We start from the raw sequence: 72,089 nt of genomic DNA, 5'->3' as shown, positions 1-72,089 counted from the left end.
CTAAGAAACGTGCAAGCTCATCCCCATTCTTTCAAAACTATGTACCATTATTACGTGAGGCATTCAATGTACATTAAAATACATAAAAGTCCCAGGTACATTTATATTGTGACTACAAATGACTCCCTGATATATAGCCTTGTGTGAAATTTAAATGTACAACTTGTAATTTTTCACACTTTCTGATTCGATTCCAAGACATTTTTCAGGGGAAAGTGAAGAGCACTAAAATGGTATGTAGGCATGTGTAGGCTGAGTTGTATGTGTTATCTCTCTGATTAGGCAGCTGGACATCTGTATTATAATGGTGGCTTCATGTCTTTATTTTTAAGATTCTTTTCATTTTTTTTTATTTGTTACTGGGATAAGTCACTATAACATTTGCTTTGTATATTTAAAATGAGTGAATTAACATGGTCAGCTCATTCAAATGTGTAAATTTCTGTCTGCCAGTTTCTTGAGTTATGGTTAAATTGTCTGAATGTAGAGTAGGACAGAAGTGAAAGGGCAATGTGGGAATGTATGCAACATCAGAAAACGTGATATGGCTAGAGGTCTTTCTCTGTTTTGTTATGAACTGACTTGTAAATTGGATGTTGTTTCTATTTATTGAAACCCTGATTCATCTTTTCTCATTTTTAAGTATTTTTTTCTGAACTGGGCACTACTTTTATGTTGGTAAAAGTTGGTGTAGCGGCAATTGTCAGAGGTAGTCCAGTGGAAAATTAGCATCTTAGAATTCAGTTCTGTCAATTGGGGAATGTTTTGCTATAGGGAAGTGAATACTTTGCTAGCAAAAATGTTCACATTTTTGGGTTAGATTAATGGGGAAGTATTTGCTTGCATCACACTTTAAAATCAATGAAGTATAATTAAACATTTTACTGATCTTGGTTCTTGAACTTTTAATACTAAAACATGGCATTATAGGTGTAATACCTAGTTTAGGTGTGGGCTATGCATGGATGTACTCACACCTGCTGTGTTTCATCATTATGGCTTAACCTCTTGACCAAATTCCAGCAAGTGTGGCTAAAATCATGCAGACCCACATCTAAATCTTGTATTATGCAAGCAGTAATGCTGCCAGGGAAAACATTACAGGGGAAAATGAATCATGCAGGGAAGACATGTTGCCTGATACCTTCAGTGTCAGGCCTCTTCATCCCTAAAAGTTTCATTATTTCCATATAACATTCAACTAGGAAGCATACTGCTCAACCACTTAGCAAAAAATCAAGGACAAAGGGGAAAATAATAGGTGGGCAAAGGCCCACAAAATCTAGAGAGATATTAAATATTGTCACATCAGCTTAGAACATTCCCACAATACCTGAGTTTGCATTAACAGGTATTTTCTGAAGGATATGAAGTCTAAAGCTCAGATGCCTTTCATTATGTAATGAATACAATCCTCAATAAACTGCCAAAAAATAAAATTTTTATGAAGGATAGACCAAAATATGGGTAAAAATCTGGTCATTCTGTGAAAATCTGAACAGCTGGGAGGTAAGCCTAGAAAAATGTATTGATCTTAGAAAATGGATAATCTAATAAGTTGCTTTGCATACTTTTATTACTATATATAACAGTTCTTATATTTTTGATGCAAAATAGTTCCAATGCTTAATGGATATTGTTGCTGGAAGAAGTATTTTACATCCAAAATATAAACGTTTATTATATAGGAGCTCAACAGATATTTCATACACCCAACACATGCATATCGACACATGCGCAAACACATGCATGCACACACACACACACACACACACACACACACACACACACACACACACACACACACACACACACATATATTCACACTTGCACAAACAAATACACACTGAAGCACTCAGGCATACACATACATACACTTCCTTGAATCTGCTACTGCTATAGTTACCTGTATTAATTATTTTTATTTATTTATGTTACTCTTGCTATGGTAGCATTGTTACCTCACAGCAAGAGGTTCTCTCATTTGATTCTCGGCTGGAGTGTGGGGTGTGCCTTCTGTGTGGAGTCTGCATGTCCTCCCTGCGGTTGGGTGGGAGTTTGAAAGACATGCGTAAATGGGCATGCCTCCGTTGAAGGTTGAAAGTCGAGCTGGCACCTCAGCGTTCGTGAAAATCTACTGCCAATCATTAGCGGACCAGAGTTCTGCTGTGGCGACCCCTAACCGGGAAAAGCCAAAAGACAACAACAACAGTGAGAAGAAAGAGTAGTGAGGAGAAAGAGAATGGAAGATTCTTACCAGTGCTGTCGTTGCAGTCACTTGCTTTAGTTCTACTTTTTTATTTTTTATTTTTTTAGTCATTAATATTATTTTTATTTTTCCTGCTTACTAACCAAAGTGTTTAACCATGTTTACTGAGTTTTCTTTTTAATATGTTGCTTTGAAGCTTCAGACTTTTTTCTCTCGGGCTGTACTCGCACATTAATACACTGGTGGAGAATGCTTGTTCTCCATCAAAGTTTCAATTTATTTTCTGCCCACTTTCTAAAAGATGCTGACATATCTCAAGCTGCATCACAAATGTCAGAATCCAAGAGAACTTCTAATTACAGAGAGTGTTAAAGGCTGTTACAACACAGTCATTTTCAATCTGACCCCTCCCCTCATCATCCTGTCTAGGCAACATGCCTCTACAAAATGAAAATATACTTAGAGATTTCATTTTTTTTACCATTATGTGACAATGGTCATCTGGAAATCCTTTAATTTAGCTCATCTAATTGTTAAACAAATACAATCAAGGTCTAAATAGTTAATTGCTCCCTTATACTCAGCTTTGATCAGGCGAGTTATCAATTATAATGCTCCCTTTGGGATGTAGCTTACTAAACATATCAAAAAATTAGAAAGACCTTAAAGGATCCTAATCAAAAACATCATGAGCATTAAGTCCATGAGCTACTAAGAGAAGCTGGAAACTCTCTTCCTTTATTCAGTGTTGTATGGACTTTTGAGGGGAAATCTCTGTCTTGTTTATTGTGCCATTAGATACCCAGTTGTCCTGTACCTTCTGTTTTTCTACTAGTCCAATATCTCCACCAATAGTAGAACCAGGGATCAAAATCATCAACAACAAATAAACAAAACATGATGGAGGAAAAGATTTATAACCCTGCACCTTCCAAACCACTGGAATAAACATTCCTACATATTAAGCAGTGTGACTCATTATTTTCTTGTAAAAGTAAAATAAATGACTGGATGGGTATTGCAGATCATTGTGTATATTGTACCTAGTCAGCCACTGTATCTAGATAGCAGATGCATATAAGTTACTGAGCACGTGCAAGATCAGTGCCATTTTGTACAGTCAGCCAGAGTGAAAGCAGGCATGAATGGAGATGCAGATGTGTGTGTTTGAAGTAATGAGTGAATCAATTAGCTTAGGTACATGTTCCAGTTCCAGTTCCTGTTGTGTTTATATACAATAAATATCTTGAACCCATGCAACGTTTGATTGTCTCATTTAAATGCATGAGACAAGCAACATGGTGTCAGAAGTGAGATCCAAAGTTGAAGCAACACACAAGCCATGAGGCACACAGATAAAAGGGGAGAAATATACAGGAGTGAACTCACAAACAGGTCAGCAGTTATTTAAAGGTACTTAAACTCACTGAAATGATTTTTCAGTTACAGAATGTGTGGCAAAGCATTCAAAACTTTCAAAATAATTATAAAGATAAACAAAATGTCCAAAATATTGAAATACTGATGAAAGCATTAGAAATAAATACAAAAGTTTTTGAAACAATTTCCAAGGTATTTAAAATGTAAGAAAAGGCTAAAACAACCACATTTTTTCACAATGTACTACTTTTTCACATTAACTAAAGTTATTCAAAGTATCTAAAGTTTCTGGAATGTTGACAGTGTTTGCAATGTTAAAGTGAAGCCTTTTCAAAAAGATTGTCGTGTGTTTGAGAAAATTTCAAGTACCTGATCTATGCTTATGTTTAAATGTATTTTGTTGTTGTGGCAGAGGGATTTTGCAGACCTGAACCACTGGTATGTGATAATAACATTGCTGAGAATTGCAAGTGTTTGAACAAGAATATGATATTTTCATAGAGGCTGCATTTTCTGATAAAGATGCATGTACAAAGGCATTCATACTTTTTAATTTAGCTGACTTGGAAGCCATTGAAAGGGAATGCTCATTTGTGTATGCACCTGCCATGTATGCAGGGCAGGGGGAGAACCACTATACTGTGATACAGGCTGAAATGCAGGAAGACCCTGAGTGCTTAAAACATAAATTTAGAGAAATGTTTAACCCTCAAATGAATATTACAATGGAAAGCCACAGGTTTTACACAAGAAATCAAAAGCTTGGTGAAACTAAAGCAGACTATATTACTGACTTGAGAAATAAAGTAAAAACATGCATATATGGTGATTTACAAGATGAGTTGATAAAAGACAGGCTTGAGTGTGGTGTTCATAATGATGCTGTGAGAAATATTTTGCTTTAAGATAGTGATTTACTGCTGAGCAAAGCCACTGAGATTTGTCAAATATATGAGTTTACAGAGAAGCACACAAATATGATTACGAATGAGAAAACCATACGTGCAATATCTACCAGTGTGTGAATGTTGATAATGTACAACAGAAAGCTAAGATAAAATGAGATATAAGCCAAAGGGTGTGGTAGTACTCAATTTCAATTATAAACAGAATGGGGCCAAAGCACCTAATCTTACTGCTGGGTGTCATAATTGTGGAGGCAGCCATGAACCTAAATGAGAGAAGTGCTTAGCTTTTGGTCTGCAATGTCACAAATGTAAAAACTGGAATCGTTTCAAAAGGCTTTGCAAGTCTAAAGTGGCACAATCTTTTATTAAAAGAAAGCATCCTAAGAAGCAAGTAAATCAGATAAAAAGCCGTGAGCAAACTTTCTATGTTGATGGTGTCTCTGTGATTAGTGAAACAGTTAATACAGTACACTATCAATTGTTGGCAAAGATTTAAATATTTAGTACTGTTGAGACGAATGGAAAACCTGTAGAGCTTAAAGTAGATACTGGATTCAAGTGCAAGGTTATATCAGCACAAATGTTTGCCAAGGTGAAAGCTGGTGAGAAACTTGATTCAGCAAAGTGTGCAAAACTAGTTTCTTATGGGGGAGAATATATCCTAACTGATGGTGCAGTAGTTCTCACATGCCATTCTGCTGGGAACAGCTATGACTTGCAGTTTTATGTAGTCAAAGGACACATGCAGTCACTGTTATGCCTCAAAGATAGTTTGAGAATGGGACTGATTTTGTTTATTAAAGAGGTCCACTATAAAAAGGCTGAACAACCATGATAGTTTATACATAATATTTTTTAGTGAATATGCTGATATTTTCATATACAAGCTTGGCAAACTACTAGTCACATATTCCATGAAGTTAAACCATGAAGTAAGCCCAGTTGTCAGACCAGCAAGGAAGGTTCCAGTAGCAATACAGAGTAAAGTAAAAACAGAACTAGACAAAATGGTGAATTTAGGTGTAATATCTCCAGTAAAAGAACCAACTGAATGGGTATCCTCCATGGTTTTAGCTCATAAGAAAGGTTCAGATGATATTAGAATATGTATTGATCCAAGATACTTAAGCAAAGCGTTTAAATGTCCTCATCATCTAATGTGCACAGTAGAAGAAGTAGCCATTCTTAGGCAAAATCCCACTATTTTTTCTGTAGCTTCAAAGGTAGGTACTAGTTTAGTTGCCCTTCTGGGCCATTTTAAACCTAACCAATTTCAGTTTTTGTGCTTGAATTAATCTATCCCATTTTGGTTAGAGATTGTCCTTACCCATCCCATGGTCGATAATTATATATCACCCATGAGAATAATTGGGATCACGCCATAGATAATTTGAGTGGACCCATGCACTGGCTAGAGCATTTAGGAGCTGCCTCTGTCTGTTAGTAGTACAGGGAGTAGTCCTGGGATACATTATCTGTTTCCCATACGTAAATCCAAGTTGTGATTGTATATGTATAGGGATCAACTTTGTTTTATGTGGATGGGAAGTCCATTCTAGAGCAGCAGTATCCTCATCAGATATACCTGTTCCTCAAAATTTCTGTTGATGTTGAAGAGCCTTAGATTCATAGATCGAGTATTTCTGATGCCATATGACTTGCTGATGTGCAGTAAATCCATCAATACTGAGCCAAAAGATGCCTTGTATGCCAGACACAGGTCATGTGTTAGCAGTCTGTAGGATACTGAGTATAGTGACTGGGTTTTGAGTCAGTCCATGCAGGAAATGTTGTTTAGGCCTTTTATTCTTTTATTAAGATATTTGTGTGGGCATTCCAGTTCTTGCATGTGTCTGGGACAGATACATGCAAAAGTGGGCATTATACTGAATGACAGAATTAATGAAGACAGAGTAAAGGGGACAATGACATCCCTAGATCTAGACACAATTCCTTTATTTATAAGCTTTGTGATACAGAAGGATGTTCTTACAGCAATGGACACATGTTGGTCAAAGGTTAAGTTACTATACACATAAATTCAAAAATCCTGAACAACTGGGTCATCTCTTAGGGGTGTATTTTCAATGTGATAGTTTTGTGAGACAGATGACTTCTAAAAGGATACAATAATGCATTTTGGCATTTAGTTTTTGGCCATGATTTTGGCAGCAATTACTTAATTGGAACAAACCTTCCTGCAGGATGGCTACGTCATTTTAGGATTCCATGACTGCTCCTAGCTTACAGTCATCTGTATACTTAGTCAACCAGAGCCCTTTGGTATTGGGCTTTGCTTCAGAAAAGTACATGCTAAACAGGAATATGTGGTTATGGGTCATTTTCAACAAATGATATTCACTGACATTTATTTGAATATAGTAATACAGTAAACTCTCAGTTAACCGGCCCCCATGGGGATTGGTAGATGCAGATTTTGGTTGCATGAGACTTAATATTAAAAACAGGCCTGACTAATATTATACCCTATACTATTTGTTGGTTTGACTTGTTCTCAGGTTGGGGAGCGAGGGAATTTACTCCTGTCTTCCTTTTTAAAACTCTAAAACTCTAAAAACATAAGGTATGTTTCTGCGAGGGTGAAACAGAAAGTGCAACACATAAAAATGGTACTTTATTTCTTTGATTTTTTTTTGGCCAGTTGCTTGAGAGTGCTGGCTGCTTGAGTTCCTGTTAACTGAAAGTTTATTGTATATGGAAAGCTGTCTTTTCAAAAGCAGACTACTTCTAGAAATTTAAAGAAGGAACAACAAATACATGTGATCAGCCCATGCCAGAGGATGTCCATGCTGCACTCCCTACATAACAAACCAACCATGTGCTTCATGCACTGGGGAGAGGAAAGGGACAATTCTGCCCTTCTGAGCTGGGAATTTCTGGTTAAAGGCTTATTGTGCTTATTTGAACTGTTTCTTTCTGAAATTGGTGCACCTTGTTTGCTGTAACATAGACTAGATACAGACCTGCTGAATCTAGCTTTGTTTGTATAACTAGACCACTAATCTAGGCCATCTTTTTGGAGAAGGTTCCCCTGCACCCTAGTGGCAGGAGTGTGCAGTTAGAACTTGTCTGACTGAAGACTGCTGGAATGAGGCTCAGTTTTTAGATTTTTTATTGGTTAATTGGTTAATTTGTTTAAGTCAGTTTGCTCGTTTGCTACTGTTATATTAAAAAAATGCACTTTATTCATCTGCTTTTACTGTATTTGTGTTTCTTCCTACTTTATTACTTTATTTTGCTTTTGCTGCTTATTTGTAAACATACTCAATTGCAATTATTCTGCTGCATTTATTACTGCTTGTTAGTTGCCTGATTAAATTGTAAGTGCTATTCTAAGCCTTTTGGTTTAAGCACTTGGGCTTCAGGCCAGTTGTTTTACATTAAGAAGGTTTGTGGTCTGCACTCTTGTGGCAGGACAGGTAGCTTACATCCTTCTAAGTTGGGAGTTGCTGATTGAAGGCTTAGTGTCTGTTATTCTTCTAGCTTGTTTTCCCACCATTCCTGTTACTAGAGTAGTCCAGATACAGATTTGCTGTATTCAGGACTGTATTGTAGTTTCTAAGTTACCCAGACCTTTCTGTGTTAGAGGGAAGCCTTCTAGCTTGTCAGTGGGAGTGGTAAGCACTAGGTAGCCTATCTACTACAAGAGGAGTGGTTTCTAGCTCCCCTTCAACTTTCTGCTTTAAAAGCCTGTGTTTGCATGGGTTTGCATGCTGTGCAGCACCACTAAGCTAGGGTAAACCATTACAGGTGCCAGAAAGTCTGCGCTTCAATTTTTCCCTTAGATCTTGTTAGTTCTCTTCTCTCTTTCATGCAACTAACTTATTCACCTAGCACTTCATCTGGTTTCTTGTAGCAACTATTGTAGCACACATAAGTGCTAACAGCACTAAATGTACTATGAGGAAACAGCTCCAGTACTTATTAATAATGACCATCCCTCCTTGCATGTCTAAAGAGCAGATCCCTGTGCTTTCTCCTATTAACCTGGTGAACTTGGGCATTCTGAGGCAGTGTAGCAACTGCCTCATGTACACAGACAACCCTCTCCTCTTACCTCTCAACACTCAGACTTGTGAGAGATGAACTTATATATCCAAACTAGAAGACCTGCACTCTCCAGCTAAGAACGGAATAGCTGGTAAAGAGGAGAAGGCCAACACCTGCACCACACCACATGGAACACATAGCACTCCAGAACACCCACCATTACAGCTCTCACATAAAAACACAAACCACTCACCCACCTTTGCAGAGGATCTCAATAGAAATCTACCCAAACAGGAGAGACCTCCAAATCAGAAACACAATTGACCACCACAACACAGCACAAGTCACAAGACAAATAGCTCACCAACACAGTGTACACCTCAACCTAAGCCCCTAAGGCAAAACAGCTTGCCCAATACATAGTCATAGGTGACTCGATGGTGAGGCACACTGATGTCCCACTCACTAGGTTGAATAAGGAGAAGGTAACAGTCAGCTGTCTGTCGGTGCCAGGATCTGACACATAGCACATGCACTTAGGCCACTCCATAACAAGTACAAGTATGACTCTGTCATTGTCCATGTGAGTGTGAATGACCTGACATGCACCTCCCTAGATTACATGAAAAGAGACATGGAGGAGCTCTCAGATTATGTGGCTCAGGCAGGTATGACCCTAGCCCTGATCAGCATCCTACTGTCACCCAGAATGATAATGCAGTACAAGCAGAAAATGATTGACTTCAACAATTGGCTAAGTTTCTGATGTCATTCTACGGGGATCCAGTATCTGTCTGCTTGGGATGACATGATTAACAGACCTTGATGCTTTGTCAGAGATGGCCTGCATCTGTCACCCCTAAGTTTCTGGGTACTGGCTAAGGCTCTTGCCACCCCTATAGTGCCTTTTTAGGCAATGTTCCAAAGACCAAATTACCACCATAACAGCTATAAATATATGTAATCTGGGGGTCATGCTGCTCAATGCTAGAAGTCTAAATCTCAAGATGCACTTGCTCGAAGCACTCCTCAAAATGTAGAACATCGACATTTGTGCTGTAACGGAGACCTGATTTAAAGCAGCAGAAATTACCCCTGTGGTACCAGGTTATAACTCATTCCACACCTTTCAGCCCCAGAAAATGGACTGAAGCTCCAAAGGCAGTGGCAGCTCCATATTCATAAAGGATATACCCACCTCCAGACTAGTAGCCCAGCATAACACATCAGAGATACTTCAGGTACAACTAACAGTGGGTAAGATGGTAATTCAGGTCATAGCCTGCTATTGGCCCCCAACCATGTGCCAAGACTCTCATTCCACATTCCTAAGCATCCTGAAAACTATTAGGGTCCAACCCAACACTCTCATATTGGGTGACTTCAACTAACCCTCCATCAACTAGGAAAACTACTCATGCACCAATACACTTACCCGACGCTTCCTGGAATTCATTAATTCCAATGCACTGGGCCAGCTCATTCTTACCCCCACTAGATGAAGCAACTTCCTTGACCTGGATGTTACTAACATGGGCAACTGTTGCTCAACACCAACAGTCAATTCCTCCCTGGTTAGATCCGACCACAAACTAAGTACCATGGAAATCCACATCTCACCCACACCACCAGCAAAGGTATTCACCATGAAAACTTCTCCAAAGCTGACTTTGGGCTCCTAAAAACAGAGGTGGCTAACTTCATGGCACCCATGCAAATGGAAAATAGGTACATGACCGCCAGATCATACACCAAATGGCTGTACGAACATGTACATAAATGCATGGGACTAGCCATACCCAACAGAACCAAGACACTCTCCTCCAAAAAAAGGAAGCCAATCTGGTGGTCCCCTGCCATTAACAAACTCTACAACTGAAGGAAGAAACTGTTGCAGAAAAAAGTGAAGTCCCAAGACTGGAAAAACTCCCTTATTATCCTCAACAAAAAGTTGAGGTCCCTCATCAAAACCTCTAAAGCTAGCTATGAAGGCAGAATTGCAGCAGACACTAAAAACAACCACAAAGCCTTCTACAGTTATATCAAGAATGGTACCTCCTATACTGAGCCAACAGATATTGCCAACATACTGGCCAACAGATTCAGTGCCAACCTTACCCCCCCCCCCCCAAATGACCAATCACAATACCAGAAGAATTCCAGACAGCCAGCATTACTGCAGCACAGGTTAAAGCTGCATTGTCCAAGGCCAAGAATACAGCTTCTATGGGACATGACAATATCCCTGGCTGTGTTGTACATGAACTACATGAACTACAAAGTGAACTGGCACCACACTTGTGTGTCCTGTTCAATCACAGCCTCACCTCAGGCTTTGTCCCTACAGAATGGTGTGCTGCTACAGTCATCCCTCTCCATAAAGGGGTAGTGACTACAGACCCTGGGAATTATTGCCCCATTAGCCTGACGAGTCTGCTATGTAAGGCTATGAAGCGCATCAACATGGACCAAATTAACAAGGATATAGGGAATCTCCAAACTCTGGATCCCACACAATTTGGTTTTGTGAAGGGTAGATCATGCCTGCTCAACCTGGTTGACTTCTTTGAGCCAATCACCAGAGCTGTGGATGAGGGCAAGGCAGTTCATACAGCCTACCTCGATCTCACCAAGGCCTTTGATACCATTCTCCACTCAGGAATTATTGATAGACTCACCAAACTAGGCATCAACCCCTATATCACTAGGTGGGTTGCAAATTGGCTCACAGTTAGAACCCATATTGTGAAAGTAGCAGACTCTGAATCAGACTGCTGACCAGTCACAAGTGGAGTCCCACAGGGATTGGTCCTGGGTCTTCTCCTGTTTGGCATCTACTTCTTAGAAGTCCAGGCCAGCATGGAGGGACTCTGTCTGACCAACTTCACTGACGATTGCAAGCTGGGAGCTATTATTAACTCCCCAAGAGATGTAGACATCTTACAGAAAGGCCTCACTGAGACCAACAACTGGTGTCAAAACTATGGCTTTAAGCTTAATGCCAAAAAATGCGTCATCATTCCCTTTGGGAAAAACTCAGTTCCCACTAATTGCCACATTTATAGTAGAGAGAGAAGTGAGCAAACGCTTACGGAAAACCCAAGAAATGCTGCAAATATGTTTTCAAAGAATGGTGCTTTCTTCCTTGGCTACTGCTGTTAAAATTCTTGTTAAGACGCTTCTCCTCATTTCTTCTTTAAAAGAACTTTTATTAAAATGATTTAAAACAAAAAACAAAATAAAAGCTACAACCTAACCATTTGAAAGTTAGCGTTGTAATGCATAAAATAGAGGCGAGCGCTTTCGGTTTATCAACCTTCTTCGGATCTGAAGAAGGTTGATAAACCGAAAGCGCTCACCTCTCTTTTTTGCATTACAATGCTAACTTTCAAATGGTTAGGTTGTAGCTTTTATTTTGTTTTTTGTTTTAAATCATTTTAATAAAAGTTCTTTAAGAAACAAAAGCATCTTAACAAGAATTTTAACAGCAGTAGCCAAGGAGGAAAGCACCATTCTTTGAAAACATAATTGCCACATTTATGGTAGCCCACTGAACACTGAAGGCATTATAAGAGATCTGACGGCAACCTCTCCTTCGACCACCAGATTGCCACTGTAGTCAGAAAGTCCTTGTATGTGGCACATCTCATTACCAAGGATTTTGCATCAAGGAAGAAAGAAGTCATCATCTCTCTCTACTCTTCCCTCATTAGACCAGTCATTGAATATAATGCCCCATATGGCATGTACCTCACTAAACACCTGCAACCGCTGGAAAGGCCACAAAAGTACCTCACAAAGAGGATCCTAGACCTTAAACACATGCCCTACATGGACAGACTCAAAAAACTCCAGCTTTTCTCTGTCTCATATCATCTATTAAGATGCAATCTCTGTTTGACTTACAAAGCCATGTCTGACCCAGCCCTGTTAGAAATGTTACACCTAAAGAAATCCCAATCCCTCCGCACCACATGCTCCAGGGACCTAGACCTCATTACCACAATCAACAGAACATGCTGGGGGGACAGGTTCATAACCCAGAGACTGCCCATGCTCTGGAATAGACTTCCCATATATGTCAAGCAGAGCACCTCAATGGCCCTTTTCAAGAGAAATCTTGATGAGTGGATGGGAAATAGAAAATTCACCCCAGGATCATTCCAGTGGCTTTACTTGATAGAGGCACTGGGAACTAATGGCGGCATGATGGCAAGGTACTTCTATGGGCTAGGCTTGTAAAGGCACCAGGGCCATTGGCCTAGTACATACCTATGAACCTATATATGTGTTTGACTGGTCTTAGTGTAGTGGAACAGTCAACCACAGTTACAGGCCCAGGCAAACACATACATAGGTACTACAGCAAATGCACACACCTGATGATATATGCTTTCTCTCAATTTTTACACTGAAATATACATCTTTTCCTTACTTTTTGAAAGCAGTGTCCAGTTTAGAAGGCCACTTTCATTACATTAGTAAAATTAAAGCAAGACTCTGTGAACTTCGTTTAAGGAACTGTTTCAAAGTTGATTTTTTTTTTTTATTTATTTGTTTGTTTACTTATGTATTAATGTATTTGATCTATTTATCTATCTATGTATCTATATATCTATCTCTCTCCATATTTCTTATTTTGTTTTTTCATTTTGATTGATAGGAAAAAATAAGTACACCCAGTGGACCATTTTCTGCTATGATTTGATCTTGCACCACAATAAAAGCAAATAATACTAAAAATATGAAAAATACAGAGACAGAGGAGTAACTTAACAGACACAGTTAACCACAAGAAGAAAAATACGCAGTTGGTAAGAATACTTGCAAACTCATATTATAAGAAAACTAATTAAAGTTATATTAGTCTAATCAATAATTAGCTGAATATTTTGGTCTTGATCCTTACATCAAATGGTACCTCTTAACTATTACTGTACAAATTTTCACAGAATGTCCAGATTTTTGGCTCATATTTATGGTCTGTTCCTCATAAAATCTGTGTTTTTTTGACGAATTACTGGGATTATCTGAGGACTGAAGTCACTAAATAATGACATACATTTTAGTTTCAAACTTCAAATCCTTCAGAAAATGTATGTTAAAACAAATCCTGTTACTTTAGCAACTTTCTAAGCTATAAGAGTAACATTTAAAATATGTCCCTATGTTTGGGCCTTTGTCCCCCATTTTGTAAGTCTTTGTCCAGATTTTTTGCCCTGAGAGGTTGAGAGGTAATAGGTGAGTATATTTAATAATTGTTATTATATGCTATAAATAATATAAGATGTCATCACATTATAATAAAGATATTACTCACATTGTTTCAAAATAATGTAGTCTATAATATAAATTCTCTCTCACTTTATGTACCATAAAACCATTTTTTTTGCATTAGACAGGTTTGTGTGTTTTCAGTTATGACACACTACTTGTTTCTGTTGTTTTATTTTCTGTATAAAATTATGGAAATTATAAACTGTATTTCATTAGAACTTTACTCCCTGGGCCTCTGATGAAAATAAGTTGTTTTGCCCAGTCAGACTTTCCCTGCAAATAAAATCAAATCAATAAATAAATAATAAATACGCAATGCATTATCTGTTTAATTGTTTTGTATTTGTTTGTTTTTGTCTAATCATATTCATATATATATATATATATATATATATATATATATATATATATATATTGATGTTACATCCAAAACATAAGTATGGTAAGTATTTAATGTCTACACTCTCTTTCTCTCTCTCTCTCACACACACACACACACACACACACACACACACGCACGCACACACGCACGCACACACACACACACACATATTCAGGAGGACCTTTAAAAACACATACAATCACACTCAGCTAATAATGTCAGCCATTAGAAGTGTCATACCTCATTTTTTTTGGTCTGTTTCTCATAAACTATTTGTAGTTTGATGGCAAATTTGGGTGGTTGAAGACACTAAATAATGAGTTATGTTTGAGTTTCAGACTTTATCATAACTCAACTAATTAGGGACAAACCTCAACAGAATCAGGACAAATCCAGAAAGGTCAGGGACACTTTTAAAATACTATTACTACTAACTTGACACATTAACAGAATAAGAGAATGTGAATTAATATACATTTTCTAAAGTAAAAAAAAGTCTATAACTCTATTTATTCTCATTGGTTATTAAGTGTAATTCATCATTTTTACTCTAAAAGTCACCAGTTTTAGGAAGGATTAAGGGAAGCAGACTTAAAATTTGAGTCAAAATCAGGGGTGTCCTGAAAATTAGGGACATATGAGAGGTATAGATGCCATATCCTTCAGAAACTGCATGTTTGCATAAATACTGTAATTATGACAACATTCTAATTTAATTCTGAGTAATATTTAAAGTCTGTCCATATTTTTGAGTCTTTGATCCCCCTTTCCCATTATTTAAGGCTCTGTCTGGATTTCTTGAGCTAAGAGGTTGAGAGGTATGCATACCTGTTAGTTTTAAATGACTTACATTCACTGCTTAATTAATCAAGCTCTCTTCCTGTCATACACACATAGACACACACATATGCACCCACACTTCTGCTTTCATGCAGTCAAGCAACCATACACTCACACACACAGACAGAAACATAAACACACACACAGACACACAGACACACACACGCACACACACACACACACACACACACACACACACACACACACATATATATATATATATATATATATATATATATATATATATATATATTTGGTTTGTTTGAATTTTACACTCACTAAACAGCAAAAGCATTGGTTATCAAGTGTAAAATAATGGTGGCCATCAACTTCTAAGCTCCATGGCAGCTTAAAATGCTGCCATAAAGCAGCAGGCATGTTCTTAGCTGGAGAATGTTCATTCCCTAATCAGAGTGGCAATGTAAAGGCTACCCATTCTCTAAGTGATGTTAACAGATTATCTAATCTGTAGGTTATATTTGCCTGTTTACCTGATTCCATGGTTAATGCGCAGCCAATCTGAAATTTTATACTAGTCATTAGATGAAGCTGCTCCTTCTCATATGTACATACACAAGAAGGTAATGACACACTGTCACTGTGCTATCAAAACACTGCATTGTCACCAACCCCCTACAAGTGGGTGACTTCTTTCTGTAGCCTTGTTGCCATATGGAAGAATAATTAGTACAAAAACTGTACAAAAATAGTCAGGTTAGTAACAGTTTTTTAAAATCAAAATATTTTCTCTGAAGTCCCTGTTTTTCAAGCCCAACAATGACAACCAATGCAGTGAGAATTAAAAATATGGTATCCAGTGCCAGTTCTTGTGCTGTCTGGCCTCATTGTACCCCTGGGCAAGCTAGTACTCCTTATTACTGGACAGAATAACTGGGAACATTGATTATGTGGAACACCCAGCTACTTTGCTCCTTGATGTTGCTTGCTCATTCCCTTTCTGTTTGTCTGTGCAGGTTTCATAATTAAATGGAATAGGTGTTTAACAATGTAAAATAGTAAAATATTTATGAACATTTTCAGTGAACAATGCACTGCAGGTTAATGTTAGGATGCAGATGACATATTTGAAATACTGTTTGCTTTGGTTAATGCTTATACCACAGCACAATTATTTATAACAAGTGTCTGTAGTCTTGTCATAATGCTAAGAAAGATTAATAACTCATCATGTATGCATAATTAATGCCCTGTGTCCTGTTAGCATTATATGATTGAGTGAGACAATCTCTTCTCAGAAAGGTTGGGATGCTGTGATAAGCAAATAGGCTGATGCCTTCAGTTTATGCTATTAATAATCATATATACTGCTGTAGCTAGATTTAGCAACATGTTATCAGTGCCATCAATAAAAAACAGTGTTACTCCAGAGTGTGAATGTTAATAGTTTGCCTTTCACTAAAAAAGACAGTTTCTTTTTTGTAGCATTGAGATGCAGGTGATGGTGAACAGCAATGGTGATGTACATTTAGATTTATTTTATGGCTAATGAAAGAGAGAATGTGAGATATAGAACATTGTTATTATTTATTGTATTTAATGTGATTTACATTTACTAGACTTAAATAACATCTAGAATGCAGTAACAGATATTTTCATACATGCAAACTACAAAGCGGGTGACTTTGGAATAATCACTAATACATTCTGACTTATACAATTATGCTAATGATGTCAGTTTACAGCTAGCAACAGGATAAATGTAGAGCTGTTCTCTGCTGATAAGAAATATGCTATTAAATATCTTATCAGGAAGAATGCTTTAATTCCTAGCTATGGCTATCACAATACACAGGATAGCTGACCATATTATGCAGTCTTTCTATAATTCACGGGTAGCACAATATTTGGTTGATAGACCCATGATGAAAAGCCTGCTTTGAGAACAGCTAAGAGAACATATTTTGTTGCTGAATGTGCATTCAACCCCAAGACTGCTACAACAGCAAGTATTGTAATTTTAATTTATATTTACAGTGGGGTTGGCAAATCAGTAATTTAGGCATGTGAAGATTTTAATTTCAATTTGTTTTCAGTTTGAATGAGCTGTTACATTTCTCAAATAAGATTAAATAAGCCTTATTTTGTCGTTTTTGGTGTCTCCATTTATCTATGTCATCATGAAAAATGTCACTTTAAAACTGATAGTGATTACTGGCTATTGTAAGTTTAAAGCTGGCCACTTTAAAATCTTGATGAAGGACATTGGCGCATATTCATTGGTAACAAGCACAACCTAAATGTAGATCAGATGGCACGGTTCATACAATCAGGGTCAGATAATAAATACTTAGCGAGATAACACCTGCAAGTCTTAGTTCTTGTAATGTTTATAAATAAAAATGATGCACTGAGCCGACACAACTTGACATTTTCCTGAGTCAGCCTGTTATGAAATTGCAGTCCACTCTCACTCACCTGCTGTATTTTTCCCATATAGTATATTTGCCTACTGTTTAGCTCTCTCCTTGTTGAAATCAAATCCTGAAGTATTTCAGATAAAAGGCTATTTTCATAATATTACCTACTGTGATATGAAGGCTGCAATGCCAAGCTATTTTTTGTTGTATTTTTTCCTGTAAAGTAGAAAGCAAAGTAAAGTTCTCATCCTTCAGCACAGAGTTATTTTTTAATTGTATTATTTATTTAATTATTATTTTATAGAGCATATTATAATTAAGGGAAACTGTCAAACCACTTAGGTCAATACAATTAATTTATTTTTACTGCAATAATAAATATAAATAAGTTCATACAAATGTATGAATTGGAAAATGGACAGCATGTAACAAAACTCTTTTGACTAAAAATTATGACTTCTTAGTCTTTATTTAGTGTCATAAAAAATGTTTTCCTGTTTTTCATTCTTCATACTTGGGATACCATTAATCAGGCTGTTTATTTAGTAGAAAACTAGATAATAAGATGTCACCTTTACTTGTTTAAGTTGATGAGGGGATTCAATAAAGCCTACATAGTTATTTTTCATTATGTGCGTATTGTGGGGTGATGCACACATGGCTGCAGGCAGTTTTAGATTTAGTAAGAGCAGTGTAGAGGGGCACACTCCCGTGCAAACAAGGTAAACACAGCGCCATGTAATTACAGCATAAGCAGCTGAATTGCATGCTACTCAGCCAGTCTGACATTGTGGAGCTATTCAACAAGCTATAAAGCATCTGTGTAGACTCCTTGTTGGTTTTTTCTGCAAATTCTGAAATTTTTGGAATATAGCCACATTAAAGAGTCTACATGAACAGAATGTTAGGGATAGCTGCTGCTTTAATTCATTTATATGTGCTACATGCTGAAGCCAATGCTGCTGCTGCTGCAGCTAATAGGCCTAGGCTGAGAAGGAGAAGAGTTTTCAGGCCCTTTTTAATTTTTTACAACCTACATGATGTGCAAATTGTAGAGCACTACAAGGTGTACTGGGACACAGTACAGGAACTCTGTGACTTATGTCATACTCAACTCACAGCCAAAGTCAACTAAGGGGAACCCATCCCAGTAGAAACAAAGGTATGTGTATTCCTTAGAATTTTAGCTACAGGTATGTTTCAGAGACCAACAGGGGACATGCTGGGGATGTCACAGGCATCAGCATCCAGAAACCTCCACCAGTACCTGAATGCTATGCTCCAACATGCCAGTGACCACATCTATTTTCCCCATAGTTCTGAGAAGAGGGCCAGAAATATGCAGCAGTTCTACCATGTAACACACTACCCTGAAGTACTTGGTTCCATAGATTGAACACATATAGAAATGAAGGCACCATCTGGGGAATAAGTTAGGCTCTACAAAAACAGAAAGGGCTACAACTCTATCAACTGTCAAGTTGTGTGTAATGCTAAAGGAATAATCTTGAACGTGTGTGTTGGCAACCCTGGCAGCTACCAACTGTACCAGATGTTTGCTAGGGGATATCCCACAGGGTCATTTACTGGGGATGCAAGCTATGCACCGCAACCATGGCTGATGACACCCATCAGAAATGCACATACACCATGGAAGAATGTTAGGATGCAGATGACATATTTGAAATACTGTTTACTTTGGTTAATACTTATACCACAGCACAATTATTTATAACAAGTGTCTGTAGTCTTGTCATAATGCTAAGAAAGATTAATAACTCATCATGTATGCATAATTAATGCCCTGTGTCCTGTTAGCATTATATGATTGAGTGAGACGATCTCTTCTCAGAAAGGTTGGGATGCTGTGATAAGCAAATAGGCTGATGCCTTCAGTTTATGCTATTAATAATCATATATACTGCTGTAGCTAGATTTAGCAACATGTTATCAGTGCCATCAATAAAAAAACAGTGTTACTCCAGAGTGTGAATGTTAATAGTTTGCCTTTCACTAAAAAAGACAGTTTCTTTTTTGTCGCATTGAGATGCAGGTGATGGTGAACAGCAATGGTGATGTACATTTAGATTTATTTTATGGCTAATGAAAGAGAGAATGTGAGATATAGAACATTGTTATTATTTATTGTATTTAATGTGATTTACATTTACTAGACTTAAATAACATCTAGAATGCAGTAACAAATATTTTCATACATGCAAACTACAAAGCGGGTGACTTTGGAATAATCACTAATACATTCTGACTTATACAATTATGCTAATGATGTCAGTTTACAGCTAGCAACAGGATAAATGTAGAGCTGTTCTCTGCTGATAAGAAATATGCTATTAAATATCTTATCAGGAAGAATGCTTTAATTCCTAGCTATGGCTATCACAATACACAGGATAGCTGACCATATTATGCAGTCTTTCTATAATTCACGGGTAGCACAATATTTGGTTGATAGACCCATGATGAAAAGCCTGCTTTGAGAACAGCTAAGAGAACATATTTTGTTGCTGAATGTGCATTCAACCCCAAGACTGCTACAACAGCAAGTATTGTAATTTTAATTTATATTTACAGTGGGGTTGGCAAATCAGTAATTTAGGCATGTGAAGATTTTAATTTCAATTTGTTTTCAGTTTGAATGAGCTGTTACATTTCTCAAATAAGATTAAATAAGCCTTATTTTGTCGTTTTGGTGTCTCCATTTATCTATGTCATCATGAAAAATGTCACTTTAAAACTGATAGTGATTACTGGCTATTGTAAGTTTAAAGCTAGCCACTTTAAAATCTTGATGAAGGACATTGGCGCATATTCATTGGTAACAAGTACAACCTAAATGTAGATCAGATGGCACGGTTCATACAATCAGGGTCAGATAATAAATACTTAGCGAGATAACACCTGCAAGTCTTAGTTCTTGTAATGTTTATAAATAAAAATGATGCACTGAGCCGACACAACTTGACATTTTCCTGAGTCAGCCTGTTATGAAATTGCAGTCCACTCTCACTCACCTGCTGTATTTTTCCCATATAGTATATTTGCCTACTGTTTAGCTCTCTCCTTGTTGAAATCAAATCCTGAAGTATTTCAGATAAAAGGCTATTTTCATAATATTACCTACTGTGATATGGAGGCTGCAATGCCAAGCTATTTTTTGTTGTATTTTTTCCTGTAAAGTAGAAAGCAAAGTAAAGTTCTCATCCTTCAGCACAGAGTTATTTTTTAATTGTATTATTTATTTAATTATTATTTTATAGAGCATATTATAATTAAGGGAAACTGTCAAACCACTTAGGTCAATACAATTAATTTATTTTTACTGCAATAATAAATATAAATAAGTTCATACAAATGTATGAATTGGAAAATGGACAGCATGTAACAAAACTCTTTTGACTAAAAATTATGACTTCTTAGTCTTTATTTAGTGTCATGAAAAATGTTTTCCTGTTTTTCATTCTTCATACTTGGGATACCATTAATCAGGCTGTTTATTTAGTAGAAAACTAGATAATAAGATGTCACCTTTACTTGTTTAAGTTGATGAGGGGATTCAATAAAGCCTACGTAGTTATTTTTCATTATGTGCGTATTGTGGGGTGATGCACACATGGCTGCAGGCAGTTTGAGATTTAGTAAGAGCAGTGTAGAGGGGCACACTCCCGTGCAAACAAGGTAAACACAGCGGCATGTAATTACAGCAAAAGCAGCTGAATTGCATGCTACTCAGCCAATCTGACATTGTGGAGCTATTCAACAAGCTATAAAGCATCTGTGTAGACTCCTTGTTGGTTTTTCCTGCAAATTCTGAAATTTTTGGAATATAGTCACATTAAAGAGTCTACATGAACAGAATGTTAGGGATAGCTGCTGCTTTAATTCATTTATATGTGCTACAGGCTGAAGCCAGTGCTGCTGCTGCAGCTAATAGGCCTAGGCTAAGAAGGAGAAGAGTTTTCAGGCCCTTTTTAATTTTTTACAACCTACATGATGTGCAAATTGTAGAGCACTACAAGGTGTACTGGGACACAATACAGGAACTCTGTGACTTCTGTCATACTCAACTCACAGCCAAAGTCAACTCAGGGGAACCCATCCCAGTAGAAACAAAGGTATGTGTATTCCTTAGAATTTTAGCTACAGGTATGTTTCAGAGACCAACAGGGGACATGCTGGGGATGTCACAGGCATCAGCATCCAGGAACCTCCACCAGTTCCTAAATGCTATGCTCCAACATGCCAGTGACCACATCTATTTTCCCCATAGTTCTGAGAAGAGGGCCAGAAATATGCAGCAGTTCTGCCATGTAACACACTACCCTGAAGTACTTGGTTCCATAGATTGAACACATATAGAAATGAAGGCACCATCTGGGGAATAAGTTAGGCTCTACAAAAACAGAAAGGGCTACAACTCTATCAACTTTCAAGTTGTGTGTAATGCTAAAGGAATAATCTTGAACGTGTGTGTTGGCAACCCTGGCAGCTACCAACTGTACCAGATGTTTGCTAGGGGGATATCCCACAGGGTCATTTACTGGGGGATGCAAGCTATGCACCGCAACCATGGCTGATGACACCTATCAGAAATGCACACACACCATGGAAGAATGTCATAATGAGGCACATGCTCAAACCAGAAATATCATAGAGCATGTGTTTGGTCTGCTGAAGTCACGCTTCTGGTGCCTAGATACATCTGGGGGAGCCCTGCAGTACCATGGGCATGTACAGGAATATTCACAGTGTGTGCCTTGCTGGACAACATAATCCTGAGAAAACAGCTTAAGCTGGATCAGCAAGGGGAAGGAGCACACATCCCACCAAGGTCACACAGCCATAGGCAGATGAGGAGTCAGAGGGGGAACCACCTGCTGCTGTGGGTGTAGGCAAACATAGACATGCTCAGTATGCCCTTGTGTTGGCTAAGAGACAATGCATAGAACACTCACTCACCACCTAGGGACCTAAAATCTTCCTCCTACTTACATACATATAGTAACATTGATGCCAGGCAACAAACACAACCTTTACCTCCCCTTGTATTGGCTGTGCACTGCTTGCATTTGATAGAGTCAGCCCTGAATTAAAACTGTGGCAACTGCTGCATTTACAAGATAAGCCGTGAACCTGGAGTGTATTGTTTAATAATATGAATGTGTGGCATATCCTTGTATTTCATTACTGGGTCTAGCAAGCACGTAAAAAGGGTGTTGTGTGTGTGTGTGTGTGGTGGGGGGGGGGGCTAGCCTGACACAAAAGGTTAGCGAGTATGTGTGCGTAAGAAAGAGAAGCAGGCAGACAGCTGGGTACACTAACAAATGGCCAGTGAGAGAAAATGAATAACTGTTGTGTGTGTGTCTGTAGGGGTCTTCCAGGTGAAATTGGTGTGTGAGTATCTGCATGAACACAGCCAAGCACTGTGCTAGCTCTATGTCTTGGTATGTCTTGGTATTGTTTAATAATATGAATGTGTGGCATATCCTTGTATTTCATTACTGGGTCTAGCAAGCACGTAAAATGTGGGACATTGCTACAGAAAGTGCCTTAACATGTGAGAGCAGAGACTTATCGGACTTGTATGTTTTCCTTACTAACTAGTAGGCCTCAGGCATCAAAGATTCACACAGTGATTTCTTTCATAAGTACTGATGATCACTGCATGCCCTTAGTTTAGCACCATACATTTGTCCTGGAAAATCACTAAAGAGAGAAGTTAGAAAGTATTGATACACATTGCAGTTTCTGACTTCACAACCCTCACAAGATCATTCACTATAAGGTTGGGAAATGTTGATGCTATCAACTGTCTAGCTTTCCAAGGCCAATATATGTCAAATGTACAATTAACAGTTTAACACAACAAATGCAGATATACTAAGCTCTAAGTCTGCAGTACACCCTGAGCATCAGACACAAAGCCTATGTATCCCTGTATCCAAAATATAGAAAACAAGGATATGGCACAGTTATAAACACTTGCACAGGGTGTTGTGTGTGTGTGTGTGTGTGTGTGTGTGTGTGTGTGTGTGTGTGTGTGTGTGTGTGTGTGTGTGTGTGTGTGTGTGAGGGGGGGGGGCTAGCCTGACACAAAAGGTTAGCGAGTATGTGTGAGTAAGAAAGAGAAGCAGGCAGACAGCTGGATACACTAACAAATGGCCAGTGAGAGAAAATGAATAACTGTTGTGTGTGTGTCTGTAGGGGTCTTCCAGGTGAAATTGCTGTGTGAGTATCTGCATGAACACAGCCAAGCACTGTGCTAGCTCTATGTCTTGGTATGTCAGACAGATGTGAGCCATGCATGGTAGAGGTGGCAACTCATTGTTGTTGTTCCTGACCATGTGAGCTGGCTCTGCCAGGAGTTACACTGGCATGTCCAAGCCCATGGTCAGATGCAGTGCTGCCACCTGAATGTGACTGATATCTGCTGGATGAGCTCCCTTCATGGGGATGCTCAGGATCATGATGCCATGGCCTGCTACATCTGGGTGTGGACAGCACACTCACTAATGGAGCAGTGGAAGTACTGCCACTCTGAGATCATGATTGGGAATGGCCATGTTGGCTGACAGTAGATGATGTGGCTGACCTACACCCACCTGGATGTCATTCTCCTCCCAGGAAGCATTCCATCACAGACACCACTCGTTTCAATGTGTCATTCATCAGATCCATTGAATCGGCAACACAGAGATGGCAGTCACACATATCAGACTGTGTCACATCTACAACCCTGAGCATTTGTCTGGAGCACCTAAGGGACCATGCCTGTGCCTCCATGATGGCACTAAACATATGTTGAGTGGCACTGGAAGAGACACCTGCACCAGGTGGAGTAGGGACAGCAGGCCCCCTCTGAGCACACCTATCAATTCTCTTCCTGTGTGGCACCTCACCCATACTTTGGCTACAGCCAGACTCAACAGGCACTAAAGCTGTAGTAGTCACACTTCCATGATCAATGGCCTTGCCCTCCACCTGTTCAATATCTGTGGCCTTACTGGAATGGGTAGGCATAGGTCTACTGGCTGTGTCTGATGGAATTACATGGGTTGACTGCATGTCAGTCTCAGTGTCAGATTCAGTCTCTGCACCCCCCAACTGTGCATCACTTTGGCCACCATTATCAACAGAGTTTGCTGATATACCGGCATCAGGTGGCCGAGGGTCCACACTCCCACTGTCATGATCACCTATGATAAAAAGGAACAAAGACATGAATGCAATAATACCTTTAGTACTATACTGCAATGTATGTTAACAAAGTAACAGTGCTGCCACTATTGCAGATAGTACAGCAATACACACAACAGGCCTGACATCAACAGCACACGCTAAACTATTTCTTTAAATTGCTCAGCAGTACTGACATAAAAATGTTTGGCTTATTATCTGCAGAAGAGATTCTCATCTGTAATCCAGATGGTCCTGGAAAAAGTTAAGAAGTAGGTAAGAGCAACATCATCACAATTAACAGTAACACAGGGGATACTGCTTTTATCCCTCTATATGTCCATTAAGTATACTTTCAACAAGAATGTAGCTGTCAACTCAAACCTAAGCTAATAACTGCAGCAATCTTTAACCCCCCCCCAAAAAAAAAAAAATACAGGTGATACAGAAGTAACATACTGAATTCAATTGTTTTACTATATAACAGTATTCAACTAAGATACCAAAGCCTACCTGGAAGCTCCTCCTGGGACATGCTTGCTGTCTCTGACACTGTTGCTCCCACATCCAGGACGTGCTGTACTGCACTCTGTTGTGAGCTGTTTCAGTCCCTGATATTGGCCAGAAACTGTTCATTGGGTGTTAGTGATGATTCCCTAGCAGGCCCTCCCCATTCCCGGTACCCATCTGGTCATGGCCCACTGCAGCTCCTCTCCCATGTGCTGATGTGATAATGTCAGTGGCTCTGTGATGCACCTGCTCATATGTCCTGCCATAGCCAACCATGGGATTCAGATCCGCAACTATCTGCTGCCAAATTTGTATCCTACACTCCATATTTCCCTACCCCCTTTCCAACAGAAAAGCACCATGTTGTCTAAAGGCATCCTCTATGACCTGGTTCTCAGCATCAGTGAAGAAGGGTGGGGGTTCTGAGGACTGGCACACCTAGGTGGCATACTTCTAGGTGTCCTAAAAGACAACAAAAGTTTAATACACATAAGTATCACATATGTATTGAATAACTGATTCCAGATAAAACAGAAAAGATGGCCATTCAGTATTACCTCCTGTAGAAGCATACAACAGTCTAAAGATGTGAAATACAAACAGCAGACAGGATGCAAAACAAGGAGTGTAACAAGAGCAACACATCCTTGTTTGTGCCATAACAGTCACTCACCTTTGCACCCCCCACAAAAGAACAGTCTATCTTTGTTTGTGCCATAACAGTAACAACTTTGCTCCCCCAAAAGAACAGGAAAATGACACATTCTGCTAACAAGCCATCTTTAAAATGCTAAAACTGTTATTAAATGAACTGTCCCTAAAACATTTATACATATTTATCACACAGCATTCCATTTTCATGTATGGGCAATCATGTATACCTCTGAAATGGCTTGGCAAACATGCCCATGTCATCAGTACACTTCTAACTAATGCATACAGATAAAGGCGTAAAAGCCTTTGTTTCAGATTTTTCTTAAATACATTCTAGCATATGCTGTATGTAGCTGACCAAATGGAAGCATACCTTCTGAAGTTCAATACTCCTCTGTACAGATATAGCTTGAAGAAATAGTACTATCTGCAGTCTTCCCAACTTAAACAAGTCTCCTCAACTTCACTTTTCCTAGCTACACAGTTGCCTTTTTATATGGTGTAGGTTCAAGGCTGTTAGCATGGTGAAGATGCATATGAGGTTTCAACTCATTAGAATTGCTGAATCACAAAAACTTGGATCCATAGTGTAGGCACTCCTCCAGTGTTTGTTTTTAATGGATTGCAACTGCGAATGATTAATGGTTGGGAGAAGGAAAACACAACAGCACTGCAGGCTGCCTTACTTTCTTACTTCCACTGGGTGTGTCAGGTTAGAAATGCATGTAAGCAGCATAAAAGTCACAGGTTGTGTTCCTTAACATCCAACTTGCCCTTCATTTGTAGGCAACTGCATATGATATTATTTCCACTTAATATCCTGACACATTTTAAGGTCAATGCTATAGAATGGCTTACACACTGCATGTCTCAGATTACTGCTCAGATAAATGAAGAATGACCAACAAACACAGATATATAAAACAGAGCTGTATACTTGCAAGCAATAATCATGACAGGTTGTGTGATTACTAGGTGCACTACATCCAAAAGTAATAAATGTACAGATAACACTTTTATGGTTTGATATCAATGTAGATGCTGTTGCAGTTGGCTGTTTGCAGATAGAGTTGAGTCCTTTACTGCAAATTTATTTTTGTGGCAAAGGGAGATAAGGCACCCATCCTGTGTTCTGAAAGTGCATTGGAATGAGTGTTCAAATCCAGACCTATGTAGAAATACCGCATGTGTACTAACATTTTCTAGTGTGTATGTCATAGACTGCTTTTCCATATTTCAACTACCTTTCCCTTTTTTATCTTTATTTTTCTTTTTTTTTCTTCTTTTTTTTTGTTAGGGCCACACTGTTTGTGCAATGTGCCACTTAATGCAAACACAGAAACTGGAGAAAAATTAATCTCAGATTTGGCTGTGATTATTTCTTTTAAGCAAAGTGTAGCACTGTACAAACTGAGCAACTGGCCAGACAGAACCCAGACAGCCAAAAACAGAAACCAAATGCATTCAATTAATACTATTGGGTATTGCACAAACCCGCTAAGTGACATTGCATGGCGGTTAACAGCGAGACCTTAAGAATGATTAATAAAATAGGGAATGTCATACAACTAGTCCTGTGGCAGCACGTATAAGTGTAAGGCTGGAGTACACATAGTCCCGGTTTCTAGTACAGGATATGCAACCTTTGTTTTATTGTTGTGACATTGCAGTTTATAACAATGAGCTACAATACAGAAAAGTGTTTTTCAGCTTTCTTGTGGCAACAGGTGCAAGTGTAGGACTGCCATACACATGGTCCTGGATTCAAATGCAGGATACACTTTTACTGTTGTTCCACATCCCATTATAGTCACTCTCACTTATGACACTTGACATAGTGGATTTGATATTAATTATATGCATGAGGTCTGAGGCACTAGTATTGTGTCAGTTTTTATGTATATATATCTATGTATTATCACATTTATTATCACATGTATGACTGTGGGTATACTATGTCCTATATTACTGTAAGTATATTTCTGCTATCTGGACTGGCATGGCCTTCATATTTGCCTAATGCACATACACAACTGCCTGTACAGCCAATGACATTGAAATTGAAACTGCAATTATGTAATGCCTCACTGCTTGCCACTGCTACACTCCACTTACCTTTGGGAAAACACCGTGCTTGGGGCTATGCACTGCCGAGCACCATATTTGTGCAGTGGTAGGCAGTGCGCAACAGTTTCAAACAGTGTGTGCACTCCCAGTAAATATGATAATTGGAACTGGCGGGAAAGCATCAGTTTCCATTGCTCTAGATCTGTGGCAGACATGGCAGGCATTTGTAGGGAAGGTGTCAGGTTTAGGGCACAGAGGTGGGGTGTCCAGGAGTCCAAGATTTTTATTGGACTCCTACTTAACTCATTCACTCCAATGGAACTCGGGAAGTTTGCACTGTAACTTCCAATGGGTGGAGCCTAAGCCTTTTGACAGAATCAAATTATGTCCTCATCTTTCAAACAAATGTTCATATCCCTGAAACTAAAGAGGTTACTAAAGAAGTATAAATGGCAAACTCTTCAAGACAAACTATTTTTACAGTGGAAGCATTCTTTAGGTTCTAGGTCTTAAACTAAATGGCAAACTCTTCAAGACAAACTATTTTTACAGTGGTAGCATTCTTTAGGTTCCTGGTCTTAAACTAAATTTTGTAAGTCACAGTAAACACAGTAACTATTGCATTTGTAATATTTTGTAAACAGCATACAATATCTTGGCAACTACTTAAGTTATACACATACTGTCAGCAGCATTTTATTCATCTAGCTGAGAGCTTTTGAATGAAGCTAAAGAGTTCTGTCTGTGTTACTTGATTGTGGAAGTATTTAGAAAAATGTGAAAAGTTATAGCTATATAAATTAATATTGTAAAAACAACAGTTAGTATCTATTTACCTGCACTAGACAGAGGTGAAATATTAATGCAGTTGAGTTTGCCTTTGTGCAAGCTTTAAGATGAAATCTTTTAAAATCTTGTACTAGCATGGTTTTGAAATTATTGATGCAAATATGAACAAACAATATTTGACACCTAGAGGCATCAGTAGGAGTTAACTGCAGATGCACCTGGAGGCATCACTTTGATTTAATGAGTAAGAACCACAGTGCCAGACTTCTGCACAGGGACTATTCAGGCTCCCAGTATAAGTTGGAAGTGTGGGATAGTTTAGTCTGGGCTGTAACTGGTGCCAATGGTATCCCACGCACTGGTGACCAATATAGGCATCATTACAAATACCTACAGAGGAGGAAGAAGGATACCCTTGACTGTTGGATGGGGGAATTTAGAGCTGTGGACATCCCACACCTGTGTAAGTATCAACTACAGAGCATACTTGTAAGACTTAAAAGCTGAATATAGGCAAGACAGGTATATTGTTCTGCTCTGTTTCTTCCACAGCTGCCTGTGATCATGAGGTCAATATCTGAACCCATGGGGGCAAGATTGACAAGGATGAGGGAAGCATGTGGTATGTATGCAGCAGAAGGGTAGTGTTATTATAGCATTAAAAGATAAAGATAGCTTTTTTGGTATTTTATAGAGTTGTATCAAATTGAGCAAGCATGTCTCAACTGCAAAAGCAAGTATGCATGCATCAGTCTGTAGCACAAAAAGAGTACAATATTAGACTTTAGTCAGAGATTGTGGGTTCAAATAATATACTTCCCAACTGCACAATGCTGTTAATTTTTCAATAATATTTAAATTTAAATTAAAACCTCTATAGCAGTGGCACAAATACCCTGCTGTAAACTGTAATCTATATAACTGAAACACGCATATGTGTAATGTATGAAGATGCCAAGGATTACTTGCTGCAGTCTGTAGGATATTGTGCATCTGTTAGGAGGTGGTAGTCTCAAATATAAAGGTTAAGATAATAGAGTCTAATAATTGTAATAATGCATTGGATGTTAAATATGAAGGTACTAATCTTATCTCTTTTTTTCTCACCCCAACGCTTATCTATCTTTTTTTATTCAATTTTTATTTTCTTTCCTATTATCGATAATAAAATGATTTTGTGTCATTATTTTTATTTTATTTTATGAATATTTTTTTTATTTTATTTTAGTGTAAAATTAATTTTTTGTTTTATTTTATTTGTGTTATATTTTATTTTATTTTACTTTTTTTGTTTTATTTTTTTAAATTTTAATAAGGGTCATCAAAATTTGTCCATGCCATCCATGTGTACCACATCACTAAATGCTCCACAGCACATTGGGGTAGGCCTGCCCCACAGGATGTACTGACCCCCCTCCACCAGCTCCAGCACTGTTGCCAGGAACCAACCTGATAGCACTGCCTCTGCTGCCCCTGCACTTCCTGCCCCCTCAGGTAGTTGTGCTCCTGTAGCTAGTCCAGTGGTTCCCTCTGGAAGCAGTGGAAGACATAGCGATTTTATCACCCACACCAAGTTGCCAGGAATAGTATGTAGGGTTGTGCACCACACTATTGGCGCATGCCTACAATGGCTCTAAAGGCTGCTCTCCCTCATTTTAAGTAGTACCAGGAGGAGGAGAAGGAGACATCAAGCACTGTATCCAGCAGCAGAGTAGGTGACAGTGATGACAGTTCAGTGAGTGAGGACTCGATTCTTACTGTCACCCAACTTGACAACCATGGGTTCAGAATGTCCCCACTCTCACCCCAATCATGGTGCCCCCAACATTTGTTTGTCCATCACCATCCCTGTCTCTTGTCTTATTCCTCTCTCTGTCTCCAAAAAAAAAAGGGCAAAGAATCATCCCATACATAGTTCTCCATTTCACTTATGTGCCCTCTTGACACACTTAATTCAGTCCACTTGGTTATAGAACATGATTATGTTGTGATCACCCATCTCTCACATCTTTGACAGTCCAAATTCGGTTAATATTTTCCACATATGTTCACTTTACACTGTTAAAGAAATGCATAGCTGTGGTTCTTTCCCATCTCACTCCTCCACATTCCTGCCCTGCTTAACATTTGTTTTTCCTCCTGCTTTCTCCCCATTTTACCACTGTCCTGTCTACCAATTTCACCTCTTTAAGCCATTTTTGCACTAAGGTGTGCATTGTGCACTGATGCGCAGCAACAGGGGATGGTGGCAATGTATTTAAATGTATTTAAAAGGATTAGATACACTTGTATTTAAGCCCAGTGCCATCTGGCCCCAACAAAGAATGTATGAATACATTAACATGTGCTGCCACAGAGTCAGTTAAGCACCAGCTGTATTTCATAGACTCAGTACTAACTGTCAGACTTTAGCAATGTGGCTTGTGTTTGTGCACTGCTTACCTACATGTAAACATGTGTATTGTACATGCGTATGCACTTTGGTAACCATCAGGCAAACCCACTGCTTGCCATGCTATGGAAATGTACATATTATGCTGTATTACTTCTGTTTACTGTCCACTCCCTGTGTATGACATGAAATTACATGTGTAAAGATTACAAACTGAGGCCCTATCTAACAATATCCAAGCACTCAACCCTGGTGTCTCAGTACTTTTTCCATGCATATATCAACCACAGTACAAAATGTAAAACCAAATGTTATATGCTATGCAATGCACATCAATCTGATGACATGAAGAACTACATCTATTGAACCATATGCCTAAAAACACTTATCTGTAAGGCTACAGAAGAAATCAGCATCAACCATATCCACAGGGGCGTTGGTGACCATCAACACACTTGACCCTACCCATTTTTTGTCATGGGTAGACCTTGCTTATTGAACCTTGTGGACTTCTTTGATATTGACCCCACTGATCTGGATGAGGGATAACAGGACATACCATCTATGTTGATTTATCCAAGGCCTTTGACATTACTCCCCCATTCATGTGTTGTAGTGAAGATCTTCAACGTGGGAATTAAGTCAGGCAGTAGTACAGGGATAGGCAACTGACTCACTGACATAACACATACCTTCAACATTGGGGACTGCACCTCCATCAGTAACCAGTTACCAATAGAATACAACAATGATCTGTGCTGGGCCCTCAACTGTTTGCAAAATACTTCCGTGAAATGCAGGCAATGAAAAAATCCCAAAAAAAAGAAGAGAGCTTACAAACAAAACCTAAAACGCATTTATTTTGTTATAACAAGGACAGAGTTTCCACTCTCCACCTCACTCTTCTTGGGTTCTTTAAAAAGAAAAAAAAGAAAACGCTCTTTAAATACATCAACTAATTATACCCAATTACAAATAAAAGGCAACAACCTCTTATTTTTAATTTTCCATGTAACAGTGAAATGCAGGCAATGGTAGATGGCCTGTGGATTAACAAGTTTGCAGATGCTGGTAACTGGATGCAGTAATAGAGTCCCTCAATGATTGTAACATATTACAGAAGGGGCTGCCACACACAAATGATCAGTGCCAAACTCACGGACTGAACCTTAAAGCATATAATGACTGATTGTCCCCTTTAGCAATGAAGTACCCCTGCTAATTATATTATACATAACATCTGCCTAAGCTCAAACACAGTTTGTGAGACTTGGGAACACATATTGATAGCAATCTACACTTTCATCACTATGTGTCCATAGTAGTGATACACACTTTGCTCACATCATACATATGGACTTCACATCCAAGACCAGGGTGATCATACCTTTGCTTTAATCTGCCCTTATCAGACCACTAATTGAGTACAATGCTCTCTGCTGTCTGTACCTCACCAGACACCTGCAGCAATTGGAGAAAACACAGGGTTGTGCCTGGAAGACTTCAGGGCCTCCAAACATGACATACATTGAAAGACTGAAAAACCTGAACCTGTCAGTGTACTCAGTATCATGCAGGCTGCTGAGAGGTCACCTATACCTGCCCTACAGAGCAGTCTCAAACCCTGACATACTAGAAATGCTGGACATCTGCAAATCATATTGGACAAGAATAACTTGGCCCAGGGTTCTCAACCTAGACTGTGACATAAACACAGCAAGCTGGGAAGACAGACATATATCCACCAATGACTCACACTCCTCTGTAATAGGCTCCCACTGTGTGTGAATCAGAGCTCCTCAATGATGTTGTTCAAGCACAACCTTGACTGCTGGTTGGGTGATTGTAAAGTCACCTCTGGGGTGGCACCTATGTCCCTCATGGACAGGCCCTGTTGGTGCTGCTCACAAAATTGCTCTGCTAACAATGACTATCCAACTGTGCTCAATAAGGTTTCTTGTGTTTTTACATAGCAAGGATTTTAAACACCATAGGGCCATTAGGCTAGTAGCCTCCTATGAACATATGAAGCTATGAGCCTATGCAGGTCTCCCAACATTTTGTCTCTCGCATGGCCTGCTGATGGCACCTACTACAAAGTTCAGCTGCAGTCTTATAAATGTCAGATTTGTACCATGGTGCTTGCATAACATACTGTGGTCTGTCGTCTGTGTACTTAGAGAGGTAGGGGTTTGATTCTCACCGCAGTCAACTGGGAGAGTGTGTGTGTCTCTCTCTGTGTCTAGACATAGAAGAGGAGAAGTGTGTATCCTACAGTTACTGCTCCAGTCCCATGGATTGACAGCATTTTGATGTTTGCACATGCCTACACATTGCTTTCATGCAGGCCACCCAATTTTTCTTTTCTGCAGTTAGTTTGCTAGAAGTGTGAAAAGTGTAGATATCTGGGCTCATTTGAGGTTGTTTCTCTTCTTTTAAAATTCTGTATTAAATCTTATCCTGGGGGGGTTCTCTTTGCCTTATAATTAGTGTTAGTCACATCTCTGTATATTTATTCTGCTCAACATCTGAGCTGTTGACCGGCTGTGATCTACCTGCGAAAATCAATTGAGCACACAAGCTGATTTAAGTATACTTTTCTCTGCACTTTTATTGTTTAAGACTAGTACTGCACTTTATTTGTTTCATTGAATATTAATTGAATATTATGGTCTCTGTCTTTCTGCAGTTAGTTTGCTAGAAGCGTGGAAAGCGTAGCTTTTATTGTTTAAGATTAGTACTGCATTTTATTTATTTGCTTCATCGAATATTAATTGAATATTGTGGTCTCTGTCTTTCTGCAGTTACTTTGCTAGAAGTGTGGGAAGGGTAGCTTTTATTGTTCATGATTAGTATTGCATTTTATTTATTTGTTTCATTGAATATTAATTGAATATTGTGGTTTCAGTCTCTCTGCAGTTAGCTTGCTAGAAGTGTGAAAAGTGTAACTTTTATTGTTTAAGATTAGTACTGCATTTTATTTATTTGTTTCATTGAATATTAATTGAATATTGTGCTCTCTGTTTTTGTGCAGTTAGTTTGCTAGAGGTGTGAAAAGTGTAACTTTTATTGTTTAAGATTAGTACTGCATTTTATTTATTTGTTTCATTGAATATTAATTGAATATTGTGCTCTCTGTCTTTGTGCAGTTAGTTTGCTAGAGGTGTAAAAAGTGTAACTTTTATTGTTTAAGATTAGTATTGCCTTTTATTTATTTGTTTTATTGAATATTAATTGAATATTCTGCTCTCTGTCTTTATGCAGTTAGTTAGAGGTATGAAAAGTGTAGCTTTTATTGTTTAAGATTAGTACTGCATTTTATTTATTTGTTTTATTGAATATTAATTGAATATTCTGCTCGCTGTCTTTATGCAGTTAGTTTGTTGGAGGTATGAAAAGTGTAGCTTTTATTGTTTAAGATTAGTACTGCCTTTTATTTATTTGTTTTATTGAATATTAATTGAATATTCTGCTCGATGTCTTTATGCAGTTAGTTTGTTAGAGGTATGAAAAGTGTAGCTTTTATTGTTTAAGATTAGTACTGCCTTTTATTTATTTGTTTTATTGAATATTAATTGAATATTCTGCTTGCTGTCTTTATGCAGTTAGTTTGTTAGAGGTATGAAAAGTGTAGCTTGTATTGTTTAAGATTAGTACTACATGTTATTTATTTGTTTCATTGAATATTAATTGAATATTTGTGGTCTCTGTCTTTCTGCAGTTAGTTTGCTAGAAGTGTAAAAAGTGTAGTTTTTATTGATTAAGATCAGTACTGCATTGTATTTATGTGTCTCATTGAATATTAATTGAATATTGTGGTCTCTGTTTTTCTGCAGTTAGTTCCCCACCCTCCCTTTCTGTTCTTGTTGTGGTGTTAATCTTGGTGGTTTTTGGACACTCCTCCTATGCCCATCTCATTTGCTCCCTCAGCTGAGTACAGTGAGATCATGTATTGATTTCAGACACTCCTACCAGTCCCAGTTCTTCTGCTGTGTACAGATAGAGCACTTGGGAAGGACAACCCCTATAGTCTCTTAATCTGCTCTGTTCCCTCCCTCTGCACTGAAAAAAATACATATTTATACTTTATTCAGCTGCTCTTACTTAACTGTCTTTTACCTTATTACGTTAGTTTGCTGTTCTGTGTGCTCCTAAGTGTACAAATGCTCTTATTCTGCACTTATTACTGCTTGTTAGTAGCCTGATTAATAGTCTAAGCATCTTAGTTTTGGTTGCAGCACTTGTGCTTTAGGCCATTTATTTTACATTTAGGGTTTTTGCAGACAAACCCTTATCAAACCTTGTTCTCCATAAGTCTGCCAAGTACTCAGAGCACTATTTCTGGACAATTTTTATCAGTTTCTCCTGCCAGCCTGGTCAGCATGGGCATATTGAGATAGTGTAGCAACTGCCGCATGTTCACGGGCATTCCCCTTCTCCTAGCACATAATTGTTCAACTTGTGAGAGCTGCATCTACATCAGTAAGCTGGAATCCATGCTCTCTCACACCATAGTCAGTACTCCTGACAAAGAGGTGATTCCCAGTACATGCACCACCCCACCGACATCACAGAGCCACACACCCACCTATGCAAGAGTCCTCAACAAAAACTTACCTAAACAACAGAGACCCCCTTACACACTCACAAACATTCCACACAAAGCACCAATCACCACCCCACCGACATCACAGAGCCACACACCCACCTATGCAAGAGTCCTCAACAAAAACTTACCTAAACAACAGAGACCCCCTTACACACTCACAAACATTCCACACAAAGCACCAATCACATTGCACACCGTAGTCAAAGCACCAGTGTCTCACAAACACAGCCCACTAGGCAAAACAATAAACCAACACAGCCCATAAGGCATAACAATAAATCAAACATACTAGTCATTGGCAACTCGATAGTGAGACACACTGATGTCCCCCTCACCAGGCTCAACAAATAGAAGGTCACTGTCAGCTGTTTGTCAGGTGGTAGAATCTGCCACATCGCACATGTATTCAAGTCTCTCCACAACAGGTACAAGTATGACTCTGATATTATCCATGTTGGTGTGAACAACTTGAGACATACCTCCCTGGACTATATGAACAGAGACATGATTGAGCACTCAGAGTATGTGCTCCAGGCAAGTATGACTCTAGCCCTAAGCAGCATCCTACCTTCACCAAGAATGATACCACAATACCAACAAAAAATGTTTGACTTCAACAATTTGCTTAGTTTCTGGTATCTTTCTAAGGGGATCCAGTATCTGCCTGCCTGGGATGACATTGTTGAAAGGCCATAATGCTTTGCCAGAGATTGCCTCCACTTGTCACCCCAGGGTTCTGGATCCTGGCCAAAGCTCTTGCTTCCCCCATTGTGCTTTTTTTAGACCATGTCCCAAAGACAAATTTCCAACATAAAACATCTGTCAACAAGCAAATTGAAGGTCATGCTGCTCAATGCTCGGAGCCTTAATCTGAAAATGCACTCACTGGAGGCTCTCATCACACTGGAAGATGCCGATGTCTGTGCAATCAAGGAAACCTGGTTCAGGGCTTCAGACAGCACCCCTGCCTTACCAGGCTATACCTCATTCCACACTTTATGACCCCAAAATGAGGGTGGAAAGAATAAGGGTGGTGGAGTCTCTACCTTCATTAAGGACATGCACACCTCCAGACTGGTTTCCCAACATGATGCACTGGAATTACTCCAGGTGCAACTGACAGTTGGCAAGACACCCATCCAAGTTATAGCCAGCTATAGACCCCCCCCCAGCTCTCAGGACACCCAAACCGCCTACCTGGACCTACTTAACTCCATTGAGGTACCCCCCAACACCCTGATCCTTGGTGACTTTAACTACCCTACCATAAACTGGGTGAATTATTCCTGCACTAATGCACTCACCCAATGATTTCTTGACTTCATCAATTCTAACACACTAGATCGGCTGGTCTTATCCCCCACAAGGGGAGATAACATACTGGACTTGGTTCTCACCAACATGGGTGATCACTGCACCACTCCCATAGTATATTCTGCCCTGGTGAAATCAGATTGTCGGTCTGCCTCATTCAAAGTTTCTATCCCACCCACCCAGCCATAACCAGGCTAAAAAACTTCTCAAAAGTTGACTACAACCTCCTAAGGGTGGGTATCAGCAACTTCACACCACCGTCCCCCTCAGATGATGCAGACAACTATGCTGAACAGTACACCAGTGCAGTATACAAGCACCTGTATAACTGCATGGACTCAACCATACCCAACAAAACTAAAATCGGCTCCTCAAGGAAACACAAACCTGTCTGGTGGACATCCTCTATCAATAGGCTTTACCACAAAAGGAAGAAACTGTTGTCCAAGGGTAAAAAGGAACAAATTCCAAATCAGAAATCTCCCTCCTCTGCCTCAACAAGCAAATTAGACCACTAGAGAAAACCTCCAAAGCCAATTATGAGTTGAAACTAGCCTCCAAAACAAAGGGAAACCACAAGTCCTTCTTCAGTTATGTTAGGAACATGCATGGCAAAGCCCAAATTTGTTCTGAGCTAGTATTTAATGGTATCACTTACACTGATCCTGCTGTCTTAGCCAGCCTGCTGGCTGATAGGTTCAGTGCAAACTTCACCTCCATATCACTCCCCCAAATGCCCAGTCAACATATCCAATACTTGTCTCACACCTCACATCTCTGTAGATCAAGTGTTAAAGACTCTATCCAAGGCAAAGAACACAGCTTCCATGAGACCTGATAGCACCCCAGGCTGTATTCTACACCATCTCCAGCAAGAACTAGCTTCGCCATTGAGAACCCTATTCAACCACAGCCTAACTACAGGCTTCATTCCAGTAGAGTGGAAAACTACAATTGTCATCCCTTTGTAGAAAAGTGGTGCTACTACTGACCCTGGAAACTATCACCCCATCACCTTGACAAGTCTGATCTGTAAAGTCATGGAGCATATTATTATGGCTCTCATAAACAAGGACATAGGCAATCTCCAAGCACTCAATCCCACCCAATTTGGATTTGTCAGGGGCAGATCTTGCCTATTACACCTAGTTGACTTTTTTGAGACTTCACCAAGACCCTGAATGAGGGAAAGTCAGTACATACAGCTTACCATGACTGGCCAAGGCCTTTAACACAATCCCCTACTCGGGCATCAATGAAAAGCTAACACTACTTGGTGTTAATCCCTATCTAGTCAGATGGGTGGCCAACTGGCTCACAGATAGGTCAAAATAGGTGCTGCCACCTCTGACAGCAGACCATTCACTAGTGGTGTTTCCCCAAGGATTTGCCCTTGGAACCCTGCTGTTTGGAATATACTTCTCAGAGGTCCAGGCAAACACAAAGGGCCTGTGGCTGACCAAGTTTGCATATGACTGTAAGTTGGGTGCTGCCATTGACTCCCCAGTTGATATTAAAATACTGCAAGAGGGTGTCACAGCTACAAATAACTGGTGCCAAAGTCATGGCCTTAAGTTAAATGCAAAAAAAATGCATTATCATACCATTCGACTGTGGTGAGAGACCTGGGTACTCAGGTTGACAACAATCTCACATTTGACCATCATATGCTGGCAGTGGTCAGAAAGTCCTTTTACTTAGTTCATCTTATAAGTAAAGGGACTGCATCCAGAAAAAAGGAGGTTATTACCTCTCTGTACTCCTCCCTTATTAGACCTATGATTGAGTATAATGCCCTGTTTGGTATGTACCTCTCCAAACACCTGCACCAACTGGAAAGGCCACAGAAATAGCTCACAAAGAGAATCCATGGCCTCCAACACCTATCCAATGTGAACAGGCTTAAATCACTATCACTCTACTCAGTATCATATACATTGCTCAGAGTTGATCTGTGTCTTGCCTACAAGGCAATATTGAATCATGCCCTACTGGAGATGCTCAATATATGTAAGTCTAACTCCTCACACATTACCCACTCAATAGGCCTAAATCTAATATGCAACATCAACAAAAGCTGCTGGAGAGACATGTACGTTTCCCTGAGGCTGGCCTGTCTCTGGAATAGGCTTCCCATACATGTCAAACAGAGTACCTCAATGGCCCTCTTCAAACACAACGCTAATGAGTGGTTGGAAAACCATAAATTTGTCCCAGGGTTTCCACCTTTGTCCCTCACTGACAGGGGCAACAGGTGTTGACTAAGGTTTCTTTTTTGGTGACAAACTCTTGGATAGGCTTGTAAGGGCCCCAGAGCCATTAGCCTAGTAACCTCCTATGATCCTCTGCATTTCTGATGTCATCCACTATAAGTTGGTATGCAGCCATGTAAAAGTCAGACTTGTGTTGTGGCACTTGCCTAAAGTACTGAGTTGTGTAGTCTGTGTACTTAGTAGGTAAGGGTTCTGTTCTCACTCCTGTCAAGTGTGCATGTCTCTAGCCAGAAGAGTAGAAGTGTGTATGCTGCGGTTACTGCTCCAATCCCATGAATTGACAGTATTTTGATACTTGCACATACCTAGAGATCCATTTCATGCAGACCTTCCCACTTCTCTGCAACATGCACTACTGATGTCATGCACCATAAGTTAGCCTGCAGCCTTCTAAAAGTCAGACTTGTGCCATGGAACTCACCGCTTACGTAAAGTACTATGTTCTATAGACTGTTGCTTGACATTACAGCAAGCATTTTACACCAGCATGTGGAACACTGTTATAATCTCATCAACAGAAACTGCTGATGTCATCAGCTATGTCAGATTTTTGGATATGCTGTATTCCTAATAGGGCAAGGTCAGAGGCTGGCCTTGAGGCCAGGTATAAGTCACCTCATCCTATACAATAAAGATTACAGTGGCATGGCTTTTAATCTGTCCACATACATCATGGGATGGTTTGTAGATCCTGTGTTATCTTGCTGAGAAAGCCCTGTGGTCACTCCAGTTGCTACACATGTCTGGTGAGGTACATGAAAAAGAGAGCATTATACTCTATTAGTGTTCTGAAGAGCTTTGACTACAGTGTTGTCATACAATCCTAAGATCTCAATATAATGCCATGACTTATGATGTGTACAGCATAGGCTTTCAATACCAGTGTGGACATTTGGTGGTCAAAGTTCAGAGTGCTCTCTCTCTCTCTCTCTCTCTATATATATATATATATATATATATATATATATATATTTGTGTGTGTGTGTGTGTGTGTGTGTTCCACTTTTCAGACAGACGGCATTACAAACACACATTTCTGCATTTATTTGTAGATTGTGTGCCTTTGTCACCATTCAATTCTGTGTGTTAGCTCCTCCTGTACTATGGCATCACCATTGGTGGACTCAATGATTGCACACAATATGCAAGAATCAGCAAACTTGGTAAGCCAAAGGCCATATACTTTAGCCAGAACTGTTAAGAAATAGGTTTCAAACTGTGAAGGGCCAAGCAAAGATCCCTGGGTTTTGCCAATGGTGACAGCTCTACTGGTACAGGTTGATTCACCAACTTTCACATGATGTGTTCTGACAGTGAGCCAGTTGGTTACACATCAACTGATGTAATTATACCTGCATGAGGGATTGTTTCAAAACCTTAGCCCAGATCACAATAGGCAGTATGCACTGTCTTACCTTTATCCAGGCCTATCACACAGAATCAATGGGCTGTGACAATATCACAGATCACCTATGCCATGACTCAGAACATGCACCTTCCTTCTATGGTTGAATACACAATTCAGCACACCCTCCACATGGTCTATGTTCCCGTACAAGGGTGTACATCAACAAGCAATCCACTTGAATTGGGGGAACAGCACCTGATGCATGTATAGAGACATCCTGACTCTTCTCAGCTGTGAGGTAGAGCAACATTTCATCATGGACCTTTTCTACATATGCACTAGTAATATTGCAGGTGTGTGCAACAGACCTGTGTGAATTGTTAATGCTATATCAAGTCTGTTACATCTGATAGATGTTCTCAAAGAGGTCACCGAGGGCAGCATGCATGTTGACAACAGTATCATCATGCAGAACTTGACCAGGTCAAGGCATTTGACACAAATCCACACTGAGATATTCAATCAACACTGTCATATGTGGCCATATCACCAAATGGGTAGACCTGTGTATGACATACATGGCATCTCATTATGTTGAAATGTGTGATGTGACGTATATGTCATGTCCAGTGATCAGGTTGGTATATCAGGGGTGTCTGCTAGGCAATTTCCTGTCCATTAGCTAAGTGATGGACATCACAGATGACATACACATTTTGTGTCCAAACAGCTGCCTGAAGGAGTACAGCTTGTGGCCAATCAGTGACTCCAACTGTGATACTAGTATAATACAGACAGTATCAGTACCAAAAACTGCTGCCACAGCCATGACAACACCTACATTGTCAAGAAACATGGAGGGATTTTTTGAATCAGGAAGCAAACACACCACCCAAGTATAATGTGAACAACACACCCTATAATCAGGCCAATAGGTATGTGACTTCTGTCCTGGAGTAGATGGTAAGTGGTACTTTGACCAGCATGTGGCCACAGTGCTGATTAGTCCCTTGAATCTAACACAAGTACTAGGTATGTGAAGGACATGCACATTAGAGGTCATAATACCTTCATAGTTCCCAGCCTTCATCACTCCAATAACTGTGTACACTGCAGCCGTCTTCATGTCCCTCCCTACACATCTTCCAGTGATATGTAACTGAAGTGTACCTTGGTCACAGTGCACTGTCACACAACTTATTGGCCATAGTAGATATTCTTTCTGTGAAATATACATGACTGTCTGATGGTGCAAAATCCCAATCAAGTTGTTACATCAGATGCATTTGTGCTACCTGTTCTGCTTATGTACACACTACATGCATAGGTGTTCTCAACATTAATGGCATGTATATCATTCATGACAGTGTGGATTTTGCTCTATATATATATATATATATATATATATATATATATATATATACATATATATATATATGTCATGTACATAAGGCAACTAGCCTGCACTGCCCATACTGTCACATACAGGTATAGCAGTGTCCCTCCTATCACCTCCTCCACATATTACAGTGCCAGGAGAATGTGTGTGGTTACCCTCATAGAGTGTGGATGTATCATAATAGTTGTTCAAGAGTGTGTGTGTGTGTGTGTGTGTGTGTGTGTGTGTGTGTGTGTGTGTGTGTGTGTGTGTGTGTGTGTGTGTGTGTGTGTGTGTGTGTGTGTGTGCAGGCTCATCTCTTATCACTCCACACTACATATGTTATGTCAGAGGCATGGGATTAGTGGTGGCATTATACTGATATTGTCCATGATTGTGGTTGGTTCTTGTAATGTTTTCCATGATTCTTTACCTGTGGCCACCTTGCTGAAGACCTCTGCTGAGAGTACACTCATATTCAACCATATAAGTTTGCACAGCTTCACAATATGCACCCTACCCCAGTTGCATGTCAGATCCCTGACAGATATCCTCTGAATTATTCATGTAAGGATGCTTATCTCACACAGACATCCTCCACATTGCTATGTCAAAGGCAACACATTTTCTCTGTACAGTCTGTACTGTACCATATAGATATGTGCTTGGTGTGGCTGCTACAACCATCTTCCATTGACATGCCCTCCTCTGCTGTGCATGTTTCACCTGTCTTCTTTCCTTGTGTACATTCCTATGATGTATCTGTGTGTCCCTATTCAATACACACATCTCCCCTGAGTGATGGTTTTACATAGCAGTCCATGTCTTGTTATAGATCATTAACACAGCTTCAGTACAGAATGCCAGGAATGGGATATCACAATACTCTGCACTGTAGGTACACTGTCCTGTACTGATTTTGGGCCATATACTTCTAATTTATACCTCTCAACTGTCCAGATATTCCCAGGATGTACAGATGTTTTCCCTATCAAATTTGTGGCTTTCTGCCATACCAGTGGGATGACCTCTGGACTGATGTGACTCGCTATTGCATACATTTGACTGCATACCTCTCAACTGTCCTTTTTTTGTGCAGAATGTCGAGTTTTTGCCACATATTTATGAACTTTTCCTCATAGCATTTTTGTTTTCTGGCAAATCATTGGCATGTCATTGTGGAGTAAAGTCAGAAACTGATGACTGGCATTTGAGTTTTAGACTTCATGCTCTTTAGAAAGTTCATGCTAATGTATGACCTATTTATTCTATCAACAGTCTAATTTTGGAAGTGCACTGTTAATAATCTGTCCCTATTTTGGCCCTTTGTCCACCCATTATGTACGCCTTTGTCCACATATCTTGTTCAAAGAGGGTAGCAGATATGTTTCAGTTTCATTCTACCACATATCTATGCAACATCTATGGCAAATATTTCCCTATTTCTGGTTAAATGTCCCTGCATTATGTTTGCCTTTGTGGAGATATGCTGCATTAACTGTTTAACAGCTATCTGTGAAGCCCTGGTAGTCATTATGACATTCCTGACAAATCTGCAGACAGTAGGTACTCTGCTTTAAACAGAATTGTTTGCTTACACAGTTTCCTGGCTGGCAACACTGTTACCAGCCATAAAGCCTAAGTTAGGTGCACAGCATGTCATTATTCGCATTGCTCACTACAATTCGATGCACGCCATCGCACATACATGTAAACTCCGTGTAGGCTCTCTGTGAAGCCTACATGGAGTTCATTGAATCCTAGGGAGTGTCTTTCTCTAAAATGTTTTATTTTATTTATTTGCATTTGCTTACCAGAGTAGAGCACTGATCTCCATGGCGCTTTTCAGACTCATCCCAGGACCACTGTCTGGTTAAATGACTTGCTCAAAGTCATGCAGTTAGGCAATGGAGGCTGAGATCAAACTCTGGACCACTGGAAAGAGTTTGTTAATCCTCGGCTCCAAATGCCTTTCGCAATCCCCTTTAAAAGACACACACATAGATCCAAATGTGTTCTATTGGCTTTGAAATCTTAGTCTCACACTCTATACATTTTAAGTCATGGTTATTGCATCATCAACCCCCTTTGTTTACATTTTTACACAAGATTGGGGTGTCACATCAGTATTAAGCAATGTGACCATATTATTTATTGCCAATATTTACATTGCAAGAAAAAAGAAATGTAGGCAAATGTGGCTGAAAAGTAGCAGAATGCTCCTGAGTTTATAACATTCATTCATTCATTCATTCTGTGATTACACACTTAATCCAATGGGGGGGGGGCACTGTCTATCTCAGCTTTGATGTGCTCAAGTTAGACAAACCAGTTTTGAATGGGGTACCAGCCCATTGCAGAATACACACAAATGCACACATACACACACACACACACACACACACACACACACACACACACACACACACACACACACACACACACACACACACACACACACACACACACACACACACACACACACACACACACACACACACACACACACACACATATGGTGAATTACACATATTACCTATGGGCAACTTGGAGGATATCTACTGCCCTACAGCACATCTGTGGGAAATGATTGAAAAATAGAGCACATGGTGAAAACCCACATGGACAAAGAAAGGATGTACAGACTCAGCAAAGAAGACATATCAGCCGAAAATCAAAATATGAGTCAGCAACATCGCTCTCCCATACAACGTATATGTCACTTTTAATTCGCCATTTACAACTGATGTAAGCAAATTTCATATCTGCTAAATGGAGCTCAGCTTTCAGTACCCAATAAACACACTCATCAGCAATTCTTACTACAGGATATGAAGGATCGGTGAGAATGTTATGTAAAACATGCCCATCCACTTTTTGAACATTTGAGTTCCATTGTACATCTAATATTTAAGCAGTTGTATAACCTCAGTTTTATGCTGAACATATCCATAACATATCCCATTGTGTGCTGTATGTCCTACTGGTAGAGAGAAGCTATAGAATCAAATTATGGAAGTCCCTCAGTAGAGTCCCTGTGCAACACATAATATATCTCAACTTTTTTTTTTACTCAAGAATTCAGACAAAGCCAAAAATAACCAGTATAGAAAAGTCCAAAATCAGGGGCAATTTTTAAATATTACTCTAATTCAAAAATACAACACTAGATCCAGATAAATAAATAAAACACAGCACGTTTCCACACACAAAGAGAATATGTATTCCCCAAATAAGCAAAACAAGCATTCTCTTTGTGTTTAGAAAAGTATCATATTTTATTTACTACTCTAATTCAGTTACAAAATTAGTAGAACAGTGGGTGTTGCATCAACATGCATTTTCTGAACAATAAGATGCACTAAACTATAAAGTCTAGCATTACTGACGTACTGTAATCCTCAGTGATTTAACAGAAAATAAAAAAAATGTGAGACAAAATAGGGGATGTTCTGTAAAATCATGGACAGTTGGAAGATGTGACCATCCATCAGCGAATCATTGGGACCTCCTCTGTGGAACATCTTTCACCAGGTATATCCTTCAAGGAAGGGGATGATCTTAATTCATACCTCCTGTAAAGATAGCTGCCTGCTTACCTTATTTGGGATGTAACATAACAAATATATTTTGCTTGTCTGTACTTGTAAACTTCCAACACAGTTGAAATCAATCAAGTTATACAACAACTCCATGCTAGCCACAGTCCATTCTGTCTTTTTAGAATGAGTATCATTACTCAGAGGGCAATTTCAGCATCTAATCTTTCTGACTTACTATACCCTTTAGCTCTGTTGGATCTATGGCTGGGCAGCTTACTTGAGGCCTGTGAGGTATTTCAACAGATTATTTAGGTTCACAATATACTGCACAGCAAATTTCCATTGTGATATGCAGTATATTTCAAAGGGGTAAAAAAGCATCATCTGCTAGACAAATCCAAGATCAAAATTCTAAAAAAAACAAGACAAATAAATCACAAACAAGCTGGGATTACAGTTTGGGCATGGCTTAATTAAAAAAAGCCATAAATGTCAATATGTCAGTTTTGACATTTCTCAGAGTGCTTCATCATGTAGTTGAAAATATAAAACTTTAACCATCAATTTATATATTCAATTAAAGTCATGTAATATTATTGGTCTATTATATGTTTAAAATACACAAGCAAAATATTGCTAGAATAGCTCTAAATGTATTTAAGTATCACAGATCATTATGACATCCACATTAATGCTTTAAAGTTTTTTTCTTTTTAATACAGATTTCAAAGACTCCATGCCATTGAAGTAATGTCAGTTCTGAGTAGGATAATCCAGTGAAGTTTTCTTTATTCAATGTAAGGAATGATGCTACTTTCTTGTTAACTTAATCAGCTCAAGCACTTGAACAGTGATTGATGCTAGAATCTAGCATATGCTTAATGTATTTGTTATAACTTTTTTTTAAATTTCATGTACATGTTTAGTTAAATGCTCATTTGACTTTCTATTATATTTTCCAAATAGTTTGTAAGATGTTCAGTGCACCTAACCAGGTATACTTGTTTGTGTCTTTTGGCTTTTCCCGGTTAGGGGTCGCCACAGCAGAACTCCGGTCCGCTAATGATTGGCAGTTGATTTTTTACATACCGGCTTGCCAGGCTTGTTGCACAACCTTCAACAAAGGTACACCCATTCACGCATGTGTCCATGCAGAAGACGCTCTAGCTGAGAATCGAACCGGACAGCATCTTAATGTGAGGCGACAACACTACCGCAGCACCACCACCGCAGGTACCTAACCATGAATTCACAGTAAATGTGATTCCAGGGAAGAGAATGGGGTTTAAAAAGTGATGTTTTTCTTACATATTTCAGAGGGTCTCCACATTTGTAAGCCATATTTGAGCCTTATTTAACTTGCAGGATTTGAGTTTCCTGTGGGCTGAAATTGTATGACCTTTCCATTGAAAAACAAAGGATAAAGAGGAAAAAGAACTGCATGTTTGTATTTTAAGTGTAAAATGTATCATTTGGCTTGTCCTATGTCAGTAAACTAAAAGGGCATGAAAAAGTAATTGCAATCCACTTCCAAGTGACATCTTACTAGAGCTGGTAAAGCAGTTTATAGTACTCAAATTCATTAGTTTGTTTGCTGTTGAATACTGCTGTGAAATTAAATCTTGTGTTGCCGAACACTGCTGTGGAATTACCTTTATTTGGTGTTTGCTGTGGAATTATCCGTCTGACAAACTAGTTCGTTGAAACTTAAAGATTTGGCGCTGTTGTCCTGCTTGGCCGTGAGTTCTTTTTTTTTTACATAGCTTCGTGGAATTGCCTTGGTTTTATTGGTTTTGTGAAATTCATTAGTTTGTCAAGGTGGAAGAGCCTCTTAGCACAGTACTATCAAAGGATTTAGGTTAAATCATGTCTTCTTTATATTCTATTGTTTTTTTCTGTGTGAGAAGAAACTGAAGTAATTAACCCTAGCTCCTGAGAAACTGTTTCAATGTATGTGGGGTTCAAATGTGGAAAAGCCTGTTTATTGTTTATTTAGTCTTTCTTCTATTGTGTGTGAAAGAAATGATATAAATAATGATCTCTGTTTTCTATGGGAGCATAAATATACATATTTGTATCTGAAACCAGGGAGCATTCAGTCTTGCATGAATGACTGCGGTAAACACATTTAGATATAATGCTAGAAATCTTCATAAATTTAAAACAGTTAGATACAGTGCCTGAGTTTCAGAAATGCTTACCACAAGTACCAAACCTAAACACAGCCAATTTCTTGCATACTGTAAGCATTTCTCATTCTTAGATAACTCAACAGCTAAGGTTTTCTGCTAACAGGGGCCTCAGCACAGAGACAAGTGTTGCTGGTAAAGCTGAATGCTAATCCGGCAACCCAGGTAAGTGGCTAATGCTAATTAGCCATGTATTCTTCCATAATAATGCCAGTGGCTCTTGTTAAATGCTAAGTGATTTAGAAAATTGTGTGGCTGTGTAAACTTTCCATTGTTGAAGGAAAAAGTGAACACTTACAAAAGACACAGTTTCACTCCTATAAAAGCAGTCTTAGTGGAGGCAAGTTCAAGGAAGACACAGGTGTGTAGGCTGTGTTAGTCTGAGTATGTGTGTCAACATGTGTGCATGTTTGAAGGGGAAGGACTGAAGCTGACTGTATCTATGTGCATGTGTGTGTGTGCGCGCTCACGCATGTGTGTTTCTGTGTGTGTGTGTGTGTGTGTGTGTGTGTGTGTGTGTGTGTGTGTGTGTGTGTGTGTGTGTGTGTGTGTGTGTGTGTGTGTGTGTGTGTGTGTGTGTGTATGTACATAAGTACCTGAATGCATGTGTATGATGCTGATAAGCTGGTAATGTGGTCAACCACATTGCAGCCATAGCTGTTTCTGAATCACATTTTCTCAGTATTACATAAATTGACCTGCCTCTGGTAGGAAATTTACTCAAGCAGTAAGGATCTTTCTGAATCCTAGGGGGTATTTCTTACAGCTAGAGTAAACTAGATTAGCCATCTAATTTTAGTCACATTATTTATTTTTCTGAGCAACAGGGGTATTATTTAGCATTGTAGATTGGCAAGCTGTGCTAAATGCCTCTAATTAGCCAGATTGCCTGAGCATGCCCAAAGTTAAATGTGACAGTTGTCATACCTACTCCCTAGCTATATCTTTGATGGTGGAAGTACTACTTTGCCAAGATGAAATCTGTGGAGAATGGAGAACTGGAGAATTCTATCAGCTTTTCCAGGACATTGTGTGTGTGTGTGTGTGTGTGTGTGTGTGTGTGTGTGTGTGTGTGTGTGTGTGTGTGTGTGTGTGTGTGTGTGTGTGTGTGTGTGTGTGTGTGTGAAAATAATTTGTTTGGAAAGCAGTCACCATGGATAATGGGCACCAAAAGATACTTGTTCAGAAAGAGAATAGTGAAAAAATGGACCTGGTGTGTGAAGTCAAAGGCCAAATAATCAGCTCTGTAAGTGGACAATCCATAGTCCTAGTATAGGCATGGATGTTGGAAATCCATACACAGGACAGCAGTGTGTATTTCCCTTATGGTCTTGGATTCAGGTTGCATTTGGTGAATTGATTACCATATCAAACATGTGTGCACTTGTCTTTCTGTACTTTAACCTGCTGAGTAGCAGAGGTAAGACTTGAAAGACCAGCCCCCTGGTTGTCTTCAGATTTTTGAGGGCAGTGGTATGGAACCAAAAACTGTAACCCCCTTACATACTTTAGTGGTACATTGGTTGGCAGTGATGGGATTCAAACTCCATCAGTGAAGCCTGACTGTCAAATATTGACAGCAAGTGATGCCATCCATGCCAATTATTGACAGAGGTGGGATTCAAACCTCATCAGTGACAGCCTAATCTATCACAGTAATTCAGTTAAAAAAAACAAACATAGACTCTGATTTCATAGACAATCTAGGAAGCCAGTGACTGCAGTACTATCATTGTAACTAAATGAATTAATGAAAAATAAAACATTAACAGAGTTTAGATAGTGTCATGTTGCAGAGACCTAAACTGAATTCCAGAAGGACAAAGAGACTGAAAAAGAAAATCACATCAGTATGGTAGTCCACATGATGGTTCCTGGTTATAAGAACTGAATAGCAATAATCACTTAGAGTGACTCTGGTGCATTAAGTAGATCATACAGTTTCAACTTATTATGAAATGTTTTTATCCCTTTTATAGTGGAGTATTCCTTTAAGAACATGTGGCTCAGCAAATATGTTCTCACGTCTGACCCTTGTATAGCATCAGTAATTATACTGCTCTTTACTGCAGTTGCAGTCAAGGTGTATAATTACCAACATATACATTATACAATCCCATCAACAATATGAACAAATTTATTGCCATTCAAAGATGCATGTCATCTTGTTTTTTTTTTACTCTACATGTGGCCGCAGATGTGAATATTGATGTACTTTGCAGTGTGACACCATTACCAGTATGTGCTCCTCACCTCCATAAATACTTTATTGTGCTTTTCCTTTAATTTCTTCCCTTATAAAGTGGGCCACATCTCTTCCTGCTTTATCATTTCTGTCAGTTCTATAACCTTTCCTGTCTGTTGTGATTTCACCCGTGTTTCTGTGTGTAAACTCATAGTGCTTCTGTGACAATATTGAAATAGAGTTTTGCAACCAGAGTGAAATGCCGGTAACACTGGCTCCATGGCACAGATGGATGATGCTGTGCCTCTGTTCCAGGTGATACATGATCAAGTAGTGACCAGTATGCTGAAGGAGCCAATGAGGGATGGTGGCATTGAGTGGTTAATGCTGGTTTGCCTTACTTGTGGGAATGGAAGCAGCTTGGTTTGATGCTATACATGCACATACAGAAGTGGAGTGGTATTAGTGAATTCCACAACAACAACTGGAATATGATAGGTACATGCATGTCCATCATTGCACCCTCAACAGGATGGGCATATGCAGTAGCCTGGCTGTTTACCTGTGGCTGGCTGCAAGAATTGAGTGCTTCTAAGACCTCTGGAAATACTAAGCTGATGAGTATTTTTTTTCTGCTTGCTCTGTTTCAGTGATATTTTACATTCCTGTGCTACATTTATGTATTGGTTGAATTTTTCACTGCTTGCACTTGTTAAAAAAATCCCAGTCTGTTTGTTACTGCACTGCTCTTAGGTTGTTGTTTTACAGTTTTTTGCAAAGGCTGTGTTTTGTGAACATATGTCAGGGCTGTGAAATTTTACTGCAGGAATCCTTTTAGTTCTGATTTTGTGCCAAACCAGTTATTTTACATTAGGAAGATTTGTGGTCTAAACTTTTGTGCCAGGAGATGATAGCCTACAATCTTCTAAGCTCGGAATTGCTGGTGAAGGCTCATTGTTTCTGTAATTCTGAAAGTGTCTTAGTTCTGGTTTAAGCACTTGGACTCCAAACCAGTTATTTTACACTGGGAGAGTTGTGGTCTAGAGTCTTGTGGCAGGAGAGTGTGGCTTTCACCGTTCTGAGTTGGGAATTGCTGTTCAAGGCCTATTGTGCCTGTTCTTCTAAGTGTCTTTATTCTGGTTTAAGCACTTTGGTTCTAAGTCAGTTACTTTGCATTAGAAAAATTCATGGTCTAAACTCTTGGGGCAGAAGAAGATAGCATGCACCCTTCTAATCTGGAAATTGCTGGTTGAAGGCCTATTGTGACTGTCTTCTGAAGTGTCTTAGTTCTGGCTTAAGCACCTGAGCTTTAAACCAGTTTTACATTGGGATAGTTTGTGGTCTAAGCTCTTGTGGTGGGAGAGTGTGGCCTTCTGTACATCCTTCTAAGCTGGGAATTGTTGGTGAATTGCTGGCTTTTCTTTTTTGCTGTTGTGACTGTGATTTTATGCACTTTGAATTTCTAGCACTTCTGCATTATTTAGCATAGCCTAGATGAAGACTGCTAAATCTAGACTATATGGTATCACTTGAGTACTAAAGCCAGCTCTTCACTGAGATACTGAATGATCTGGGGTGTCTGTTGCTTCCAAATCACTAAGTGCCTGTTTTTGCTCTTATATTGCACATTTAATTTGTATTTGCATTCTACTGTCTGTTTGAATTGTCTGAACTGTTACTTGCCACATTTTACTGTATACTGTACAAGTGCAGCTGTAGCATAACCCATTTCCGGGTTTGCTGTTTCTGGGTCTGTTTTTGTAAATTCTGAGCATTAAATTCAACTCATTTTTGTAAAAGAAGGCCCTTCTGCACCCTTGTGGGAGGAGAGTGCCATCTGGGTCCCATCTTATCGAGGGTAATTGGAGTAGTACTCAGAGAGAGAGCATCCTTATTGACTAATTTGAGGTAAAAGCATTATCTTCTATTTTGTTTAAGGCCTGCATTTGCACTTATCTGCATGTAGTGCACCATCGTGCATTGCTGCATAGCAGTGGTTATCATTGGTGGTTAGACGCAAACATTCTGCTTGTTAAATTTTCCCTTAGAAGTTAACTTGTGGTCCTCCAGAGGTTCTTCATGGCCCTGCTCTACTGTCAGGTGGAACACTAAGCCTAGCCTCAGAGGTACCAGCATACCTCTCACCCACTAAACATTCCGAAGTGCGACCTCTTTTCCAGGCCATAGGAATTTACCTAACACTATGAACAGACCATTCCCCACAGTTACCGCAGCCAGCTTGGTTGACATGGGCATACGAGACAGTGTAGCAACTGCCTCATGTTCATTGACAACCTTCCACTCTTAGTCCACACAAACTCAACATGTGAAAGATGTAACTATATTAAGAAACTTGAATCCTTGTTCTCTCACACACCATTTAGTACATACGACAATGAGAGGGTTGTCGGCATGAGCACCTCACCTCCTACTCCACCAAAACCCACACCACACATACCTACATTTGTAGACGTCCTCACCAGAACCATACTTTATCACCAGAGGCCTCCTGAACACAAACACAAGCACACTACACATAATACTTCCTCTGCAAGCACAATACACATACTAGCTCACATACCAGTGTCTCACCTGTCAAGCCCTTAAGGAAAACCACAAAACCAAACATATTAGTCATAGGTGATTCCATAGTGAGACTCATAGATGTCCCTTTCACCAGGCTGGATAAAGCAAAGGTCATGTTAAGCTGACAGTCAGGTACTAGGCTATGCCATATCACACATGCACTCAAGTCTCTCAACAACAGGTACTGTTATGACTCCATCACAGTCCATGGTGTGAATGACTTGAGATGTGTGTCTCTCTCTCTAAACTATATGAAAAGAGACATGACTGAGCTCTCAGACTATGCATCTCAGGTGTATGCCGCTAGCCTTAAGCAGCATTTTACCTCACTTAGGATGATGTCTCAGTACAAGCAGAAAATGTTTGACTTCAATAATTGGTTTACTTTCTGGTGTCATTCTCAGGGGATCCAGTATCTGTCAGCCTGGGATGACATGATCGACAGACCTCGATGCTTTGCCAGAGATGGTCTTTATCTGTCACCCCTGGGATTTTGGCTACTGGCTAAGGCTCTTGCCACCCCCATAGTACCTTTTTTAGGCATTGTCTCAAGTACAAAATTCCCAACGTAAACACTCCATCTAAAAACAACCTCAAGGTTATGCTGCTAAATGCTAGGAATATTAACATGAAACTGCACTCACTGGAAGCCATCCTCACCTTGGAAGATGCAGACATTTGTGCAGTCATGGAGACTTGGTTCAAAGCTGTGTTGAGCACCCCAGCCTTACCGGGTTACACCTCCTTCCACATATTCAGACCACAAACTAAAGACGTGAAAACTAAAGGAGGTGGTTTATCAATTTTCATTAAAGATAAATACACCTCTATATTGGTCAAACAGTGTGATTCCCTGGAGATACTTCAGGTGCAATTAATTGTTGGTAGGCTACCTATTGAAGTCATTGCCAGGTACAGGACCCCCTCCATGAATCAGGAGACCTACTCTGGCTATGTGGATCTACTTGACTCTATCAAGATACAGCTGAACACCATTGTTTTTGGTGATTTTAACTATCCATCCATTGACTGGGGAAATTACTCATGGTCAAACTCACTTGCCCAAAGGTTCCTCAATTTTGTTAACTCCAGTGCCTTAGACCAGGTGGTTGACACCCATACAAAGGGTGCCAACATCCTGGATCTGGTGCTTACCAATATGGGGGACCACTATAACACCCCTCTGTGAGGTCTTCCTTAGTGAGATCTGACCACAAATCAGTCTCCTTTGAAGTAACTGTCATAACCGACCTCACTCCCTGCAGCAACTAAACTAAAAACTTCTCCAAAGCAGATTATAACCTCTTCAAGGATGGTATATATAACTAGTTTCTCTGCACATCGTCTGTCAGATGGAACTGGCACCTATGTCAAGTTCTACACCAATGCTTTATAGAAAAACCTGTATAGCTGCATTTTTTTTTTTTTTTTTTTCTATAGCTGCATTGACTCGTACATACCTGATAGGACCAAAACAAACTCCTCAAAGTGGAGCAAACCTGCCTGGTGGACAACTGCCATTAACAGACTTTACAATAAAAGGAAGAAATTACTATCTAGGACTAAAAGGGAACAAGCCCTAAACTGGAGACATTCCCTCATCAGCTTAAACAAGTGAATATGACTTCTTGTAAAGTCCTCCAAAGCAAACTATGAATCCAGATTAGTGTCCTCAACTAAAGACAACCATAAGGCATTCTTTAGTTACATCTGTAACCTAAAAGGAAAGGCCCAGATTTGTGCTGAACTGGCAGTTAATGATACCACATTTACTAAGTCTATGGACATAGCTAACCTATTGGCTGACAGGTTCTGTGAAAGCTTCACTCCCCTGCCCCCACCATACGTATCACATGACATCCCTACCACCTGTCCTCTACCTTGTATTTCTAAAGAGCAGGTCGTTAACACCATCTTTAAGGCCAGGAACACAGCATGTATGGGACCTGATAACATCCCAGGCTATGTCCTACATGGGCTCCAACAAGAATTAGCAACACCACTGGATACTCTTTTCAATCATACTTCAAGCACCAGCTTTATCCCAGCTGAATGGAAAATGGCTACCGTTATTCCCTTGCACAAAGGTAGTGCTTCCATTGGCCCCAGCAAACTAAAGACCTATTAGCCTGACTAAACTTATTTGTAAGACCTTGGAGCGAATCATCATGGACCTTATCAACAAAGACATATGTAATCTCCAAACACTTGTCCCTACTCAGTTTGGATTTATTAAAGGGATATCATGCCTGTTCAACCTGGTGGACTTCTTAGAGACAGTCACGAAGGCCCTGCACAAGGGGAAATCTGTGTATACAGACTTCCTAGACTTATCCAAGGCTTTTGACACTATCCCCTACTCGGGCATCATTGACAAACTCACCCAGCTAGGTATCAACCCTTATATCATTAGATGGGTTGCTTACTGGCTCAGTGATGGAGCACATATAGTCAAAATAGAGAATCCGCCTCTGACAGCAGACCTGTAACTGGTGGTGTTCCACAGGGATCAGTCCTGGGACCTGTACTGTTTCAAATCTATTTCTCTGAAGTACAAGCAAAAACTAAATCTCTGTGGCTGACAAAGTTTGCTGATGACTGCAAACTGGGAGCGGTCATGGAATCTGAAAATGATGTCAACGTCCTACAAGAGGGTCTTACACAAACAAATGATTGGTGCTAAAGTAATGGCCTTAAACTCAATGCAAAAAAAGTATTATCATCCCTTTCAGTAAGGACGATGTTCCAGTACCACATCAATAGCAACACCTTAAGAACGCACTCAGTGGTGTGAGAAGTGGGCTCAGTGGTGAGAGGCCTGATCTATTTCTCTGAAGTACAAGCAAACAACTAAAGGTCTGTGACTGACTAAGTTTGCTGATGGCTGCAAACTGGGAGCAGTCATAAAATCTCAAAATGATGGAAACATCCTACAAGAGGGTCTTACACAAACAAATGATTGGTGCTAAAATAATGGCTTTAAACTCAATGCAAAAAATGTATTATCATCCCTTTTAGTAAGGGCTATGTTCCTGCTAACTACCACATCAATAGCAGCACCTTAAGTACACTAAGTGGTGAGAGACCTGGGAACACAGGTAGACAGCAACCTTACTTTTGACCATCGTGTCTCCACAGTGGTAGGAAAGGCATTCTATATTGCTAATTTCATAAGTAACAGCATTGCCTCCAGAAAAAAAGAAGTTATAACCTCCTGTACTCTTCTCTCATCAGGCCAATAATTGAGTATGATGCCCCTTTTAGTATATACCTTTCCAAGCACCTGCAATAATTGGAGAGACCACAAAGGTTCCTCACAAGGAAAATTCTAGGTCTTCAACATCTGTCCTATGTGGATCATCTGAAATCACTGAAACTTTATTCTGTTTCTTACAGACTAATCAGAGTTGATCTCTGCCTTGCATACAAGGCAATTTCTGACCCTGCTTTATTGGAAATGCTGAATCTCTGTAAGTCAAATGGTACATGGGTTACTCACTCAAAAGACCTTAAACTGGTATGTGACATTAATAGAACCTGCTTGAGGAACAGATTTGTCTCCAAGAGGTTACCACACCTTTGGAACAGACTACCGCTTCATGTCAAACAGAGCACCTCATTGGTCCTCTTGAAATGCAGTCTGGATGATTGGATGGGTAAATGTAAATTCACCCCAAGGGTTCCACCTGTATCCCTCTTGGACAGGGGCAATAGGTGCTGATAGTGGAAATAAGGGTAGAACTTAAATAGTCTTTTAAGGGCCCAAGGGCCATTTGCCTAGTAACATCATATGATTCTATGATTCTAAGAGTTTACACTGTATGATTCCTTAAAACCTCTTATATTAGAGGTAATATGGGATATATGAAAATGACCCCTTAAGGACATCAGGTGTTTCAGCTATATGGCAGTTCTGAATGACCATGACTTTTTTCCTTTTAAGTCTGTTATGGGCAAATGCAGGCCAATAAAGCCAAACTCCACTAGTTGTGGACATCCATGTTTCAGCCTTCTTATGACTTCATCAGCACAGCATAAGTGGTCTGTCATACCCAGCCAATGTCCATAACTATTAGGGTGTCTGTAAAATATCCCAACTAACAAACTAAAACAATGCGTAATAAGGTCACACATAAAAAAAACAATAAGCAAAAACCAAAAGAAAAACCTAGGCAAGTTAGATTTTCCATTGTGTAATTCCTTAAATCCTCTTGTATTAGAGGTAGTATGGGATATATGTAAATGACCCCTTTAGAACATCAGGTGTTTCAGCTATATAGCAGTTCTGAATGCCCATGACTTTTTTCTTTTTAAGTCTGTTATGGACAAATTCAGGTCACTAAAGCCAAACTCCACTAGCTGTGAACATGCATGTTTGAACCCTCTTATGTTCTCATGTTTCTGTGTGACCTTGTTGCAGATGCCCTTATGGTTATGGACATCAGCTGGGTATGGCAACCCTGTGTTTCCAAATGTTAGCCAAACAAACCACTTATGCTGTGCTGATTTGGAACAGACAAGAAGACGGCAAGAGGAAATGATGGCATCCAACAAAGAGATGGATGGATGGACTGTATGAGAAAAGACCTGTGACAGTCAGGCATGATTGTCAAGGAAAGTAGGAGAGTGGTAATGAATCAAGAGAGATGGTGACCATTAACACGATGCCCCAGCCCCGTGTAGAAAATGGGTAAAGAGGTTTGATGATGATGACGATGATTATCCCAGTGAAGAAATGGAAATATAAATGAATATATAACAGTATCAATTTTCCATGTATAAATGCTGTTTGACTGAAACTGTGATCCTCATATATGGTCCACTTTCACCTTACCCTGGTGGCTTAATGTATTTTTGTGAAAAAAACAAAATTAGCCATTTTCATTTGTAACTGGTTATACATGTAGTCCAGCCCAACAACAATGTTTACAACATGTAATTCCAATCTGAAATTTCTGAACAAAACATATATCATGACTTCCTCTCCCTTAGTGCCAAACAAACTCTGTCCATCACTCAAAGGGTAGTATTCATAGTCTGGGACTTTGTAGCTAAATAGCAGTTGTCTGTGAAGAACACTGCTATATATAAATAAGCTAAGCACATATTAGTAGCACTGAATAAGGAAAAGCAAAGGCATTTTAAAAAACATACCTACTAATGGCAAACGCACAAAGTACCTAAAGTATTAAGTACATATGAAGTACTACTACTCGAAAGCTATAGGCTTTGTATTACTTTTGTATGTATTCCAATATTGTGAATGGATGTGGCTATGTGTAGTCATGCTTGAAAGACCTAAGGCAAGTGGCAGACTCTGAAGATTTTATTATTGATATATTTTCTTTTTAAATTAAAGGGGTTTAAAATGTTTTATACAGGGTATCCTCATGTGGGCACCTGATGGACACTTTAAAGATTTAAAAGGGGGAGACAGAAAATATTGATAAAAGAGAAGACACAACACTAAGAGACTTATGGAAGGAAATTATCAAGAGGATTGTGTTGGAAGTGGTGGTAGTGGAGGGGCAGAATGTTTTCAGTGAGAGAGACAGAGACCCTCTATTTTTTCATGTTTTTTAATATAAAAGGGTAGTGTGGGTGGGAAATAGGTAAGAGGGTGTAGGAGAAAGGATAAGGGGAAAAAGGTCTGAGACATGCCAGCAAGATCCTCATTCTACACAGCCTAAAACATTTCCACTGCCAGATGGTGGTGCATGGAAGACCTTGGTGTTAAGGGGGTAAAGGCCTCTACTGGTGAGGTGGTTAATACCAACCAGGTCAGTGTGTCTTCAACACACTAAAGAGAGGCCTCCACTGATGGAATCTACATGTCCATTACCTCCTCCATCACATCCTCAGTGATGTCCTGAAGTCTCCATTCAGTGAGGCTTGCAAAGTTGCCACATGCTGGGTGCCTGCAAGACAAGTACCACTGCCCTAACTCTGCAAGGACCTGCCCAGATGGGCAGGGAGTGAGTGTTCCTTAACCTGGGAGGTATGTGCCTGGGCCACTCCAGAGGATTTTGGAAATGTAAAACAAATGAACATAAATGTCAGAGAGAAAGCAAATAATAAAGCAGAAAATAATGCATAATTAAAATAAGTAAAAGAGACAAAAGCTGGGGGGGTCAAAAGAGAAAATACACACAATAAATTCAGACACCATGTTACACATCATTCAGTTTCTTACTTCAAAACATTTTTATTTGTATAAATCGTTATTAAATTAAAACAGATTGCTTATGCAGACTTTGGATGAGATTTTATGAGAACTGCTTATGCGTAATTGGTAGAAGAGTGTATTGTTATCAAATCCTGGTAGGGTTTAGATGTTGTGGTCTACTACATAAGCAATAATGATCATATGTGTTCCTGATAAGCATTTATTTGCAATACTGTAATGAAAACATTATTTGCAAATGCTTACAGCTTATAAAAATCTGTTAAGCACAGAATACAGCAGTTTTTATATTGACATATCTTTCACATTTGGTTGTAGTAATCTAGTGAATGCACTCTACTCTTTCATTTTTTTCATGTTTTATAAATTAGTTCTCTCTATATAGTAATGCAATCAGTTAAAGACAGAATACTGCACTTATATATTGACATATCTCTTACTCTTGGTTTCAGTAATGTACTGAATGCACTGTAATGCTTCACTACCATGCTTTATAAGCTAATTCTCAATATAAATTAATACAATCAGTTAAACACATAATGCTGTTTACTACTTTATTCACACTTACCAGCTTCTACGACCAGTTGTGCTGTTCTTTGCTCCTGCTTGTTGCCTGTTGTAGGCAATCTGCTCTACAGCTATAAAGAGACATATGTCAATTCTTGTTTTACTATAATTCACATTTTTTCCTTAATATTACTTATATGACTCGTGTATTTGCAATACATTCCATCCACAGTAGTACTTGTTTAGTATGCATTTGTTGAAATATGTATTACTATCTGAATTTTCATACTTTGCAAGTCTTCATTTTACTACAAGCTACAAAAAAATTGATACACTTTTGGTGGAATAGTGTTTTAAAATATTATGCTTTGTATGTAACAGCCTATGAATTGTGTTCATTAAGAAGGTCCAGACAAAGAAATATGTTAACAGTTCATGGAAGTTTTCATTCCCTTTGCTGTATAAAAATGTGTGCTTTGATAGCTTTCTTCCTTATGAATTCTAAGCATGTAAGAGGAGGATTTAATAATGTATACAGAAGTAATACAACTGATTATTTCTCATGAAAATATGTGCTGGACATTCAGTTGATGCTGCAACCCCCACCTCCTCCCCAACCTCCACTTTGACTAGGGAGAGGTGCCTGACTGAGCTCAGCCATCTTGTGCATGCAATTAAAATTGTGAAACAAATTACTATATTTTACAGTTAATATACTAATAAATAATTTCCTGGCCTACACAAACTATATGCATGTGATTTAACCACAACCTAAGGTAATGCAATACTAAATGACAAAATCTGCAAATGCAAACACTTTTTTTGCTTTCTGTATAGTTATATGAACAAGTAGTTGCAGGTGTAGTTACTCAGATGTATATTTGTGATTTACAGATATATGTGCAGATTATTATATTACTCATATGTTATATTGATACAAACAATTATGTGATCATGTAAACATTCCACATATTTGTATACAGATGCAATTCTGTGTACAGATATGTTTATGCTCTCTTTTGCATTAATATAATAACATTATAGGCACATATTTGCAATTAAACATATTTTTCAAGCATATACCTTCAGTTATACAACCTTTTAAATTTATTTATTTATTTAACACTTGTTTACCTGGAAATTCCAACTGGAACAGAGACGATTTTCAGCAGAGGCCCGGGTAGAAACGCTTCAGATGCATGTGTTTGGAATGTGGGAAAAAACTGAAGCACCCAGAGGAAACCTGTGTGAATGCAGGGAGGACATGCAGACTCCACACAGAAGGCATCCCAGCTGGGAATCAAACTGGAGAACCCCTTGGTGTGAGATGACAATGCTAACTGTTGCACCACTGCACTGCCCGGTATAAATATAGTTTATTTTTCAATCCTATGTTTAATATGACCAAAAAATAATTATAATAATATAGAATTTTATCCTTCTTGCCACTACCTGGTCTACCCACTAAGACAGTTGTTTGGGCATGCATTTCTGTAAGTCATCATACCAGTGGTGGCTCTGTTGACCAGCGTGGGCAATCCCTGTCAGGTATGATAGATTCTCACCCAACTCCTGACAGAGATCAATCTTTTCCCACTTACTTCATCGTGTGCATACCTGAAGCTTATCCAGATATGACTCCGTAAGAAGGTGGACCATTATCAGGATCTCCTTATCTGACCAACTTGCGGCATGCACTCATGCCTTTACAGTTGTAGCAATCTTTCAAAATCCCAGATCACAAATGAAGAAAGTGGATCACAGGTTTAGAACCACTCTCTCTGGGGTGTGGCATTACCTTAGCCAAACCCAGTTAACCAGCAGTGACATTAGGCCAGGTACTGTTATTATTGACAGGTTTAGTTTAAACAAAACTGATTTATCACATAAATGTATTTATAAAAGAATATATTTACATTGTATTTATATGGTAGATAGAAAACAGTGTGCACTCATAATTTTCTTTGTATTATTTACAATTGCTGGGCATTGCCTTAGGTACCTTTTTTGGAGTATTACACCTGAATGTCATTTATTCATGCAGTAGAGCAGCCTTTTTTTGGGGGGGTGTCGCAAGAATACACATTCTTATGTGTGTGATTAGCCACCTTTATTAAATGTTGAATGGTTTGCTAGATGATGTTAGATGAGCTGAGATTATCATTTATTCATGCAGTAGAGTAGCATTTTTTGGAGGGAAGTACATAAATATATATTCCTATATGTGTGATTAGCAACTTTTATTAAATGTTGAGTGGTTTGAGGTAAGAAGGTGTAACAGATGATGTTAGAAGGATAGAGATTATACTGTATTGTTGTACAGATTGTCATACATATAACTCAATGTTTTAACTATATTCAGCTTTGAGAACATCTGAGGCCATCTTCATGTTCCTGAGGCATGCTGGGGTCTATTGAGGAGTGCTGCAGACTCCAGTGATGTCTGCAATGCATTTACGTGAACTTGAGGCTGTGTTCATGAACAGCTGAGAATGATTTACATGCAAAAATGGCTGTACAAATTCACATGTTACTGTGATTCATACAGATGAACATAAAAGGGCCTAATCTGAATGAAAAATGCATAAATGGACTTGAGTTTATGTGAAATAGTTTGACACTGCCATATTTACAATTACTTGAGTTAGGCATCAAATGACTTAGGAAACTGAGGACTTCTTAAAGTAAGAAAAATAATAAAATTATCAAAATTTAATACAAAACACCTCCAAATGATATAAAATTAGTGAGTTACCATGAAGAAATGTTGATTTTACTGATGTGGTGGCCATTATCATGACTTTGGCGAATAATGTAAAGCTGTCATTTGTAAGTGGAAAATCATTACAACAGCCATGGAAATAATTAATGATCACTTTGAAAAATCATTTACTTTGGTGTCCTTTAGTGATTGTGTATATGCATGTATTTTAATTGTAAAGAATTGAAGTAGTAAAGAAGTGTTTTTGGATAATGTACATTTGTCTTAATTTGAAGATTTCTGAGTATAACTGAAGAATGAAAAATGACAATATTATAAATACATGAAAATAGTAGGGGCTAAGGGAAGGTTGGATCTGTTTACAAAGTGGTTGCTTTACTGTTCTGACTGTGTTTATGGTACTGCAAGTATTAGTATAGCACAATTTTATTTGGTGGACTGAGATTTTGCATCTGTATATAACTATATACTTTGTGTTACCTAACTTTTTATAGGAGCAGAGTACAAAGGATTAGTCGAGAAAAAATAACTTTAGTTAGCAAATCTAGGAAACTCACTCTCGGATAACCTCTCCATGGGAGTAATAAAGATACCTTGTTGAAGTTTCAAGTAGTTTATTTAGTTAATTGGGTAGCTGGATGAGTGTTTTTCCATTATAGTACACAGGATTAGTCCAGATAAAATCCCTTTAGCTGGATCTAGGAAACTCACTCTCAGATACCCTCCCAGTGGGAGGAATAAAGACACCTTGTTGAAGTTTCAAGCAGTTTATTCAGTTAAGTAAGTAGATGGATGAGTGTTCTTGCATTAGAGTACACAGGATTAGTCCAGATAAAATTACTTTAGCTAGTCGATGTTGTAGCCTGTCTGTCTCTCTGATACCCTTCCTTCATTAGAACCAGAACACTCGTCCATCTACCTACTTATGAATAAACTACTTGAAACTTCAACAAGGTGTTTATTTCTAATTGGTCATAGCAGTCTAATAATTGTCACAATAATTTTGCTTCTAATGAAAAATAATGTATAAAATATACTACTTTGTATAATTCGGGGAGACAGGGTTTTTGTTTGCCTGGTCTCCCACATATGTGCCTTTCTTTATAATAAAGGAGATTATTTATTTTTCTCTACAGATAAACTCAAAACTACTGCAAAGGCAAGGCTCCAGCTTCTCACTTCAAAAGATAATAAAATTCTGCAGCATTTGAAGAATGTCAAGACATAAAAACAGGGATCCAAGTTCCACAGTTGCACTGCTTTAATGGCACACAAGCGCTTTCACTATTTGCTTCTTCAGGTGTATATCAAGCATTTATAAATTACACCTTTTATAACATTTACTCAGATCACATGACATGAACTATTTAATATTTAAAAGCATATACTCACAAAAATACAAACTTACATAATTTATAAAATGTATGCAATACTTCTAGCTAAAAAATATATATGTCTAGCGAAAAAAAAAAAAATATATATATATATATATATATATTTACTATCTATGTAAAGATCTCTTATTTAAAATGGGTCTCATAGGAACATAATCATTAAGACCATGTCCTACACTGGCTCTTAATCTAACAATCCAGTTGGCTTCCATCTCTTCAGTTCTAGCTTTAATGTCATCCCCTCTTGAATTCATATATGTTCTGCCTACTACCATAAAATTAAAAACATGTTTATGTTCCTATGAGACCCAGCTTTTGTATTTTTGTGACTATGTGCTTTTAAATATTAAATAGTTCATGTCATGTGATCTGAGTAACTGTTATAAAAGGTGTAATTTATAAATGCTTGATATACACCTGAAGGAGCAAATAGTGAAAGCGCTTGTGTGCCATTAAAGCAGTGCAACTGTGGAACTTGGATCCCTGTTTTTATGTCTTGACATTCTTCAAATGCTGCAGAATTTTATTATCTTTTGAAGTGAGAAGCGGGAGCTTTGCCTTTGCAGTAGTTTTGAGCTTATCTGTGGATTTTTCATATTTGTATGCAAGGGCACCTGGTTTCTATTGGGTTGTTTTTTCTTCATTTATTTTTCTCTGCTGAACTGTCTTGTGTAAAAGTTATTTGGTACTTTAACAGTTTGGTAGCATTTCTGTGCTGCTGCATTGAAACCTGTTGTTGGGCCCATTGTGATATGTTTGCTGTCATGCAAAATTCTGATGTATTAGTACATAATTTAATTATATCAAACTATCAGTGGAGTATAGTATCTCATCAGGTAAGCTTTATTAACATTTTCTTCAGTAGTTTTAATTGAACGAGTGCGAGTAAATTGGATGAAAAGGGGCACTGGATGACTGTGTAATCTACACTTTTTTTTATTTTTTTTCTAAATGTGCTTTCAGTGTAATTGCATGTTAGTGGGTTTCTAAAGAAAGAAGGGAAGACTATCCTTGTGTGGGGACTGTGACAATCCTGGAATGAGAGTCGGTTCTAATCAAATATTCAAATACAACGAAAAGGAAAAGACGACTCCTGGGAGTGAAAGTGATCCTAATCATAGTTGCAGATTTATCACTTTAGTATGTGAGTGGGTTTATAATAGGTACCAGTACAAGTATTATTAAGGAACTGGAGCAAGGAACGCCAGCAAGATACATGTCTGATGTGTATGGAAGAGATAGTTGTAGATATTTAGCCAAATGGTCAGACCTTGCAAACATTTCACCGCATTACAATTTCGGAAACTTGTTTTTTTCAATTAAAAAAGTTTAGAAAACCTTAAAAATAAATTGAAAAGGCAAGAGACTTAGGTATCAGGTTCTTGCTGGTTATCTTTTAAAACATAAAGAGAAGCAAGCAATACTTAGTTAAAATTTAATCTGACAAAGTTAAAATCACAGCTGCAGGCAACTAATGGGAGAGTCAATAATTTACCAAATGTGCAGATAAAAAATTCCATTCCTGTGGTATGTATCTATTAACAAATTTAGAAAAAATACCAAACACACAACCAAGTCATCTAGTAATGACTGGCCTCCATTACCATCTGCTCCCCTCCATCTTATAATCCATTAGTCTTCAATAGTAGCTAGTAGTTCCTCAAGAAGAAATGTGGAGGTGAGATTCACAGAAATAATTACAACTGCACCAGACACAGCTCAGGTTACAACTAGTTCTTCCAGTCAACTCAAAATCAGGTTGTAATACCAGATTTCTCCAGCAATGCAAACCTGCAATGAATTCTAATTAGATGATAATGTATAGCTAATAAAAGAAATCAAGTCTATCACAAACAAATCCTGGGAAAGTTGAATAGATTTTCAAATAAAAGTAAACCACAAAAGCATAACATTGTTAGCAAACTTAAAAATATTATTACTCAATTTCTAAGAACTATAGATGGGGGAAGAATATTGGACAACCCCTTCAATTCAGCATTCAGGTAAGGAGACAAGTTCTGCCTGTTTTATTGAATCTGCTGAACCTTATATGCCGATACATCCCTTGAGTGAAGTCACTAACCCAGCAGTAGCAAGAGATAGTGAAGCTGAGCCCACTATAAGAATAAACCCACTATAAGAGTAATAGAAACATGGAATGCAGTGGATTTTTCAAATTATTATAGATACTCTCCCTTCCATATGAATGTATTCAGCAAAATATGTTAAAATCTTAGAAGGACATATACAGCTGCAAATTCCCACCAAAGAAGACCTTAGAGCTATACTAAAAGCTCCCACACCTCCCGATAGTTTTAGAAAACTATGGGAAAAACCTAATTTAGGTGACAGTATTCCAAAACACATGGATGAAGAGTTTCTAGCTGCTAGAAATAGCCATTTAATAGCTATCACCACAGCATGCCCCCCACACCTAACTGAGCAAGGATAAAGGATAAAAGCTATTGTACAGAAAGCAAATTAATCTGTCAATGCATATTTGTAACACATGATAGCTGCATTTGAAGCTTTTCAGGGCACACAAAATATGCAGAAGGTATGGCAGCCAGTGGACTGTCAGTAGCCTTTGTTGAAAGGTTATTACCACTGATACAAGAACAAATCGAAAAAGTTTGAATTGGCCAAGCTTAAGCATGCATAGAATTGTTAACCAAACATAATATATAGCAGATAACTTAATTAGACAAGAAAAATTACAGAAGGAAAAAGTTACTAGATATTCAACTTCAGCAGGTTAATACTGACTTCAGAGGGTGAGGTCAAGGAAGGGGAGGTAGTTGAGGGGGAATAGGTAGAGCACAATTTATTCAGCAATCCCCAGAACAATACCATTATCAACAAAATTATCTCTCTGATTTATCACAAACACTACAGAATGCAACATGGCCAAATATTTGTTTTAATGCTGGCCAGACATGACATTGGTGAAATAAATGTCCATTTGAAGGACAAAAAGCATGTTCAGCAAATGTCAAAACCAACCACTACAGTAAAATGGAAATCACCACAACGGCAGAAAAATTATTAAGGTAGCTATAAATGGAAATTATGGATTTTTCCCTTGGTACCAATAGATCAAGAAGGTCCCTTTGTTAATATTACAGTGAAACATACACTTGTTCCATTCATTGTCGACACAGGAGCTACTAGATCTATGATTACTTCAGTAAATGCTGAAAATCTTCCACTTTCTGAACATATGATTCATAGTGTGGGTGCTTCCAGTATCCTTATATATTACTAAGAAACTATACCTATCCCTATTAAAACTGGTCCACTAAATGAAGAGCATGCTTTTACTGTATGAAATTCAACCCCTTTAAATATGTTAGAGATTTAGTATGTAAATTTAGATGCACTTTTTGCAGGTAAATACTGGATGAGCTGCCCTTGTGGGCATTTTAAGCCTGCAAATTTCTCTCAAAGATGAGAATCAAACCTTGTACCTAGTGTCCATTAGCTAAACACCTTAACCATTATGGCAGCCCTCACCCTGGTGTAGTTTTAGATATTCCCAATTAAATTTTAAGATTATATGTTATTACAATTTGCTCAGATTAAAATAATCTTTTGCTGTCTTGACAGAAAAACAGTAGTTGTAAAATGCTGATATGGAGGAATTAAGCTTCATACTTCTGCAACTCTGGACTACACACGACGATGAGATAGGACTTACACAGGATGCAGAGACTGCCCATATAACATTAAAAAGTACTTGCATATGGTATTTCAGTAACCTTTGATGAGAGAGGTAGAAAAAGGAATTGAGCCTATTATTTCTACCATATTACATCAAGGTATAATTGTTCTGACTCACGGACCATATATTACTCCTATTCTGCCAGTTAATAAGATAGGGAAAATTACATATAAGTTTGTACAAGAGTTATGTGCCATAAATGCTGTTGTAGTTCCAATGTTTCCAAGTGTTTCTAATCCTGCAACTATACTGAGTTCTATCCCTCCAGATACCACTACCTTCTCAGTGATGCGTTTTCATTTGCTTTCTTCTCTATTCCTATACATCAGGATAGTCAATATTTGTTTTCCTTTATTAATAAGGGCCAGCAACATACTTGGACTGGACTACCACAAGGAAATTAGAGTCAGTAAATTTATTTTCCAGGGAAATGAAATGACAGATTTAAATAATTCCCCTATTGGTTTATTCTGTCTCACTATGAGGATGAGCTACTTTTAGTGTCAAAAATGCACTTGATTCTAAACAAGATAGTATTTTTCCTTTGACTAGATTAGCAGAATAGAATTTTAAAGTTAAAAGTAAACTCCACTTGTGGAATCTGTAGGTTCAATACTTGGGACATCTCATTTCAGAATGAGCTAGGCAAATCTTGCCTTCACATATTTACCATGATCAAAACGGCACAATGCCCTACTACACAGAAACTGCGGCAAGCTTTCTAGGGTTAAACAGGTTATTGTCAATAATGGATTATAATTATGCAGAAGTGGTAAGACTATTACTAGGATTATTAAAGAAAAATATCACTGAACCTTTACCTTAGCTAGAGTTTCATGAGCATGCTTTTGCACAAATAAAATTGTTGCTTTTGAATCTTTCTGTATTAGGACTACTAGATTATTCTAAGAGATTGCTTCTTATTTTGTAGTGAACAAAATAAAGTAGCATTGGGATTATTAGCACAGAATAGAAATGATGGTTATAGACCATTTGCTTATTTTAGCACAAATTGTGATCCTGTAGCTGCAGCCCTCCCGCACTGCTTAGGGTGTTGGTTCTAACAGCGCACACTGTAGATATGGCAGCTGCACTGATTTTTGGCACAATGATGTGGCAGTTCTGCATTCTGTGGAAGCCTTGCTACTGAAAATCAGAACACAATATGTATTATCATTTTCACTGTCTAATATGAATTGCTTTTACTTAACAACCCTTCTATATGTCATTTGATGTCTACCACTAAACCATGCTTCTTTGATTCCTACAGCTGATGAAGGAGAATCTCATGATTATGTGATTGTTGTTAACACTCTGCTTCCTCCTAGATTATATTTAACAGATGCTGCACTGCAAAATCCAGATCCGATGCTTTTCATAGCTGGCTCCTGTGTTTGAAAGGAAAATAGTGAAAGCGTAGCAGCCTTTTCTCTCTGCACACAGCACAACAACATAGGTGAGCCAGTAACTATAACCGAAGCATGTAAAATTGCTAAGGATAAATCAGTAACAATTTATTCTGATTCTAGACATGCCCATGGGGTTGTACATGATTTTAGTACGCTTGGGAAAGATGGAGGTTATTTAACATCAGCAGAAACAGTTATTAAAATTCTGTTTTTGTTAATGAATTATTAGAAGCATTGCCATTACCATGGAAAATAGCCATAGTAAAATGTGATGGACATAAGAATGATAACTTTGCTGTTACTAAGGATAGTACCTTAGCTGATATGGTGGCAAGACAATCTGTATTGTCTTATCCTGTTCAGGCTGTATTTATGCAGCAATTGAATGAGAATAATAATGTTTCCTTACAGGAATTACTATCTTTTCAAGATCAGACAGGTGACTCTGAAAGAAAAAGGTGGATAAATGGTGGTAGTCATTCTCCAGATTTTTTATGGTGCCATCTGGAAGGCTGACCAATAGCCCCACTAAATATTCTAAATCAATTGGTAAAAACATATCTTTTACCATATCACTTGGGCAAATATTGCTATGTACTACATCTCTCAAAAGTCATTCAACATTTTGTAAATACTTTTGTAGTTGGTTTGGAATATGTGTCTAACTCAATAGCTGCATCAGTTCAATCAATAGAAATACCTCGGAGATCTTTTTGCTCCCTCCAATGGGATTTTAAATAACTTCCTCAGGTACATAAATTAAAGTATGCTTTGATTATTGTTGACATTTTCTTGAGTTAGAAGCTTACTCTTGTGCAAAAAATGATTCACATACATTGGCTATGATATTGTTAACAAAATTGATTCCTAGATTTGGTATTCCTTGTAGTATACAATCAGATCAGGGAACTCATTTTACTAGTCAAATAATACAACAGCTTTACAAGGCTTTGGGTGTTAAACTGAACTTTCATTGCTTTTATATCATAAGTTTCTGGAATGGCCCAGATGGCTAATCAGACTATTAGACTAGCTAAAGTTTGTGAAGAAACTGGACTTAAATGGCCATAAGCATTGCTTTTAGTTTTGTATTATAAGTGTAGTAAGTGCTCCCAGGAAATTGTCCCCTCATAAAATATTTATGGGTAGACCCATGAGAAGGCCTGCCAACCTTCTCTCCAAGAATTTAGAATTGCAAGACATTGATGAAATTATCACTGGGATTCAATAAACTCCATGCAGGAATAGTGTTATTCCTGCATGAAGTGATCTCTGTCCGTGTAGCACAGCAGTGTGCCTTGCATATTCATGAAAGCACACTGCTGTTTAACCTACATGGACACGAACCATGAACGAGTGCAGGGGGCATGTTCAAGTAGTGCATGGACATTGAACATGCCCTCTGCACTCAAAGTGCTGTAAAGCACTTTCTAATCATATTCCGGCATAATATTAGAGAATGTTTCTAATATTATGCCAGTATTTCAGTGTCCGCATACACTGAAATGAAATAAATGATCATTTCAGTGTCCATGGACACTGAAATACATACGGCAGCAGGAAAGCAATGCAGGGGGTGTGTGACAGGTTCTGTGACACACCCCCTGCATTGTAAAAGTGCCGTACGACACCTCGCAACCTGCTAAAGCAGAAAATGTGTACAAGGCACAAATTATGGGAGATAAGGCCATGAAATGGGTCTTGTCTTACATATTGCTCTCACAAACTTAGAAAGTTGATAGAAAACAAGATATGTATTAGCATGAATCTCTGAAGTATAGAAGCCTGAAAGCCAAATGTATGCCCTTATTTCCTTACTGCAGTCCTCAGTGACTTGTTAGAACACCCCAATACCCACTATATAACATAATAATATAATAATAACATTATATTTGCTTTTTTTTTCTAGGCTAAGGAATGTTTAAGCATAGCTAAGCAGCTGTGCGTATTATGGCCCTCCACTTACCATAGCTTAAACAACTCATAGGAGAGAAATACAAATATACAGTGGAAATTCCCAACCCAAGGTAATGTAGTGGTTAGAATCCTGGCTTTACATGCAGTAATTCATGGTTTAAGTACAAAGACAGGCAAGTTATTTTTACATGGGAAAGCAGTGTTAAAATTATTTTTTCAAACTTAAATTATGTAGTAACTATTTCTTGTCAACCATGGTAATGTAGCTGGTGTAAAATGGAAGTGTGAGTGCATATGACATGTGAAGCCACCCATGTATACACAAGTGTTCCATACAGTATACTCACACTCCTTGCCAATGTAAGGAAAGCACATAGAGGGATATCATGTAAAGTAAATCATATACACTTAATAACTGAAGTCAGTATTCTGATATATTTAATAAATGAAAAGTGGGCAATGGTTAGCAATGCTCAGCTATGCTTAGCAGGTGTAACTATTGCTAAGATATGAATGCTAAGCAGCAGGTAGCTCAGCTAAGTGGATATGTGCACTCTTAAACAGTGCTCAACAACTTCTCCTTTAAGCAATGTCAGAACTGGCTCAGTGGATTTGTGCACTGTGCACTGTACAGAGTCCCACAGAATGTCCAGGCTTTGTCATCATATATAAGGCCTCTTCCACATAACATGTCTGGCATTCTGACACATCACTGAGATGGTATCAGGAATGAAGGCACTAAATAATGATCTACCATACCTATCAACCTCTTACTGCATGACATCTGGACAAAGTCTGACATACTTGGGGGACAGATGCCCCAAAACAGAGGCATATGTTAAACATTGCTGTTATAAACTGAGACAGTTGCTGGTGTAACAGGGTTTATTGAAACATATCTTTTCTGAGGGATATGAAGTCAGAAAAAAATGGATGATACCATTTATTGACTGCAATCCCCAGAGTATGCTACTAATTTTCCAAAGACAAAAAATGTCTGAGGAACACACCAAACATAAGAGTCCAAACTCTGGCCATTCTGCGGATAGCCCTACAGTTGAGAGTTATGTCAACCACATAACACTGTCAGACTTAAAATCACACAGAAAAGCCATGTCCATACAAACCCTGTTAAACTAGCATTAATTCAACTGTATAACAGCAATACTTACATTCTGTCCCTATGTCTGGAACATTCTCCCCAGTTTGTTGGGCTGTCTCCACAGTTTTCATTGTGAGAGGTATTTCTAACAACACAACTCCATGAAGTTGTCCTCACAGGTAAGGAAAAGGGGCAATGCCCATATGAAGTACTTAATTATAGGAGTATGTTGCCATGCTATTGGGTATAGGACTAACAAAACAGCTGTTCTGCATGCAATTAGCAAGTGAGGGATACTAATTGGTGCACAGGACATCAGCTGCTCATGAGCATTACCTACAAAAGGCAAGCTGCTGCCTATGCAAAACAAATATATACCCTACATCTTGGAGAGAGAGAGACAGACAGACAGACAGACAAACAAGCAAACAAACAAACAAGCAAACAAACCAACACAAATCAGAATTAAACCAACTATACTTGGACAAAAATGTATGTCAAACAAGTAAGCATGTAATGCAATGCAGTAGGAGGTGTGTAATAATGGGAAATAGGAAGTTCAACAAATATGTCTCAACAAGACTTGCGTACTGATATATTGCTGATCAGAACCTATGGCCATAGCATCTGGGTCTGTCTGCTGTGACATAGATCACAGCACAGGCCCCTGAGTCACCCCAGGAAAGGATGGCTCACATATGACTACTACTGGAGTATG

This window comes from Protopterus annectens, chromosome 3.part0, assembly GCF_019279795.1.
Source record: "Protopterus annectens isolate FY-2018-M chromosome 3.part0, PAN1.0, whole genome shotgun sequence".
Taxonomy (NCBI): Eukaryota; Metazoa; Chordata; order Ceratodontiformes; family Protopteridae; genus Protopterus; species Protopterus annectens.
This window is presented reverse-complemented; position numbering follows the sequence as displayed.